The 60,084-nt window shown below is 38.8% G+C and overlaps 1 protein-coding gene and 1 pseudogene across 1 annotated transcript; both read right to left on the reverse strand.

Moving 5' to 3' along the window:
• Positions 1 to 30,103: 30,103 nt before the first annotated feature.
• On the reverse strand, positions 30,104 to 32,148 carry LOC146895959 (SH2B adapter protein 1 pseudogene; annotated as a pseudogene).
• Positions 32,149 to 34,645: 2,497 nt separating this feature from the next.
• On the reverse strand, positions 34,646 to 45,262 carry LOC146895960 (killer cell immunoglobulin-like receptor 3DL1). The gene is made up of 9 exons (XM_087896242.1): positions 45,204 to 45,262; positions 44,928 to 44,963; positions 41,786 to 42,067; positions 40,315 to 40,620; positions 38,126 to 38,419; positions 37,349 to 37,399; positions 35,671 to 35,769; positions 35,129 to 35,175; positions 34,646 to 35,027 (listed from the first exon to the last, which is right to left on the reverse strand). The coding sequence occupies exons 1-9, from the start codon at positions 45,235 to 45,237 to the stop codon at positions 34,884 to 34,886; spliced, it is 1,293 nt and encodes a 430-aa protein (XP_087752368.1). The 5' UTR covers positions 45,238 to 45,262; the 3' UTR covers positions 34,646 to 34,883.
• Between the last annotated feature and the right edge of the window lie 14,822 nt (positions 45,263 to 60,084).

Consider the following 60,084-nt stretch of genomic DNA (forward strand, 5'->3'; position numbering starts at 1 on the left):
GAGTTAAATTATTTTGAAGTTTTTATCTAACCTTGATCTTGGTTCAGTCTGAAAATCAGTTACATCAGATGCTCTACAAATTGTAGTAAATACTAGAGCCTTCTGACACAAAAGTGTTGTGTTTTGATTTTGTTCACATTTTTTTTTCATTTAGAATATCATCTGGATACAAATGTTCATAACTTGCACAGAGAAACCCAATTGCCTTCTCAATCATGATTTTCTGGGTTAATTCTCAGGCACTTCTAAATGTACTGTTACCTACCAGTAGAACATTCTTAACATCAAAATTAAAAATACACTGAATTTTAAAAATTCCAAATATTAATTTAAAAGCCCTCAGTAAACCTTTAAAAGTTAATACCCATTGGTAATTAAATGGTTGTCTTTTTTTTTTTTAAATTGTGCTTGCCTTTGGTCTGATAAATGATTAACCTCTGGCAATGGAGAAAATTAAAAGAGACCTGCTTGAGCCTATTTTCTATTAATGGAATTATTTTATTCATTATTCCAAATTTCTAATGCATCATTTTTAGTGGAATTTCAGCTTTACATCCGAAACTATTGCTATTTTTTTTTCCGGGACCATTCTGAACTGTAATGCATGCAGATACCTATGCTTAGATGCACTACAGACTTGTACAGTGCCTCTCCCTAACTACTCAGCTACAGAGCACAGCAGCAGGCAGGGCATGGGGCCCTGCTGACTCCAGGGAAATACCATTATTTCATACCTGGAACGTCAGTGTCTGTCTCTACTGTATGGCTTCTTCTGACTCCACCTTCTTTCTCCCAGGATTCAGTTTAGCTTTCCCCACCTAGCTCTGTTTTGCCTTGGTATAAGCTAAGGCAATTCCTGTATTCATTAATGAATAAAAGCAACACGTAGACAGAAGGATTTCCCACACCATCCCATGATACCACAACCAGGAACAGAGGTGGATAAAAGCCCAATAACTATTATGTATCAACAGAAAACATGACAGATACTTCCCTAGACCCTGAAATAATGCGTGTTGTAGCAAGTCTTTCTCTGTACAGCCAGCTTCAAAAAAAATTGCACAGAGACTTATTATTAATTATGAAAACTTTCCCTTAACTTAGTTTTGTCCCACTAGCACTTGCAACATAAATCAACTCATTTATTTTAACCTATGGTCAGTCATATAACTCATTATCTCCTGTCTTCATATTGTTCCAGATGCTTTCTCTGCATTTGTCTAGTGATTCTGCATTTTCTTCTTTCCCAAGTCTTCTCTGTTCCCAGAAGTCCCACTGAACTTCTTCATGCCTAGCTCTTGGCCACTCAGTTCTTTACTAAAGCAATAAAAATCACAGTAAGTCAATCTCATACAGTATAAAGGAATAATCTGTACTGAAATGTAGCTTCTCTCTAGACTCCATCTACTTTGAAGGAATATGTACATTGAGTTGAATTGCGATATAATTATGACTTTTTTGCAATTGACACTGTATTACATCAAAAAATATTCCAAATTTTACTGGGCTTAAATATGCTTACAGGATATTTCTTGGGGGGGGGTAAAACTCCAAAAGTTTAAACTAGCATGGATTATTAATCAATGCTGGACCAGTTTTCCCTTTTGCCTCTTGTTGTTTGTTTCTCTAACAACCCCAGTGTTTGTAGGTATACCCAATTCTACATAAAATTTTTAGGCCACACATGTTCCTTGAAAGCACCTCTGTGCTGAATTCTTAGAATTGAATTTAGGTTAAGGGGACCTCAAATAAAATTCCAACTTCAGGTTGCTCACAGCTTCTGTAGCATTAACTCTTGGTAGAATAGGTAGGAAAATCACAAGTTGGATGCCATTTAATAAGGCCATGTTTCAAACCAGCTGACAGGTAGATATCAAAAACGTTTCATCTCATATTCCCATATGAAATTGCTTTTTGTTTAATGTATTGTTCTTTTATATAATATACCCCACTCACACACTCCTCCCTTCACAACTTGCAGTCCACCCCAAGCCTCCTCTCTCTCCCGATACACTCCTCACTTGTTTCTCTTCAGAAAAGAGCAGTCCTACATGTGGAATAGTATCCTAGTTCCTCTTGTAGTCAACTTGAAACATGCTATAGTCATTTGGGAAGTGCGACTCTCAATTGAGAAGAAAGAAACCACCATATTAGCCTATGGTCAAGTCTGTGGAACATTCTTTTTTGATTAATGTTTGGTGTTAGAAGATCGAGGCCACTGTGATTGGAGCTACTCTGGAGCAGGCCTTCTTGAGTTACATAAGAAAAATGGTGTGACTGTCATAAAGAGCAATCCAGTATGTGGTGAACCTCCATGGCTTCTGCTTCTGTTTTTTCTTACAGGTTCCTGCCTTGACTTCCTTGAGTAGATTGTGTGCTCCAATATGTAAGGTATTTAAGCCAAAGAAATCCATATTCCAATCATCCTTTTGTCAAGGAGTTTTACCATAGAAATAGTAAACATATATTAGATTGATAATGTGTACATAGACTGTGTGACTCTTTCTGGGGATTGATGAACAGACTTTTATTGATCTCAGATAGGACATCAATGACAGATTCAATAAACGATTCACCTTGGTCCATTTACTCTACTGAGGAGGTTAGTACACTTACAGGATCATGGGTAAGGGGATCATTATGGAAATACAAGTGAAAAAGGTAACTACCACAAAAGTCTACCCTAACGTGGGTGACATGACTCATAAAAGCTCCATCCTTAGAGCTGCCTGTATAACATGGGTGAAATAACTCATGAATATTCCATCTCCAGAGTTGCTGCATAACTTGTAGGTAGGTTTTTCAACACTAGGCTGTCCTCAGCTATTATTACTTTTATAACAATAAGGAAGGTGCTTTTGAATCTGTGAGTCCTGTATGTTTCATGGCCTTTCTGAGACTTGTGAGGTTTTGTTTAGTTTCTGATTCTTTTTTTTACTTTTATAATTTTTTAAAAGTTTTATTGCTTTATAAATAATACCACTCTAAATTTCCACCTACTCCCCTCCTGCCATTTCCTTCCTGTTCCCTCACTCATCCTCTACCTTCCCCCTCCAGTTCTAAGAGAGGGCAGGGTACCCTGCCCTGTGGGAAGTCCAAGGCCTTCCCCACTCCATCCTGGCCTAGGAACATGTGCATTCCAAATAGACTAGGATCCCAAAAAGCCAGAACATGACATAGAAACAAATCCCAGTGTCATTATCATTGACTTCTCAGTCATCCCCCATTGTCAGCCACATTCAGAGGGTCCAGTTTGATCACATGCTCGTTCAGTCCCAGTCCAGCTGGCTTTGGTGAGCTCCCATTAGCTCAGGCACACTGTCTCAGTGGGTAGACCAACCCCTTGCGGTCCTGACTTCCTTGCTCATGTCCCTCCTTCTGCTCTTCAACTGAACCTTGGGAGTTCAGTTCAGTACTCTGATGTGGGTCTCTGTCTCTATCTCCATCCATCGTGGGATGAAGGTTCTATGGTGATATTCAAGATATTAATCAGTGTGGCTATGGGACAAGGCCAGTTCAGGCATCTTCTTCTCTACTGCCCAAGGACCTAGCTGGGGACATCCCTGTGGATACCTCAGAACCCCTCTAGAGCCAAGTCTCTTTTCAACCCTAAAGTGGCTCCCTTAATTAAGATATCTTCTTTCCGGCTCCCATATTCACTCTTCCTCCATCTCTACCATCTCACTCCTCCAAGCTCTCCTCAATCCTCCCCTTCTCCCTTCTCTCTCCCCCTCTCCAAGAGCATGGGAGGTATTTCCATTTTCTGGTATCCTCTCAATTTTTTTCTACAAAGACTTAAAGTTCTTGTCAAATAGGTCTTTCAGTTCCTTGGTTAGTGTTACTTTTAATGACTTCTATTTTCTTAGGGATTACAGTTTTTTTTTAAATTACTTATCTGGTTTTCATTTAACTTTTACATGTAGTACCTGTCATGAAAATTTTTCATTTCTTTTACATTTGCAAATTTTGTTTAATACTGGTTTTTGAACTATGACCTGATGATTCTCTGGATTTCCTCAGTGTTCATTGTTATATAAGTCCTACTTTTCATTTTTAATTTTATTAATTTGGATATTCTCTCTCTTCCTTTTAGTTAGCTTGGATAAGGGTTTCTTATCTTTTGGGTTTCTTTTTATTCTTTTTTGTTGATTTTACTGAATTAAACATTTTTCTCAGTTCCTTTGTTCCTTTGATTCTTTGTATTGTTTTCTTTGATTCTATTTTATTGGTTTCAGTACAGAGTTTGATTATTTCCTGTTGTCTATTCCTCCTGCATGTGCTTGATTCTTTTTATTATAGAGCTTTCAGGTGTGCTGTTAAGTCAGTAGTGTGAGAGCTTTCCAAATTCTTTATGGAGGCCCTTAGTACTATGAACCTTTTTCTTAGCATTGCTTTCATAGTGTACAATAATTTAGAGTAAGGTGTGCATTTATTTTCATTGAATTTTATGAATTTTTTAATTTCATTCTTTCTTTGACCCAGTTGTAGTACTTTTGAGAGTTTTAGAGGCAAATTGTGTCCATTGATATAAAGTGATATTAATGGCTAGTGATGGTTAATTCCTTAATTACTGTTATTTTTGATGTCAGTGTTGGTTCTCTCTCTCTCTCTCTCTCTCTCTCTCTCTCTCTCTCTCTCTCTTGTTTGTGTGTGTGTTTCCATTCTTTGGGTGTTGCTGGTGTGAGATGATCTCTTGCCTATGTTTTCATGCCTACAGTTAACTTCCTTGGGTTGGAGTTTTTGTTTAGTATTTCTTGTAGGTCTGAATTTGTGAATATCTATTGCTTAAATCTGATTTTGTTGTGAAATATCTTGTTTTCTCCATCTATAGCGATTGAAAGTCTTGCTAGGTATAAGAGTATGGGTTGGCATCCATGGTTCCTTAAGTGTCTGAATGATGTTTGTCCAGGTTCTTCTGTCTTTTTGATTCTTCATTGAGACGTCTAATGTAATTATGATAGATCTGCCTTTATGTGTTACTTTGATGTGGGAGTCCCCTTTGTGTGCTGACATTATTGTTAATGAATAAAGAAACTACCTTGACCTGTTGATAGGGCAGAATTGAGGTAGGCAGGGAAGATAGAACTGAATGCTGGGATAAAGGAGGGCAGAGCTGGAGAGACACCATGGAGCTGCCAGTGTCAGACATGGAGAATCTTTACCAGTAAGCCACTGCCATGTGGCGATACACAGATTGCTAGAAATGGGGTAAATTAAGATGTAAGAGTTAGCCAATAAGATGCTAAAACTAATGGGTCAAGCAGTGTTTTAATTAATATAGTTTCTGTGTTGTTATTTCTGGGATAAGCTAGCAGGACAGCCAGGAGCTGAGCCACAGAACAAACATGCCCTCCTCCTATATTACTTGGCCTATTTCCTTTCCAATTCTTAATATTCTTTCTTTATTCTATACGATTAACGTTTTGATTATTATGTGGCAATTGGATTTTTTGTCTACTTAATTTGGTTTAAGTTTCTTATACCTTTGTAGGCATGCCCTACTTTAGTTTGGGAAAGTTTTCTTCTATACTTTTCTGTGCCTTTGAGCTGTGTTTCTTCTCTTTCTTCTATTTCAATTCTTAGGTTTTGTTTTTCCATGGTGCTCAAGATTTTCTGGATATATTATGTTAGGAACACTCTTTGGATTTAACATTTTCTTTGACTGATGAATCTGTTTCCTCTATCTTATCTTCAATGTCTTTGACTCTTTCTTCCTTCTCTTGTAATCTGTTGATGATGCTTTTGCACCTGAAGTTTCTGTTTGCTTACCCAGATTTTCCATTTCCAGAATTCCCTCAGTTTGTGTTTTCTTTACTATTTCTATTTCAATTTTCTAGCCTTGAACCATTTCCTTGATCTGTTTTTTCCTTCACTTTTAAAAAGGGGTTTATTTATCCCTTCCATTTTTTTGTCCTTTTCACAATTTTTTAAAGAAAAATTTTTATTTCTCCTTAAAGCCTCTACAATTCTCATTAAGTTTTTTCAAAATTCATTTTCTTTGCCTCTGCTGAGTTGGAATGTTCACTCTTGCTGTTATAGGATCAGTGAGTTCTGCTGGTATCATAAATCAGTGGGTTCTGGTGGAACCATATTCCACTTTCTGTTGTTGAATTTATCCTTACACTAATGATTATACTTCCAGGTTGGGAATGATTAGAACATCTGGGTGTTGATTCTAGTGTTGTCTTTGTTGAATTGGTGCTTTTCTTTACATTCTATTTTCTTTATTGTCTTATGATCAGAGTGGACACATGTTCTTGTCACTGCCATGCCTTCAGGTCCAGTAAGGTGTCTCAGGTGAGGTTCATGGAGACTTGGGTACCTAGATCCAACATATTCTTCTATTTGTCTATCTGGTATGGACTGTATTTGTGCCTATAGAATCTGCTGGAGTTGTTTGTAAGGGATGATTTTAATTAGAATGATGAGGTTGGTGGGGTTTGATGTAAGAGTGGGTCTTGGAGAAACAGAATCCAGTGAGTGGTGGTCCAGCCTACAGGTAGTTCTCTTACCTACTGGCTGGTTATTGAGTACAGCAGCAGAGCATTGGATCTCCATTAGAGTTTGGGGCATGACTCAGTTGCCTTTCTAGTGCTGAGATGGGATGGGAAGGGGCATGGGATTGTCCTGGATCTTAGGGTCTGGAGTTTGGGGCAGTTCAACTGGGAGGCCAATCACTCTCCTGCTCTTCCAACTAGTGTGTAGTGTGTATGTCCATGGAGTCTGCTGGAGTTGGAGAGAAAGGGGGAGGATGAGGTGGAAGAGGTTATATGATGGGGTTGGTCTTGGGGAAACAGAATCTAGTTGGTGTTGGTTCAGGAAGACCTATGAAGTCCATGACAATTAATTCACAGTGATATTTTATTGAAGTGTCAGAACTATAAGAAACTATGGCTAGAGGTTTAGAGCTAAGGACTACAGATGAGACTAAAAATGCAGCATTTTCCTTTCTGTGTCTGTGTTGCCTCACTCAGCACAACATGTCCAAGTTGCATACATTTACTGGCAGATTTCATGGTTTCATTATTCTTTATGACTTACTAGCATGACACATTTTCATTATTCATTAACCAGATGAAGGGAATTGAGGTTGTTTCATTGTCACAGCAATTGTGACTAGAAAATCAGTGGTCTGACTGAGCAAGCATCCATGGCATAGGATATCAGTTTATTTAGATATATGCCAAGGGGGTAAAAATGATGCAAATAAAGCACTCCTCTACAAAAGTCTCAAACAAACAAAATTAAAATGAAAAGAATCTTTTAAAAATTACACGACCTAACAATGGAAAAGAGGAGAAAGCTGGTTCTACAGATTGCCTTCTGACCTACACTTGTGCCATGGCACACACACACCTACACACACACACACACACACACACACACACACACACACACCTGTAGAGACACTTACAGATCATTTCCATGCTAAATTTTAAAAAATGTACACATACAGACGCACACACAGACACACACACACACACAAATACACACTCACCCTTAATACATACAAAAATTTAAAACATGATTTTCTTCAGGTTCACCTTCTTATTTAGCTTCTTTAGGATCACGAGTTATAGTCTCAAAGACCTTTAATTATGGCTAGAATCCACTTTTGAGTAAGTACATACTTACTCATAAGTATGTACTTTTTGGGTCTGGGTTACCTCACTCAGTAAAGCGTTTTCTATTTCCATCCATTTGCATGCAAAATTCAAGATGTCATTGTTTTTTACCACTGAGTAAAACTCTAATGTGTATATGTTCCACAGCTTCTTTAGCCATTCTTCTATTGAGGGGCACCTAGGTTGTTTTCAGGTTCTGGCTATTACAAATAGTGCAACTATGAACATAGTTGAACAAATGCTTTTGTAGTGTGATAGGGCATCTGGAGATAGAGACAGAGACCCACATTGGAGTACTGGGCTGAGCCCCCAAGGTCTAAATGAGGAGCAGAAGGAGGGAGAACATGAAAAAGGAAGTCAGGACCGCAAGGGGTGCGTTCACCCACTGATACAAGGGATCTGATCTAATGAGAGCTCACCAAGGCCAGCTGGACTGGGACTGAACGAGCATGTGATCAAACTGGATTCTCTGAATGTGGCTGACATGGGGGCGGTCTGAGAAGCCATTGACAATGGCACTGGGTCTTGTTTCGTCTGCATGTACTGGCTTTTTGGGATCCTAGTCTGTTTGGATGTTCACCTACCTAGACCTGGAGGAGGGGGAGCAACTTGAACTTCCCACAGGGCAGGAAACCCTGAGTGTGCTTAGGACTGGAGTGTGAGGAGGAGAGTGAGTGGGGGGAATGGGAGGGTATTGGGAGGAGGGGAGGAAGTGGAAATTTTTATAAATAAATAAATAAGTAAAATTAAAAAAAAGATAAATAACTGTAAGTTTTTATATCAATTGTAACATGGATTATTACTGAACTCATCAGTTCTATGTCAGTTTTTATACATAACTTGAGTATATATATATATATACAATCATGTTGCTTATAAACATCATTTTTTAATAAATAACATTCATTCAAAAAAGTTTAAAACATGTACAAACTCAGAGAGATGCACACATACCACGTAAATGCAAAAATTTTTAAATTAAAATGATGTTTCAATATTGTATTTGATAAAAAGGAGAACCAAAGAGCTTTGCTCAAACATTATCTAATCTGATGGGAGAATAGAGAAACTCACTGAAAACACAGTGAAGAAGAATGACAGAGTTTAAAATAACACTATAATGTCAAATTTTAAATCTTAAATATTCAAGAAAGTGTGATGGAATATGGGGTTTAGTTGGGTGCATAGTGGATGGCATAAATATATAACGAGTTAGTGTAGGTGAATATTGTTAGAACGCATTTAAATTCTCAAAGGATCTGTAAAATAATAACAAAAGATATAACATAGCTAAAATGAGCATAATAACTTTGAGAAAAAACTATAGAACAATTTTGAGTCATGGAAAAAATGAAAATAACCAAATCCAAGAAATCAAAGCATAGAAAAGAAATTCAACTGAAATAATCTAGTTCTCAGAGCATAGTATTACCGTGAAAGAGCTTGGCATCAGAGTGACAAAAGCAAGTAACGCATAATTGACTTCCAATACAGCTATCGGCAGAACTCTGAGCAAAGACCTACAGTCCACCAGAGACCAGCATGATTCATTCTATGCCATGAATGGAAAAAAGCCAAACCTTGACTATAAATGTCAGCAACACTGTGCTTCAGAAATGAAATAAATAAAGATTTTCTCAGAAAACAGTAGTAGACAGAATTCGTCGCATTAAGCTCAGGAAATGCTGCGAAGTTCCTCAAGGTGAAAGACTGGCAATGATTCCATGAAAATATCTGGAAAAAAAGTTGCTCATTAAAAACAACCCAAAATAAGATACTACAATAGTTTGCTAGTGGTACACAAATTCTGTCTGTAGCATAGATATTTAATGATAAAAATAATAATCTCAATGATTAGTCAAGTGACACATATATGAAAAAATAATAAATTATAACATCAGAACTTCAAATACGTGTTGGTGATAGGGTGAAAGTGTAGCAAAAGAGAATTTTTTGTTTAAAAATAGTTTTTTCCACTGGGTGTTATAGCCCACACATTTAATAACAGCCGTCAGAAGGCTAGGCCAGGCACATCTCTGATTCAAGGCCAGCCTGTTTTATATATGAGTTCTAAGACAGAATTACATAGAGAAAATCTGCCTTTAAGATAACAAACAAAAGAAAAAATTGTTATCCAATCACAGTTAATGTCTGACAGAGTGAACGACAGTGTCTGGGACCGTCTGAGAGGTGACTGAGAAACAGGATTCCAGGGCCCTAACTTTGAAGTTCAGAACTCTCACCAACATTTTACTCACTGAAGCCACCAGAGACATACCACGAGGCCTACTCTCTTGGTAAAAGGAAGCCTGTCTTTTGGGATGAATAGTATCTCAAGGTTTTAGGAAGGTTTTATGGGTAGACTAACCCATTTATGCTGATGGCTTCTCAGCTTAGAAGAATCCTGGAAAGAAAAGCTCATGATGTATAGTAAACGATTTCCATTCAATAGCCTGGTGATCTGATCCCTTACCCCAACTTTCCTCTTGGGCCTCTGTGCATTAGAACTGGAGCCCCATTACTTAAGATGTTATCATGCACCAATATCCACCATGGAAGCCAGAAGCCAGGCTTTACCCTTTGAATAGATCCAGTCTCTCAAGGTGATATTTCCATTCTGTTATTCCACACTCTTCATTCCCAGCAGCACTCATCCATACACACAAGATTAAGGAGCACAGACAGCATGGTGCTTCTTCAGTTGACAAGAAGCAGAGGCAGAAGAAAATTTACAGGAAGTCATAAGAAGCTTGAAACCTCTATCTGACCACAGCATGCAAAGCTGACCAATAGAGCATATTTGTCCTCACCACAGTATTGATTGCTTTGATATGGAGTTTCTCTGTAGCCCTAGCTGTTCTGGAATGCACTTTGTAGACTATGCTGGTTTTGAATTCAATGATCCCCTGTGTCTCCCTCCCAATTGCTTGGCTTAAAAGTTTTTTTTTCCTATCAGACTTCAAATGTACTCTGCCCAATTACCATGGACTTGGTGGAAAACAGAGTCATAGAAATTGCTCAGACTTCAGTTTTTCAGCCATAGCATGTACCATGACTACAACTAGATTGAATCATGAACATAGCATCTTTCATTCCAAATAATCAAATTTGAATATTGAACTAAAAATTTTGATGACTTCTATTGGTTTTTAAATCTGAGTCTCAGTGCTTTCTCTTGTGTTCTGCGCAACATGTTCAATGACTGTATAACAGCAATCCCAACAATCCCAATGTGTCAATCAGAATAATTTTGCTTCTATTAATCTAGTGTCAGTTTATAATTATTTAATTTCTGATTGAATATACGAATATATATATATATTCAAATACTAAAATTCCATGACCTATTAAAATTGAAGAAACGCAGCAAGTGTATTTTAGAATCAATTGAAATTTTATACTAATTTTTGGGACCCTACTCCTCATACTGGATCACCTAGTCCAGCCTTAATACATGGGGAATTTCTTGGTCTTACTGCAATTTGATGTGACATGATTTATTGACACTCAATGGAGAATAGAACTTTCCTAAACAGAGCTGGAAGGGGTGTGGACTTGGAGGTAGGAAAAAAGGTGGATTGAGGAGTCACTAGGAGGGAAGGAAGGAAAAGATACTCAGCCAGGTTGTAAAATAAACAAATTTATTTAAAAATATTTTTATGAATTAGCATTCACATTATTTGAAGAATTCCATTTTAAATTATGTGTGAACATGTGCATGAGTGCTGGTGTCTTATAAGGCTAAGAGAGGTCACTGATAGGATGCCCTGGAACTGGAGTCACAGTTGTGAGTCTCCTTGTGTGGGCATTGGGAATTGAAGTTGGGTCCTCTGCAAGTGCAGAAGACATTCTTACCTTCTATGTGAGTAACCTCTCTCCATTCCTATAGGTATACCATTCTTTACAGCATACCATATATACACATATTTATATAATTTATATATAATGTATTGTGTTGTTTCACTTCTTTGTTGAATAGAAGATATAACAATATCTGAGAATGTTTAATATGTACAATTTGACAAGTTGTTTTTGCATTTTTTCAAACATTTTAGTTTATGAGGTTCATTCCTAACTCTTTAGCAGTAGTTTTTTTTTTCTTGTTTTTTTTTTAGCAGTTTATGTTATTAGGACATATTACATGGAGGACAATGAACCTTGATAAGAACCATCCATATTCTTATGATGTATTTCTAAAGGAGGCCAAGAAGCTGTAAGACACTGGGAGATATGGGAATATATCATTCCCCTTACCTCTCTCGACCGCTCAGATATAGATCTTTTGTTCTCCCTTAAATTCATATTTATCTTTAATTACCTTTATTTATCTACAGATTTATTCTATTTTTTTAAGTTTATTAAATTATGAAAGTTTTCATTTCCGTCCCTCCTCCCAACACCCCCCTCCTCCTCATCCCTAAGACCAGTCAGGGCTTCCAGCCCTGTGGGAAGTTCAAGTTCCTCCCCACTCCTTCCAGGTCCCTGAAGGTGAGTTTCTGAACAGACTGGATCCCAAAAATCCGGCATATGCAGAGGAAACAAGTCCCAGTGTCATTGTCAGTGGCTTTTCAGAAAGGCTCCGGACCAGCCACATTCAGAGATCCGGCCCCATTCAGAAAATCTGGTTGGATCACATACTCGTTCAGTCCCAGTCCAACTGGCCTTGGTGAACTCTCATTAGATCAGTCCCTTTGTATCAGTGGGTGATCGCACCCCTCGCGGTCCTGAGTTTTTTTCATGTTCTTCCTTTTTCTGCCCCTCATTTGGACCATGGGGGGCTCAGTCCGGTGCTCCAATGTGGGTCTCCATCTGTATCGCCATCTATCGTCAGATGAAGGATCTATGGTGATAAGCAAAATCTTCATCAGTATGGTTATAGGCCAAGGCCGGTTCAGGCACCTTCTCCTCTGTCTAGAGAACAGTCTGGGGATCTCTCCTTGGACCTGGGATCCCATTTATAATCAAGTCTCCTGTAAACCCTAAAATGACTCCCTTAGTTGAGATATATTCTTCCCTGATCTCATATCCGTCCTTCCTCCCTCCCCCCATCCCAGTCCACCTAGCTTTCCCCATTCCTCCCCTACTCCCTTTTCTCTAACCCTCTCCCCTTCCAACAACCCTCCCACCCCCCCATGCACCCGAGGTTACCTGGGACTCTTGTCTATTTCCAATCTCCAGGCAGATAGCTACATGATTTTCAACAGGTTCACCTTCTTATTTAGCTTCTCTAGGATCACGAATAATAGGCTCAAAGACCTTTAATTATGGTTAGAATCCACTTATGAGTGAATACATACCATATTCCTCTTTTTGGGTCTGGCTTACCTCACTCAGTAAGGCGTTTTCTATTTCCATCCATTTGCATGCAAAATTCAAGATGTCATTGTTTTTTACTGCTGAGTAAAACTCTAATGTGTATATGTTCCACACCTTTATTAACCATTCTTCTATTGAGGGGCACCTAGGTTGTTTCCAGGTTCTGGCTATTAGAAATAGTGCTGCTATGAACATAGTTGAACAAATGCTTTTGAAGTATGATAGGGCATCTCTTGGGTATATTCCCAAGAGTGGAATTGCTGGGTCCTGAGGGAGGTTGACTCCCAGTTTCCTGAAAAACGGCCACACTGATTTCCACAATGGCTGCACAAGTTTGCATTCCCACCAACAATGGATGAGTGTTCCCCTCATTCCACATCCTCTCCAGCATAGGCTATCATTGGTGTTATTGAGTTTGGCTATTCTGACAGGTGTAAGATGATATCTCAAAGTTGTTTTGATTTGCATTTCCCTGATCGCTAAGGAGGTTGAGCATGACCTTAAGTGCCTTTTGGCCATTCGAAGTTCATTGGTTGTGAATTCTCTGTTCAGTTCAGTACCCCATTTTTTAATTGGCTTAGTTAGCGTTTTAGTGTCTAGTTTCTTGAATTCTTTGTATATTTTGGAGATCAGACCTTTGTCTGATGAGGGATTTGTGAAGATCTTCTCCCAGTCGGAAGGTAGACTTTTGGTCTTACTAACAGTGTCCTTTGCTTTACAGAAGCTTCTCAGTTTCAGTAGGTCCCATTTATTCATTGCTTCTCTTATTGTCTGAGCTCCTGGGGTTCTGCTTAGGAACTGGTCTCCTGTGCCTATATCTTGTAGACTACTTCCCACTTTCTCTTCTATCAGGTTCAAAGTGGTCAGATTAATGTTGAGGTCTTTAATCCATTTGGACTTGAGTTTTGTGCATGGTGATAGATATGGATCTATTTTCATTTTTCTACAGGTTGACATCCAGTTATGCCAGCACCATTTGTTAAAGATGCTTTCCTTCTTCCATTGTATAACTTTAGCTCCCTTGTCGAAAATCAGGTGTTCATAAGTATGTGGATTAATACCGGGGTCTTCTATTCAATCCCATAGGTCGACTTCTCTGTTGTTATGCCAATATCAAGCTGTTTTCAGTACTGTAGCTCTGTAATAGAGTTTGAAGTCAGGGATGGTAATGCCTCCAGAAGTTCCTTTATTGTATAAGATTGTTTTGGCTATCATGGGTTTTTTGTTTTTCCATATAAACTTGATTATTGTTCTCTCAAGGTCTGTGAAGAAGTTTGATGGAATTTTGATGGGAATTGCGATGAATCTATAGATTGCTTTTGGTAGAATTGCCATTTTTACTATGTTGATTCTCCCAATCCAAGAACAGGGGAGATCTTTCCATTTTCTGGTATCCTCCTCAATTTCTTTCTTCAAAGACTTAAAGTTCTTGTCAATTAGGTCTTTCACTTCCTTGGTTAGAGTAACCCCAAGATATTTTATGCTATTTGTGGCTATCATGAAAGGTGATGTTTCTCTGATTTCCCTCTCTGATTCTTTATCCTTTGTGTGTAGGAGGGCATCCGATTTTTTGGAGTTGATCTTGTATCCTGCCACATTAATAAAGGTGTTTATCAGCTGTAGGAGTTCTTTGGTAGAGTTTTTGGGGTCGCTTATGTACACTATCATATCGTCTGCAAATAACGAAAGTTTAACTTCATCCTTTCCAATTCGAATCCCCTTGATCCCCTTATGTTGTCTTATTGCTATTGCTAGGACTTCAAGCACTATATTGAAGAGGTATGGAGAGAGTGGACAGCCTTGTCGTGTTCCTGATTTTAGTGGAATGGCTTTGAGTTTCTCTCCATTCAATTTGATGTTAGCTGTCGGCTTACTATATATTGCTTTTATTATATTTAGGTATGATCCTCGTATACCCAATCTCTCCAACACCTTTATCATAAAGGGGTGTTGAATTTTGTCAAATGCTTTTTCAGCATCCAATGAAATGATCATATGGTTTTTTTCTTTCAATTTATTTATATGATGGATTACATTGATAGATTTGCGTATGTTGAACCAGCCCTGCCTCTCTGGGATGAAGCCCACTTGATCATAATGGATAATTTTTCTAATGTATTCTTGGATTCGGTTTGCCAGTATTTTATTGAATATTTTGGCTTCGATGTTCATGAGTGAGATTGGTCTGTAATTCTCTTTCTTGGTTGTGTCTTTGTGTGGTTTTGGTATCAGGGTAACTGCAGCTTCATAAAAAGAGTTTTGCAATGATTCTTCTGTTTCTATATTGTGAAATACATTAAGGAGTATAGGTATTAGCTCTTCCTGGAACTTCTGGTAGAATTCTGCATTGAAACCATCTGGACCTGGGCTTTTTTTGGTGGGGAGGTTTTTGATAACAGCTTCTAATTCTTCGCGACTAACAGGTCTATTTAGATTGTTCACTTGCTCTTGATTTAACTTTGGTAAATGGTATTTATCTAAAAACCAATCCATTTCTTGTACATTTTCCAACTTTGTGGCATATAAACTCTCTTAGTAAGATCTAATGATTCTCTGAATTTCCACTGTGTCTGTTGTTATGTCCCCCTTTTCATTTCTGATCTTATTAATTTGAGTGTTCTCTGTCTGCCGTTTGATTAGTTTGGATAGGGGTTTGTCAATCTTTTTGATTTTCTCCAAGAACCAACTTTTTGTTTCGTTGATTTTTTGGATTGTTTTCTGTGTTTCTATTTTGTTGATTTCAGCCCTCAGTTTGATTATTTCCAATCTTCTACTCTTCCTGGGAGAGTCTGCTTCTTTTTACCAGAGCTTTTAGGTGTGCTGTTAAGTCTCCAATATATGCTTTCTCCGTTTTCTTTAATTGGGCACTTAGCGCTATGAACTTAGCTCTTAGAACTGCTTTCATTGTGTCCCAGGTCAGCCTGCTCTGCTGGCTCCACCCTGCTAGCGCCTCCGCCAGCCATCCCAGCTTCCATCCAGAGGGCCATCAGAGGGGTGAGTTTGCTTTGGGCCTGCGGCAGGGGCCCTGCGAAGAGGAGCTCGGTCTTTCCCCGACCCCATAGACTCCCAGGTCAGCCTGCTCTGCTGGCTCCACCCTGCTAGCGCCTCCGCCAGCCATCCCAGCTTCCATCCAGAGGGCCATCAGAGGGGTGAGTTTGCTTTGGGCCTGCGGCAGGGGCCCTGCGAAGAGGAGCTCGGTCTTTCCCCGACCCCATAGACTCCCAGGTCAGCCTGCTCTGCTGGCTCCACCCTGCTAGTGCCCCCGCCAGCCATCCCAGCCTCCAGCCAGTGGGCCATTGGAGGGGTGAGTTTGCTTCAGGCCAGCGGCAGGGGCCCAGCGAGGAGGAGCTCGGACTTTCCCCGACCCCATAGACTCCCAGGTCAACCTGCAGTGCTGGTTCCACCCTGCTAAACTCTCCCGCCTGCCATCCCAGCTTCCATCCATGTACAAATTTCTATATTTCTCCCCTCCCACTGGGGCCATAAAATTTCCCCAGCTCAGCTGCCTTGCACACTGGGCCTGCTCTGTAGGCACATCCTGGAAAGAGGGAGTGCCTGTGCTTCAATAGCCTGCCTGAGGAAAGGTAGGCATTCTATCAGTGAACTCCCTGCCCAACAAGGGAACCTGACCCACTACCAGAAGTTCCAATAGAGAGCATTTGAACGAAGAGATGGGCAGACGCCAAGGCAAGACCTCCTCCAACAATCTGAAAACAACATGAAAACACCAGATCCCAACGACCCTACAACAGAAGGATTTGAACACTCTAACCCAGATGAAGTGGAAAAAAGTGCCATTATGAAAGCAATAGAGTCCCTTAAACAGGATATGAATAACTCCCTTAAGGAACTGGTCGAGAAGTATAACAAAAAGTTTGAAGAAATGAGTATAGAAATGGATGAGAAATATAACAAAAAGTTTGAAGAAATAAGTAAATCCGTGAATGATACCCTGAGAAACCAAGAAAAAACAATCAAACAAGTAAAGGAAACAGTCCAAGAATTGAAAACTGAAATGGAGGCAATGAAGAAAACACAAAACGAGAACCGGCTGAATATGGAAAACCTAGGTAAACGAGCAGAGACTACAGAATCAAGCATAACCAATAAAATACAAGAGATAGAAGAACGAATCTCAGATTCTGAAGATACCATAGAGAAAATAAATGCTCTGGTCAAAGAAAACAGCAAATTCAACAAATTCTCTTCACAAAACATTCAGGAAATCTGGGACACAATAAAAAAACAAATCTAAGAATAATAGGGATTGAAGAAGGAGAAGAACTGCAGATCAAAGGCCCAGAAAATATATTTAACAAAATTATAGAAGAAAACTTTCCCAATCTAAAGAACGGTATTCCTATGAAGGTTCAAGAAGCATACAGAACACCGAATAGACTGGATCAAAAAAAAAAAACCGTCCCCTGCCATATAATAATCAAAACACAAAACATACAGATTAAAGAAGAATATTAAGAGCTGCAAAGGAAAAAGGTCAAGTGACTTATAAAGGTAAACCTATCAGGCTTACACCAGACTTCTCTATGGAAACCATGAAAGCCAGAAGATCCTGGATAGAGGTACTGCAGAAACTAAGAGAGCATGGATGCAAACCCAGACTACTTTACCCAGCCAAGCTATCGTTCACTATCAACGGAGAAAAGAAAATATTCCAGGATAAAAATAAATTTAAACAATTCGTAGCCACAAATCCATCCCTACAGAAAGTAATAGAAGGAAAATCACAACCCAAGGAATCCAACATTGCCATCACTGCCTACAATAACCCAGACATCTAGCGACCCTTCACAACCACAACTCAAAGAAGAGAAACACACAAACTCTACTACACACACCCACACAAATAATAAATGGAATCAACAACCACTGGTCATTAATATCACTTAATATTAATGGACTCAACTCACCTATAAAAAGGCACAGACTTAGAGACTGGATAAGAAAACAGGATCCAACATTTGCTGTTTACAAGAAACACACCTCAACCGCAGAGATAGACATCTACTCAGAGTAAAGGGTTGGGAAAAGGTTTTCCAAGCAAAGGGACCTAAGAAACAAGCTGGTGTGGCCATTCTAATATCTAACAAAATTGACTTCAAACTAAAATCAATCAGAAGAGATGGAGATGGACATTTCATACGCTTAACAGGAACAATTAATCAGGAGAAAGTCTCAATCCTGAATATCTACGCCCCTAATATAAAAGCACCCACTTATGTAAAAGAAAAACTTCTAGAACTCAAGGCAGTCATCAAACCACACACACTAATAGTAGGAGACTTCAACACACCTCTCTCACCAATGGACAGATCAATCAAACAGAAACTCAACAGAGAAATAAGAGAATTGCTAGAGGTAATGAATCAAATGGACTTAACAGATATCTATAGAACATCCTATCCTAAAGGAAAGAATATACCTTCTTCTCTGCAGCTCATGGAACCTTCTAGAAAACTGACCACATACTCGGTAACAAAGCAAACTTTCACAGATACAAAAAAATATTAGTAATCACCTGTGTCTTGTCGGATCACCACGGAATAAAATTAGAACTCAATAACAAGTTGAATTCCAGAAAGCCTACAAATGTGTGGAAGTTTAACAGTTAACTACTGAATCATCCTTGGGTCAAGGAAGAAATAAAGAAAGAAATTAAAGTCTTCCTTGAATTTAATGAAAATAAAGATACAGATATATTCTAAAATAAAAATATACAACCTGAAAAATCTGTATAATGTAATTTATATTTATATAATTTTAGTGATGACCACAGTCTTAAGGGATGTCATCTCAGCAATTTCATGTTCCTCTGATTCTTACAATTTCTTTCCCTTTCTTGCATCTTGTTCCCTGAGACTTAGGTGCAAGAATTGTGTTGAAGATGGATCAGCTGGGACTGAGCAACACACAGTCACCCATTCTTTGTATTCTTTTTATGTGTCAGTGCTTTATAATAAAGTTTGTCTGAGGCAAATAGAAGTTTTTTCTTTTTATGAATGGAAAGAGCTAGACTTATCCATATGTATAAGGATAAGTGTTTAGATATTTAGAAAGGAAATAGGAATTATACTTAATTAGTAAAGTGGCAGTTGTAGACTTTTCTAAGGTCAATCATCTCACTTGCCTGGACAGTTGATTAGATTTCCAGAACCAGGCAATACTTCCTTGAGTTTGAGCAGACCTTAAGTTCAATTAGACAGCTGTCATCTACTACCGATATATGTATGCTTCTCTGGAAACCTTGGGGTTATTGTGCCATGTCGGTCAGAAAAAGGACAAACAACGCCTCAAGCCTTCATCTTCAGAACAGGATAGCTGAGATGGGGGAAGGACAGAGATGAGAACAAGGAAAGAAATATTTTGATTTAGGGAGTCATTATGAGGCTAGCAAGAAACCTGGTACTAGAGTTATTCACAGGAATCTACAAGGATGACCCCAGCTAAGACCCTAAGCAATAGTGGAGAGGGTGCTCAATATGGTCTTGCTCTGTAGTCAGACTGATGACTATCTTAAATGTCACCATAGAAACTTCATTTAACAACTTATGGAGACAGGCACAGAGATGCACATTGGAGCACTGGCTGTGCTCCCGAAGTCCAGTTGAAGAGTGGAAAGAGTGAGAATATGTGTGAAGAGGTGGAGTATGCATTAAGTTAAACCAGTTATTTGCTGGTTCCTCTCACAACATTGTGCCACTGATTAATAGACAATCCTATAGTGCTCGGACTTCTAGTTATGTTGTTTGGGTTTTCTGAATGAATGTGTAGAGATATATTTCAGTTAGATTGGCATTCTTCAGATCTTTCAGAAACCTAGAGTATGGCATTTATTTTTCACGACATGAGACACATCTCTTCTTGTCAGCACCAATTACTTCAATAGGAAGATGGACATTGAAGATGCTCCTCGTGGAGTTTTTAGGCCTTTGGGCAAGAAACTGTTCTTACCTGTACTGCTTGATGAACTGGACATGCAGACCTCACAGAGAAGTGACTGCTGAACTTGTCTAAAGGTGAGACAAACATTCAGAGTTCCTGCTTCATGAAAGAGTCTGTCAGACATTCTCCTGGACACAGAAAAAAGTGGCTTACAACCTGCCAACATAGGCAGAATTGTCTTTGAAATTTCTTGCTTCATGGAAAAGTTTGCCGGATACAGTGGGCTGAAGATGGGTGCCTGCAACATTGCATGAGAACTTTGGGTGACTATCCAGGTGGCGAGATATCTCTGTCAGTTTGGGGGCTTTGGAGGTTACTTACAATGCACTTTCTGTTTGCCTGGGTTGTATCATTCTGGGTCTTTGATGGAGTTAAAGAATAGATAGCTATTTTTATAGTTCTTCTTAGGATAAAAGATAAAGTAGATATAAATATTGTGACTGTAATTATTGCCTGATACCTGCCTTGTTGTATGTGGTTTTACTGTGTTAGAGTTGAAACCTTCCCTTTTACTTAAACAGAGAAGGGGAAATGGCGTGGAAGCTCCTTCTGTATAAGTGTTTCTTTTATTGGTTAATGAATTTCTTTGGTTTGTGATAGGGCAGAGTAGAAATAGGCAGGAAAAACTAAACTGAACACTGGGAGAATGAAGGTGAAGTTGAGAGAAGACATGTAACCTTGCCAGAGACAGACACTGGATGGAACCTTGCCAGTAAGCCACAGCTAAGTGGCGATACACAGATTAATAGAAATGGGTTAAATTCAATATGTAAGAGCTAGCCAATAAGAAGCCAGAGCTATTAGGCCAAGCAGAAATTTAGTTAATACCATTTCTGTGTGCTAATTTTGGGAGTCTAGGTATCTGGTAATGAACAAACAGGCTCTTACAACATGCCACCATTGCCATACTATATCTTGTAGTTTCAACACCAAAGAAGATAAAAGATTTTGTTGCTGGGTTGTTGTTTATGTTTCTTTTTTGGTCGTATGCATAGTAACTTTCTGTATCAAATATGCTAGCACACAGAAATGAAGACTCTGTTGAGGCACCAGATCAACTCCTCTAAGTTTAATGAGTCATGTTATTTTTAGCACTATGGCTTTGCTGTCAGTGTGTGGAGAGGAAACTATGAGATTCATAATAGCCTGGATGGTGTGGGGATTCTCATGGGTCCCCTTTGATCTACACTTCCATGAGATGTAACCCATCCTAGGTACTGGAAACTTTCTTTGGAGACAAGATACATCCTGTTAGAACTCTGTTTCTTTCACTATTGATTGTTTTATTTAGATCACTATCATATATGTACATATTTTAGGAGGATAATACTGCAGTAGGTTTCTATACTAACACTCAGAGGCCCTTACTTTTAGATATCTCACCCCAGATTCCCTCCTTATTTCCCCTCCCCCCTCCTCTCTACTAGATCTTCCTGCTCTACCACCTCCCTCCATTTATCCATAACTGTCTGTCCTATCTCGCTTTCCCAACAAGTTGTGTCTGTAACACTAGTTTCTTAGTCTACACCTAACCTCTGGACCTATAGACTGGAGTTTGGTTAAAACTGACTTAACAGATAATGTCAACATATAAGCAAATACAAACCACATTGTCTTTCTGAGTCTGGGTTATTTCTCTAAGTTTGCTTGATCTCCAGTTCCATCTACTTACTTGCAAATTTTGTGATACTCCACTTTTTAAATCAAGTAATCCTTAATTTTTGTAAAAAAAAACCCATATTTTCTTTATCTAAACTTCTGTTGAGGAATATCTATGTTATTTCAAAATTTCAGCTACTACATATCAAGTCAGCATGTCTGTGATATCATGACACCTCCTTTGTACATATGCCCTATAGTAGTGATACAGCTGTATCTTGTAGTATAGTGATTCTCATCTTCCTGAGTAACTAACACACTAATTTCTATAGTGACTATACAAGTTTTCACTACCACTAGCAACAGATGAATATTTATTTTGATCACTTCTTTGGGAACATGAGTTGTCTCTTGGTTTATTGACCTTTACCAATATGATTTTCATATCCCTGTGGTCAAGCTATGGTGATAATTTCTTTAAGTGTTTTTCAGCTATTTGAGTTAACTATTTCATGAATTCTCTGTTTATATCTTCATACCATTTGAAAATAGGTTTATTTAATTTTTGTATGTAGTTTTTTATTCTTTATATATTTTTGGTATTAGTCATCCAGCAGATACGTTGTTAGTAAATATCCCTTTTCATTCTCTAAAGCTAACACCTTGTCTGAATGATGCTGTCCTTTTCCTTGGTGATGGTTATTAGTTTCATCAGATCATACTTATTAATTTTGTATTGATTTTATTGAGCTCTATATTTTTCTTTGCTCCCCTCCCTCCCACTTCCATCCTCTTCAGCCCTCTGCCATGGACCTAATGCTCCTAATTTACTCAGGAGACTTTGTCTTTTTCTACTTCCCATGTAGATTAGATCCATGAATGTCTCTCTGATGGTCCTAAATACTGTCTAGGTTCTCTGTGATTTGTAGGCTGGTTTTCTTTGCTTTATGTTTAAAAATCACTTATGAGTGAGTCCATATGATAATTGTCTTTCTGGGTCTGTGTTACCTCACTCAATGATATTTTCTAGCTCCATCCATTTGCCTGCAAATTTCAAGATGTCCTTACATTTTTTCTGCTGTGTAGTACTACATTGTGTAAATGTATCACATTTTCCTTATCCATTCTTCAGTCAAGGAGCATTTAGATTGTTTCCAGGTTATGGCCATGACACACAATGCTGCTATGGACCATAGTTGAGAACATGCCATTCTGGCATGATTGAGCATCTTTTGTATATATACCCAAAAGTGATATTACTGGGTCTTGAGGAAGGCTGTTCCCTAATTTTCTGAGAAATTTCCATACTGATATCCAAAGGGGTTGTAGCAGCTTGCACCCCCACCAGCAATGAAGGAGTGTTCCCTTTACCCCTCAACCTCTCCAGCTTAAGCTGTCATCAATGTTTTTGATCTTGACCATTCTTACAGATGTAAGATAGAATCTCGGAGTTTATCTGATGAGGAAGGGTTTTTAACATTTCTTTAACTGTCTTTCAGCCATATAAGATTCCTCTCTTGAAAGTTCTCTGCTTAGGTCTGCACTCCATGTTTAAAATTTATTTATTTACTAAAAATTTTCACCTCCTCTCGTCCTCCGATTTCCCTCCCACTCCCGCCCTTCACCCCCCCCCACCTCTCGAGTCCTAAGAGAAGTCAGGGTGCCCTGCCCTGTGGGAAGTCCGAGACCCTTCCCCTCCATCAAAGTCTAGGAAGGTGTGCATCCAAACAGACTAGGATCCCAAAAAGCCAGTACATGCAGTAGAATCAAAACCCAATGCCATTGTTCTTGATTTCTCAGTCAACCCTCATTGTCAGCCACATTCAGAGAGTCCAGTTGGATCACATGTTCATTCAGTCCCAGTTCAGCTGGTTTTGGTGAGCTCCCATTAGATAAGGCACACTGTCTCAGTGGGTGGATGCACACCTCGTGGTTTTGACTTTCTTGCTCATGTTCTCCTCCCTTCTGCTCCTCATTTGGACCTTGGAAGCTCAGTCCAGTGCTCCAATGTGGGTTTCTGTCTCTAACTCCATCCATTGCCAGATGAAGGTTCTATGGTGATATGCAAGATATTCATCAGTGTGGCTATAGGATAAGGCCAGTTCAGGCACCCTCTCCTCAGCTGCCCAAGGAACAAGCTGGAGACATCTCCTTGGATACCTGGGAACCCCTCTAGAGTCAAGTCTCTTGCCAACCTTAAAATGGCTCTCTTAATTAAGATATCTTCTACCCTGGTCCCATATCCATACTTCCCCCATCTCAATCATTCCATTCCCCCAAGCTCACCCTATCCTCCCCTTCTTTCTTTTCTCTCCCCATCTCTCCTTATCCCCATCATACCCTCAACCCCAAGCTCCAAATTTTTGCCTGGCAATCTTGTCTACTTCCAATATCCAGGAGGATGGCTATATGATTTTCTTTGGGTTCACCTTCTTATGTAACTTCTCTAGGATCACGAACTATAAGCTCAATGTTTATTTATGGCTAGAATCCACTTATCAGTGAGTACATACAATATTCATCTTTTTAAGTCTGGGTTACCTCACTCAGAATAGTGTTTTCTATTTCCATCCATTTGCATGCAAATTTCAAGAAGTCATTGTTTTTTACTGCTGAGTAGTACTCTAATGTGTATATATTCCACACTTTCTTTATCCATTCTTCCATTGAGGGGCATCTACGTTGTTTCCAGGTTCTGGCTATTACAAATAATGCTGCTATGAACATAGTTGAACAAATGTTTTGTAGTATTATAGGGCATCTCTTGGGTATATTCCAAAGAGTGTTATTGCTGAATCCTGGGTTAAGTTGATCCCGAATTTCCTGAGAAACTGCCACACTGATTTCCAAAGTGGTTGCACAAGTTTGCATTCCCATCAGCAATGGATGAGTGTTCCCCTTACTCCACATCCTCTCCAGCAAAGGCTATCATTGGTGTTTTTGATTTTAGCCATTCTGACAAGTGTAAGATAGATTCTCAAAGTTGTTTTTATTTGCATTTCCCTGATCGCTATGGAGGTTGTCTTTTGACCATTTGAACTTCTTCTGTTGAGAATTTTCTGCAGTTCAGTGCCCCATTTTTTAATTGGGTTAATTAGAATTTTAAAGTCTAGTTTCATGAGTTCTTTATATATTTTGGAGATCAGACCTTTGTCTGCTGTGGGGTTAGTGAAGATCTTCTCCCAATCAGTAGATTGTCTTTTTTGTCTTAATGACAGTGTCCATTGCTTTACAGAAGCTTCTCAGTTTCAGGAGGTCCCATTTATTCATTGTTGCTCTTATTGTCAGTGCTACAGGGGTTCCACCTAGGAAGTGGTCTCCTGTGCCCACCTTCTCTTCTATCAGGTTCAGTGTGTTCAGATTGATATTGAGGTCCTTAATCCATTTGGACTTGAGTTTTGTGCATGGTAATAGATATGGATCTATTTTCTTTCTTCTACAGGTTGACAGCCATTTATGCCAGCACCATATGTTGAAGAGGCTTTCTTTCTTCCATTGTATACTTTTAGCTCCTTTGGCGAAAATCAGGTATTCATAGGTTTGTGGGTTAATATCCGGGTCTTCTATTCAATATCATTTTTTGACTTCTCTGTTTTTATGCCAATACCAAGCTATTTTCATTACTGTAGCTCTGTAATAGAGTTTGAAGTCAGGGATGGCAATGCCTCCCGAAGTTCCTTTATTATATAAAATTGCTTTGGCTATCCTGGGGTTTTTGTTTTTCCACATAAAGTTGATTATTGTTCTTTCAATGTCTGTGAAGAATTTTGTTGGGATTTTAATGCAGATTGCGTTGAATTTATAGATTGCCTTCGGTAGAATTGCCATTTTTACTATGTTTATCCTACCCATCCAAGAGCATGGGAGATCCTTCCATTTTCTGGTGTCTTCTTCAATTTCTTTCTTCAATGCCTTAAAGTTCTTGTCAAATAGATCTTTCACTTCCTTGGTTAGAGTTACCCCAAGATACTTTATGCTATTTGTGGCTATCGTGAAAGGTGATGTTTCTCTGATTTCCCTCTCTGTGTCTTTGTTCTTTGTGTATAGGAAGGCAACTCATTTTTTGGAGTTGATCTTGTATCCTGCCACAGTACTAAAGGTGTTGATCGGCTGTAAGAGTTCTCTGGTAGAGTTTTTGGGGTTGCTTATGTTCACTATCATATCATCTGCAAGTAATGAAAGTTTGACTTCTTCCTTTCCAATTCAAAACCCCTTGATCCCCTTATGTTGTCTTATTGCTAATGCTAAAACTTCAAGAACTATGTTGAAGAGATATGGCGAGAGTGAACAGCCTTGTCTTGTTCCTGATTTTAGTGGAATGGCTTTGAGTTTCTCTCCATTTAATTTGATATTAACTGTTGGCTTGCTATATATTTCTCTTATTATATTTAGATATGATCCTTGTATCCCTAACCTCTCCAAAATCTTTATCATAAAGGGGTGTTGAATTTTGTCAAATGTTTTTTTCCACATCTAATGAAATGATCATATGTTTTTTTCTTTCAGTTTATTTATATGATGGATTACATTGTTAGATTTTCGTATGTTGGATCAGCCCTGCATCTCTGGGATGAAGCCTACTTGATCATAATGGATAATTTTTTTAATGTGTTCTTTGATTCTGTTTACCAGAATTTTATTGAGAGGTTTTACGTGGATGTTCATAAGTGAGATTGGTCTTTAATTCTCTTTCTTGGTTGGGTCTTTGTGTGGTTTTGGAATCAGGGTGACTATAGCTTCATAAAGAGTTTGGCAATGACTCTTCTGTTTCTATTATGTAAAACACATTAAGGAGTATAGGTATCAGCTCTTCTTGGAAGTTCTGGTAGAATTCTGCATTGAAATCATCTGGTCCTGGGCTTGTTTTGGTTGTGAGGATTTTTATGACAGCTTCTATTTCCTCCTGTCTTACAGATCTATTTAAATTGTTCACCTGGTCTTGATTTAATTTTGGTAAATGGTACTTATCTAAAAACAAGTCCATTTTTTTTTTTTTACATTTTCCAACTTTGTGGCATATAAGGTTTTGTAGTAAGACCTAATGATTCTCTGAATTTCCTCAGTGTCTGTTGTTATGTCCCCCTTTTCATTTCTGATCTTGTTAATTTGTATGTTCTCTCTCTGCCTTTTGATTAGTTTGGATATAGGTTTGTCAATCTTGTTGACTTTCTCAAAGAACTAACTCTCTGTTTCACTGATTCATTCCATTGTTTTCTGTGTTTCTATTTTGTTGATTTCAGCCCTCAGTTTGACTATTTCCAGTCTTCTACTCCTCCTGGGTGAGTCTGCTTCTATTTTTCTAGAGCTTTCAGCTATGCTGTTAATTCTCCAATGTGAGCTTTCTCTGTTTTTTCAATGTTGGCACTTAGAGCTTTGAACTTTCCTCTTAGCACTGCTTTCATAGTGTCCCATAGTTCTGGGTATGTTATGTCTTTATTTTCGTTGAATTCAAGGAAGACTTTAATTTCTTTCTTTATTTCTTCCTTGACCCAGGGGTGGTTCAGTAGTTGACAGTTCAGCTTCCATGAGTTTGTAGGCTTTCTGGGTTTAGAATTATTGTTAAATTCTAACTTTATTCTATGGTGATCTGACAAGACACAGGTGGTTACAATTTTTTTTTTGTATCTGTGGAAGTTTGCTTTGTTACCGAGTATGTGGTCAATTTTCGAGAAGGTTCCATGAGCTGCAGAGAAGAAGGTATATTCTTTCCAATGTGGGTGGAATGTTCCATAGATGTCTGTTAAGTCCATTTGATTCATTACCTTCATTAATTCTCTTAATTCTCTGTTAGGTTTCTGTCTGATTGACATGTCCATTGGTGAGAGAGGAGTGCTGAAGTCTCCTACTGTTAGTGTGTGTGATTTGATGTCTGCCTTGATTCTAGTAATGTTTCTTTTACATAACTGGGTGCTTTTATATTAGGAGCATAAATACTCAGAATTGAGACTTCATCCTGATGAACTGTTCCTGTTATGAGTATAAAGTGTTCATCTCCATCTCTTCTGCTTGATTTTAGTTTGAAGTCAATTTTGTTAGATATTAGAATGGCCACACCCGTTTGTTTCATAGGTCTGTTTGATTGAGGAACTTTTTTCCAACCCTTTACTCTGAGTAGATGTCTGTCTTTGTGGTTGTGGTGTTTTTCTTATAAACAGCAGAATGTTGGATCCTGTTTTCACATCCAGTCTCTTAGCCTGTGCCTTTTTATAGGTGAATTGAGTCCATTGATATTAAGTGATATTAATGACCAGTGGTTGTTGACTCTGGTTATTTTTTTCTGGTGTTAGAGATTTGGTGTTTCCCTTCTTTGAGTTGTGCTGGTGAAGGTTTGCTAGATATCTGAGTTATTGTGGGCATTGTTGGATTCCTTGGGTTGTGATTTTCCTTCTATTACTTTCTGTAAGGCTGGATTTGTGGCTATGTATTCTTTAAATTTGTTTTTATCCTGGAATATTTTGTTTTCTCCATTGATGGTTGTAACATGACGGGCTGGCTTGTTGGGGTTTCTGTCCCACCCAGTACCCCACAACCGGCAAGTCTCAAAGAAATCAATCACACAGAGATCTCTATAAGTTATAAAGCTGATTGGTCCAGTAGGTCAGGCTACTTATTAGCTCTTATAACTTATGTTACTCCATTATCCTTATCTATGTTAGCCACATGGCTTGGTACCTTTTTCAGTTGTCAGCTTACATGCGGCTGCTTCGGTGGTCTGCGCAGGAGTGGCAGAGGGAGCTTCCTGCTTTTCAAAATATTCCTGTTCTCATCACCCCGCCTCTACTTCCTGTCTGGTTGACCGACCTATACTTCCTGCCTGGCCAATCAGCGTTTTATTAAAATACATGATTGACAGAATACAGACAATTCTCCCACACCAGATGGTGAATGAAAGCTTGGCAGGGTATAGTAGTCTGGGCTTGCATCCATGGTCTCTTAGTTTCTGCAGCACATCTATCCAAGACCTTCTGGCTTTCATGGTTTCCATAGAGAAGTCAGGTGTAAGTCTGATAGGTTTATCTTTGTAAGTTACTTTTCCTTTTTTTCTTTGCAGCTCTTAATATTCTTTCTTTATTCTGTATGTTTTATGTTATGATTATTATATGGTGAGGGGATTTTTTTTTAATCCAGCCTATTTGGTGTTCTGTATGCTTCTTGAACCCACATAGGAATATCCTTCTTTAGGTTGGGAAATTTTCTTCTATAATTTTGTTGAATATATATTCTCGGCCTTTGAGCTGTAATTCTTTTCCTTCTTCTACCCCTATTATTATTAGATTTGGTCTTTTTACTGTGTCCCAGATATTCTGGATGTTTTGTGATGAGCATTTGTTGGATTTGCTGTTTTCTTTGATCAGTGCTTTTATTTTCTCTATTGTGTCTTCAGCATCTGAGATTCTTTCTTCTATCTCATGTAGTCTGTTGGTTATGCTTGTCTCTGTAGTCTCTGTTCATTTACCTAGATTTTCCATATCCAGCCTTCCCTTGGTTTGTGTTTTCTTCATTGCCTCCATTTCAGTTTTCAAGTCTTGAACTGTTTCCATTATCTGTTTGATTGGTTTTTCTTGGTTTCCTAGGGTATCTTTTATGGATTTATTCATTTTTTCAAACTTTTTGTTACTCTTCTCATCCATTTCTTTAAGGGAGTTTTCACCTCCTGTTTAAGGGACTCTATCACTTTCATAAAGTCTATTTTTTTTACTTCTTCTGGATTAGGATGTTCAAGTCTTCCTGATGTGTGTTCGTTGGGTTCTGGTGTTATCATGTTGTTTTTCAGATTGTTGGAGGAATTCTTACATTGGCGCCTGCCCATCTCTTCCTTCAAATGCTCTCAGATGGATCTTGTGATACTGTATCAAGGCCACTTGCTGGCCAGGAACCTCACAGACAAAAGGACTAGCTTGCTGCTTGCAGGCTTAGTGAAACAAAGGAACTCTTGCCTGGTTGCACTCACCACCCCGTCCCGGCCCCCAAACAAGTTGAGTTAGGGAGTCTTATGGCCCAGAAGAAGGGAAGGGGTGCCTGGGTGCAAGCTGGGATGGGATAGGAAGAGAGACAGTTTCTGAAGAAAGAAGCCCCTGCAGAATGCCCAGAACGTTGCGGGGGTTGAGGAATGTTTGTGCTCCCTTTCCGGGACTTCTGCCAGCTGGTCAGGAACACACTCCGAATATCCTCATTTCTAATAGGTGTGATGGCATTATAGGTGATGATGTTGAGGCCCTCCCAGGTTAGCTGTTTAGTAAAGATATACTTGGCAGGGCCAGATGGGATACACTTTTCACCAGCTTTGGCGAAATGGGTCCGAAATACAGGAAATTGTTCTGCAGTCTGCTGGACAAGATTGTAGAAATAGCCTACACTGTTCTGGGGCATACGAAGTTTGAGGGCCTTAATGGCTAGGTCAGAAACTTGTTGGAAATAGGCATGCAGGCCAATCATAAATTCTGAGACAGGTTTATTTATTATCTATGGTCAGTAAGCATGTCAAGGGTGACATTAAGTCCAAATAGCAAATATGTATGGGCTTGGGTCTCTGCTGCATCATCATAAGAAGAGCACCATTGGAGGAAAACTGAGGGGTCAAGGACTGCCTTCAGCATGGAATATCAGTTGAAATGGGTTTGAAGCTGCATGGCCCATTGTCTGACTACTTGCTCAAAATATTGAGAATCAGGGTAGCATTGCTCACCCTTGTACAACCCTGTGTGCCTCCCAGCCTGCTCACAGCCTTACTGCCACTGGGAGGACACATAGCTGACAAGAACAACATTGCACACAGTTGACAAGAACACTATCACTGTAGCCTCCAGACTCCACAGGAATGGGATGCACTCAGAAGTTCTCAAGCATATTGAAAACAGATCAGAACTGTGGCTGTTGGATCTAGCAGTGACTCTCCTCATTCAGTGACAAATGCAGGTGCTTGGCCTTGCCCTTCAAGTTGAAAGTGAGGACATATTCACCACATCTTGTTTCACTCTGATGTACCAGGAAGACACCATGTGAGCCATTGCTTCCTTCCATCACTAACTGGACCAAAGATATCCTAAGAGGGGCTGATTCTCCTCAGCACTCTCTTACTTCCCCTGGAACAGGAATGACCCTGTGGCTGCTTCTGGAGTATCCAAGGAAGAGTAAGGGTTGAGAGGGGATTAACTGTTCCCTTTGGGGGCCCCTCCTCAATGAGAATGTGAGGGGGCAATTAGGGAGGAAGTAGTAACTTGAATAAAAGTGGGAGGCAGAACTCGGGGAGAAGGACACTGAGAGCTGGTCAAAAAAAAAACTATAATTGCCCTGTGAAAGGCAGTTGTTACTATTGTTGGGTCCCAACAGGAGATCCTGGCTGGGCAGACTCTGAATAATTCAGAAAGGACAACTCCAGGTTGTCTGTGTTATCCTTTGTGAGGAAGGAGGTCCCAGAAGCCAGGGGCAGTGCCATGAGATGGGGACTGATAGCAGGGCAAGTTCCTGGGCTTAGGCACTCCTGGATGTCTGACACCCAGGTCTTCACATGAAGTGTATCAGTTGTTTCCAGAATGTACTCTAAATGGCCTTCTATCTTAACCACAAGCATGTTATATCTGTCAGGGATTTTTAGAAACCTGACAATTAGAATCAGTTACAGTAGAACTGGGAATGCTGAGTTGGGACTGGGATGCCTTGGGGGGTACAAAGAACTCCAAGCAACTTCGTCCTCCGTCCTCCTCTTTTTCCTTCACTTTGAAGTAGGAGGTGATATTTCTGCCACTGAGGCTATGCTTCTCCCCCTCAAGTCAGGCCAGCCACCCCTTCTTCATGACCTACTCCTACTTTGTAAGGGGCAACTTTTTCAGCCCCACAAAACTGAGTATCTCTTCTCTCTGTACCATTCCTGCTCCATCTTTCAAGGTTCCCTCTCCATGACTCAGTCTCAGACTCTCAAAGTGGTGAGTCCATCTTTCCTCAGGGGATGTGCCATCACTAGTCAATCCCCTACCAACTCTCCAGCACCACCAGAGGAGTTGGAGTTGCTGTTTCCACTTAGGACTGGAGGATCTGACGTGGTTTCCAGAGGCCAAGCTGGGGAGGAATTGTCAATGACTTTTCACCACTGCAGGGGACAAGCTGGGGAGGAATTGTCAATGGCTTTTCGCCACTGCAGGATGCCTCATACAGAATCTCTGACTGGGTGACCCACTAAACAAAGGGAAAAGCATTTCTTGAGCTTTAGCTTTGAGGATGTTGTAGATGAGGAAGAGATTGAGGAAGAAAGAGGGCCAGTTAGGTCCTCAGAAGATAGAGATGGGCCCAACACAGCCAGGGTCCCACCCACTCTGCAACTGTCAAGGGACAAATCATATGGTGGTGTAATCTCCACACTAGGACTCAGTGGGGTCAAGACAGGTGGGGAGAGCGAGCATGAGGCCTGGACCACCTCATCTTTGAAGTGCTGCTGTAATAGTTAAACAAAATGGCCAGAAAAGGCAGCTTCTGCTCCAGGCTCTGTATATTGTAGGTTAGAGACTAGGTAGAGGTGAAAATAGCCAATGAGATTCAGGGCAGTAGCCCTTGAATGGGACTCATAGAACTCTTGGCAACTTCAGGGAGATGGTGGTGGCAGCGTTGACAGAGAAGGGAATGCCCCATCCTCTCTGGAAGGGGCACTATTCATGATGGGCCTCAGGAGGAGACTATGAGGAGGAATAGCAAAAAAGAAAGTCATCAGAAGACAAAGGGTGAGCAGCAACAACAGCATCGTGGCTCCTAGGCTCAGTTCCAGGGTCAAGCTAGTAGAAGTAGCCACCCACTATTTGAGGAGAATGTTACAATTCCATAAGAAAAAAGGGATCTAACCACAGTCAAACAGTCAAAGCCTTCCTGTGAACTAAGAGACCAGACACAACCATTAAGGTCTTTAATAAGTGGTCAAGTAACCGGATTAGTTGAGAAGAGAAACTAGGTGAGGAAATCCAACGGTCTACACTCCAAAGAGCAGTTGGGACTCCCAGTAAAGCAAGAAAGCCTTCAGACAATTCCGAAGAGTGGCCCCCTGGCAAAAATTGCCAGTTGCTTTCAGGTTCTGAGGGAGTCAGCATCAGCACAAGGACAAGGACAGAAGGGAAAGTAGTGTTTGTAGAACGAGTGTGTTGTTTATTGTGAGGGACTTCTGTGCTTTGTTAGGCCATGACCCTATGCTCACACAGTATTTCCAGATGAAAAAGACCTGTCTTTTTTTGGTTCTACCTCCTGGCTGGTCAGCCCTTGCATGGAGGTACTAGGATGAACTAAATCACAATGGAGAGTTCCTAACCAGGAAGACAAATAGGAGAAAGAAAAGAAAACGCAGGGATAAGAAGAAAGCTCCAACTCCCCAAGGGCTTAGAAAACTAAAATAGGGATCAACTCACCAAAAACAGCTAAAGGGGGCAACCTCAGGATGCTGGCAGAGAGTTGGGATGGGGACAGCAGCCGGGGCAGCAAACAAGAAAAGAAAATGCCCAAAAGAGACCCAAAAAAAGCAAGCAATGGAAAAGGTCTATTCACACTGGGTGCCAGTTTGTAGTTGTTGCTGTTGCCTGTTGTGTGATCCCCATTTCCCCTGGTGCAGGGATGAGAAGATGTGGAGTCAAAGACATTGACTAGAAGAGATTCTAATACAGAATCTCTTTATTGTAAAAAGTTCGGGGTTTTTTTTTATTGGGTTAGGGAAATTAAGCTGCTGCAGGAACATTTTTAGTTGATCCTCTTGAAACTGGTGGTCACGGCTGGTGTGTTGTGATTGGCTAGGAGTGCACGTCATTAGTTAACATGCTTTTGCTATGCTGACAGGTTGTTTTGACCAATTTTGCTTATTCATTGTGAGTTTGCAGGCTCTTTTTTGTGCTTGCACTATTCCCCTGCCTCAAGACCCACTTCCAAAAACCCCAGTAGCACAGACATTGAGAGCAACAATTAATAAATGGGATCTCCTGAAACGGAGAAGTTTCTATAAGCAAAGGACACAGTCAATAAGACAAAATGGCAGACTACAGATTGGGAAAAGATCTTCACCAGACCCACATTGGACAGAGGACTAATCTCCAAAATATACAGAGAACTCAAGAAACTTGACATCAAAAGAAAAAAAATAAAAGAAAAAATAATACAATAAAAATGGGATATAGACTTAAACAGAGAACTCTCAACAGACAAATCTCAAATGACTGAAAGACACTTATATAAATGTTTAACATCCTTAGCCATCAGAGAAATGCAAATCAAAACAACTCAGTGATTCCTTCTTATACATGTCAGAATGGCCAAGATTAAAAACACGGATGACAGCTTATGCTGAAGAGGATATGGGCTAAGGGAAACGTTCTGCCATTGCTGATGGCAATGCAAATTGGTACAGCTGCTTGGAAATCAGTATGACAATTTCTCAGAATAGTAGGAAACAATCTACCTTAAGACCCAGCAGTACCACTGTTGAGTATATACCCAAAGGATGCTCAATCATATCACAAAGCTATGTTCATAGCAGCAATATTTTTAATAGCCAGAACCTAGAAATAACCTAGTTGCCTCTCAACTGAAGAATGTATGAAGAAAATATGGTATATCTACACAATAGAGTACTACACAGTGGGAAAAATAATGACATCTTGTAATTTGTAGATAAATGGGTATATCTAGAAAAAGCATATTGAGTGAGGTAACCCAGACCCAGAAAGACAAATATAATATGTACTTACTCATAAGTGGTTTCTAGACATAAAGGAAAGAAAAACCAACCTACAGTCCACAAGCTTAGACTACCTAGGCAACAAAGAGAACCCTAAGAGAGACATACATGGATCTACATAGGAAGAAGATAAATACAAGATGGCCTGATTAAATTGGCAGTGTGAGGGTTACTAGGAGAGGGTCGAAGGGAGACACAGGAAGAAAAGGGAGCAGAAAAAATGTACAGCTCAATAAAAACAATGAAAATTTGATTTAGAAATTTTCATGAGATCCAGTTTGTTGTACAACATTATTAAGCATTAGAAATATATACTAAAATGAGTGAGTTTCTTATTGATATAGAATTTTGAAGTACTCATCATTATTACATCTTCAAGTAGATCTAGAATTTACAGCTAGTCAGTGTAGAGTTCTGACAGAGTGAAATGAAACAGAGACTCATGGACAAAGTACTAAAGTTTGATTTATTTGGAGTGAGTAATGAGGGCCATAATATTTGTAAATAATGGAAAGCTACTTTCCAAACTATATTAGAATAGTGAAGGATGCTCCCAAAGTTAAGGACTTCTGTCTTCAGATTCCAGATGTTATTTCTTTGCATATAAAAGTCTGTAGTCTCCAGAGATTTCCTGAGACAGTTCTGTGAGAAATCATGGGGTGAAGAAGATCTTTCATCTCAGATTAACATTTTCTGACTTCCATGTACACACTGGGATCTGTGGAAAATTCTTTGGGAATCTTGGAAATGGAAGTGGTCAATTTTTGTTTGAAGATGTGATCCAAGTCTAAGTATGTCACTTCCTGCCCTTCTTGTCTTTCAGTGTCCTAGAAAGAAGTAAACTTAAAGTGATGTTGTATGCACATAATTTTCAGACAATGAAGAAATATTAAAACTCATGGAAGAGAACAGACTCAGGAGGACCCACCTGCCTGTTCAGTGTTGGTCTCACTTCAGATTCTTGGTCCACGGTGGCTGCGTTTTTAGGGGACAGATGTAATCAAACATACATAGTAAAGTTTTTCTGCAGTGTAATTTCAAATCAAAGTACTAGTGAGAGATATGGTAAAGCCTAAGGTTGTTCACCTGCCACAAATTGGAATCAAAACATCTGTACTCTATATTTGCAGTTCCATCCTACACATGCTGTACCCTAGTAATTTTTTCTTCAATATATTCTCTCACTTTCCCTTCCTTTCTCCATCTCTCCTTCTTTCTCTTCTTCTTTCTTATATCTTCTCCTAGATATTAGAGCATGTTTGAATATGAAAATGCAGAAATGCATGGAAAAATTAGTTATCTGAGAGTCAAGGGAAAGAGCAAGACTTTTTTTCCTGTTTAGAAAACCTGCCTTAATTTACTTGTATTGGCCCAAGTATCCTTTGTAAATGAAGAACATACCTTTATTTCTCTGGTCTTGCTTTCTCACTCTACACAGATGACATTCACTGGCTTGTTGCTGAGACTTACTCTTTTTAATGAAGTAGCAAGAATAAAGGAGGATGATGAGGAAGACAAAGATCATGGTTGCTGACAGCCCCATGAGCATATGCACGTTCCTGTGGTTATCTGGAGGAAAACATGAATCCAATAAGAGGTAAATCTTAAGATCACCATTTTGATAGATTTCATAGTATTTATTTGTTGACAGAAGTTTCTGTCCTGTCCTGTTCAGACCCAAAGAAACACACAAAAGTCTACATTAATTATAAACCAGTTGGCCTATTAGCTCAGGCTTCTTATTAATTAATTCTTACATCTTAAATTGTCCCATTATTCTTGTCTGTGTTAGCCACATGGCTTGGTACCTTCATCAGCGAGGCATTCTCATTTTGTTTCCTCTGTGTATGTTTGATGACTGCAGACTGACTCCTTCAGACTGACTCCCCACTGTTCCCAGAATTCTCCTGTTCTCATTGCCCCACCTCTACTTCCTGCTTGATTGCCCCACCTCTACTTCCTGCCTGACTACTGGTCAATCAGTGTTTTTATTAAAAATAGCACAAGTGACAGGATAAAAGATGGTTGTTCCACAGAATTTATTGATTGAAGGATAATTATTATGATATTTTAGGGCAAGAGTCTTGATAGAGAACTTACTAATAATATGCTTCTCAATGGAAATATTGTTAAACTGACTTTTAATGAGTTATCATTATAACCATATTTTAATGCATTTTTCAACTATCAGCAGTGGAGTCAAAATTTGTGATAGATGGTGATCAATAGTGATACCCACAACTGGGTAATGTTGCAGAGAATAAGAGATCATAGAATTGTTGGCCCTAAATGATATGTCTACATCTTATAACCTTCCCCAAATATTCAACATCATTGTGAAAGATATGGAAGAAGAGAATGCAAAAGAGGCTCTGTACGACTATAAGGAAACTGTCTTCTGTACACTGCAGGGCAGTTGAATATATGAACTTTCCAAGAGGTCATGGTAGCAAGCCCAAGAGTGGTGCAAGTTCATGCTAGATAAATTCCTAGCATGGAAAGGCAAGGACATGGTGTCCTACCCCTAGTCAAGGGGCTATAGGCAATTGATAATTGTTGGGAAGAGGAGTGTCAGTTTTAGGAGAGTTGTTGCTAGTAATATGACCATGCTCCTGCAGAAGTCTACACCTCCATGAACATATGCATTATACAAGTGGCAGAGAAATAAAGGACACCAGGTAGAGGTTCATATGTTTACTATCTTAATCTGAGATTGATAGTAGTGTTCATTTAATCTGTTTAGCAACTTCTACATCTACAACACTCTTGAAATAAACAACGAATTCTCTTAGGAGAAAAGTAAAGTCAAGTCTATTCCATCATAGGCAATATTTTTATAAAATCATCCTTTCTTCTCATTTTATTCCTCTCTTAGGCCTCATAACATTTTTTCCAGGAGGAACTGACATGGAATGAGCAGTTTGTCATTCCCTGAAAGGGAGTAAAAATCTGCTCTCCTTTTCACTTGCAGATTTCAGATACAGTTTTCACTATACTCCAAAATTTCTGATGTTTCAGAGTATGAGAATCACAGAGAGGAGATTATGATGTTAAGACTACTGAGCTGTGAGGGATCTGCGTCAAAACATGAACCCACGGTGTTTTGGTCCCTATGTTTCCACAATAGAGAAGAGGAAAAATTACTCACTAGTTTTGGAGTCTGGTTTGACACATGAAGTACAATTTCTTGATGAGCTTACTAGGGAAGGGGAGAGGAGAGAGAGAAAGTTCATCAAAGGCTTTGTGTCTTCCCTGTTTTGAAAGTCCTTTAAATTTGGATAGTAAGCAACACTCATTCCACCTCTTAGTGCTGAGTGTTTAGTGTTATATGATGCCATTAGGCGGTTTGCCTTGAAGTTCTGTTTTCATATTGTGATGAGTCAATGGGAATACCATGGAGGTATCTATGTGAGGCAGAGATCAGGACTGCTCCATCTGTGACCTACCCAAACTTATTGAAAGCTTATCCCTAATGATTCTGACCTGGCATCTTTCTAATTCTCCCTGGAGTCCTACACATTCCAGTGTGGTTGACCAATCAGGATAAGAATTGTTGGGGAAATGCCTTGTCTATTACTTTGTGATATGATATTCATTTTCAAAATGAATAAAAAAGTTTTAAATTACATATAATTGTATCTCTTACCCTAGCCCTGTCATCTCTCCAGTCCCACCCAGGTTGCCTTCCTTCAAGTTTTCCTACACACTTCCTTATCTTGATAGCCTCTTTTTTTGATTAATATTGTTAAGTGTGTATGTGTATATATATGTACAAACACACACACACACATATATACACACACAAAATATATATTATGTATATGTGTATTTACTGAGTCTCTCCATCATCAGTAGAATGGTTCTCAGAAATGGTTTTAGAGTTTCATTAGTCAAAAGACATGATGAATATGCAAGACTTTCTTACCTGTGACAGAAATGTACAGTGGGTCACTTGGAGATGACCATACATGGGAAGAGTTCCTGAAAAAGCCATAGCACCTATAGGTCCCAGACTGGATCATAGTAACAAGAAGGAAGTTGGCCTGGAATTTCCCATTGTGGTTTCGCTCTGCAGGCAGCCCATGTCCCTGAGGCACCCCTTCCCTGGACAGATGGAAGATGTCAAACTGATGGTCAGAGATGCAGGACAAGGTCATGTTCTCTCCTGACATCACCACAGGTCCCATCAGGGCTGACAGAGAAGGTTTCTTGTACAAACCTGGAAGAAAGAAGGCAGAGACAGTTAGAGGGGTAGTTCTTTACCAGTGATCAATCACTCAGAGTTCTGTCTCCCTGTTTCCATTTCTGTGATCACTCTCTCTCAGGCCCAACCTTCATGTCTTCTTTTTTCTACCTCCCTATTTCTTTCTATCTTTCTCTTTTCTTCTATATTATTTTACTGATTCTTTGACTTGACTTCAATCCTATAATCATACATTTGTCTCATGTCTCATGCTTTTATTTTTTGGAAATTTCTACCTCTATATGCATAGGTTCATACCATCTTTCTTTTGATATTTTTTTATAAACAGATATTTAAATTAAATAGCAATTGGCTTTATTATTGATCATATAAATATGTAATGTACTTCTATATTTGTTTTATTTTAAAAAATTAAATTAGAATATAATTACATTATTTCATGGCCTCTTTTCCTTTCAGTGTTGCTAGATATATTTATATATATAATCTTAATCACATTTATGCTATCATTCTCTCTTGTCCCCTAACTTCTACTGATTCCATTCCTTTGTTATTCTTTATACTTTCAGTTTTTACAAATATTCTGTTAAACAATGGGTTTAGTTAGAGGTTCTTGTTATTTTGTTTTTATTAGCATATAAATCAATGTACTTCATTAAGATATCCACATATAGTACATTTTTCATTTTCTTCGCAATTCCTTCCCTTATACCTTTGCTGGTTCTTTTCTGCATTTAGCCTTCCATGACATATGTATCCTTCCTCTTTACATATCCCTCTTTGTTAACCTCCTTCCCATTCTCATGGTTATTTCCCAATTTCATGACCTACAACTTCCTCATCCTTTGTATATTAAAAATGTAGAATCTGACCTCATTCTAAGTAATTTTTTCTTGTCTCCTTTTCATATCTTTGTTGATGGATCTCCTTTTCAAATGCAGGCTATTCTATTAATGTTTGTTTTCCTTGAACAGGGGCTATGATGATCTTCTCTCACTTAATACTCTTTGTGTGTATACTGGTCAAGTGTAATCTATTATTGGCCTCCCTATCTCTGCCTTAAGATATCCAATATTTGTCATTATTTCTCCATCTCTACTTTCAAATCTACCACTCAAGCTTAAGATTTTTACAGGTTTTCTCCTCCCACACATGCTATGCTTACATTTTCCCCAGCACTTTCTATCTTTGCATCTTTTTCTCAGTCTCCCTGTCTCACTTACTATTTGCTTATATTTCCATGTCTCTGCATTATTTGTTTCTGTGTATCCCAGGGGGAACTGTTAGAATTTTTTCACCCATCCTAAAATGTCTGAATAACTTTGGAACATAAACTGACAACAGTTTGAAAATGCAGAGAATAAACAGCAATTGGTGGTCTGCTCAATTACCCATGGTTATGCTATTTTTTGATAAATAGTCAAATACAGAAATTGAAGAATTGTCAAACTAGGTAAAATGTTATGTGTTCCATCTTTATCCAGACCTCATATTCATTAAAAAACCAGCCCCACTCAGCACATAAACTCATATCAGACAAATGACCTGTTTATATCTCTGACAGATGACTTGAAGAGGTGGAAAGCAAACAAAATGCTGAACTGTTGATGTCATTGAATATTAGTAGAAGGAAGTCATTGTCTCTGATTATATCAATTTCACTGAGTCACCCCTTTCTCTTTACCTCTAGTTATGACTCCATTGACCTTTCTGTATTTGTGCTTTATATTATAACTAGTGGTCTCTCTCATGTGTCAGGTTTCATTGTCTATGTCAATAATATATTTATCAAGCATGCCTTTCTCTAAGTTTCTCATCCTCATTTTCCCCACCACCTTCCAGGACTTCAAGTCTATAGAATAATAGTTCTGTATCACAGAGGAGATGAGGACCAGGTAACACCCTCTTACCTGTGATCTTTATGTCAACAGGGTCACTAGATTCAGACCACTCATATGGTGTTTCGTTGTAAGAACCATAGCATGTATACACACCAGCATTGTCAGGTGTCACAGGACCTACTGAGAAGTTGGCATGAGAACCCCCATGATGAGATTTTGCAGGAAGCTGGATAGAGCCATTGATTATTTGCTTCCTTTGTGAAGTCAAAATGAAAGTGTCAAACATAATCTCTGAATGACACTCTAGGGTCATTTTCTCTCCCAAATTTACCAAGGGAGTTGATAGGACCAATAGGAAAGGCTTCCTGTAGATTCCTGTAGAAATAGAGAGATTGTGAGTAAGAACCTGACCCCAATCTATATATCCCAGAAAATCTATGATTCTCTATCTTAACCTTCCTGTCAGTCTCCTAGGGTCCTTGTCTGTGTTTATGTCAACTTTGTACACAAACATTCCATCTTTCTCTGATCATTTCTGACTTCTGTAACTCTGAAAGCAGTTCAATATTTTCTCACTGGCTTGTTGGAAGAAAGTGTCTGCTTAACCAGTCTATTCTAGCCACTATTGCCCTTTTCTAAGTTCAGAAAAGGCAGAAAACATGGCAAGCTTTAGGCCGGGTTCTCATCCCTTTAATGGTGTTTTTGAATGACTATAATCATTGGCAAGGTAAGATAATTAGTAGTGAAGGTAGGTATTAGGAAATCTCTTCTGGCCTTTTCTATGATTCAAAATTCTGTAAGGCTATTCAAATATAACATCATAAGTATTATTTCCTACAATAAATGAATTATTACTGTCCTGACTTAGTGACCTCTACACTTCCCTGCCCAGTTCTTAAATTGGCCTTGACATTGACTCCTCTCTTAGTTTCCAACTGCTATCATAACAATCCATCACAAATGTGATTCTCAAAAAAATACAAGTGTTGTAAAGATCAGAACTCTGAAACAAGCCCAAATAGCATAAATAAGTGATCTTCGGGGATCTGTTACTGCTGAAATCACCAGGTAAGTATTCATTACTTTTTGCCTTCCAGTTTCTAGAGGCCTCATGCTTCTCTTGGCACTTGGACCCTTCCTCCACTGTAAGAGTTAGTATTAGGATGTCTCCCTCATAATATTTAGTTCTGATCATAACAGTAATTTTTCTCATTTAGTTTTATGGTCCCTTGTGTTTCTATAGAGCCCAGATAATTCAGGATATTCTCCTATTCTGATGCCAAACTATTAATACCTGAATTCCATCTTCAAGCCCGAATTATCCCTGACTTAACACTCCTTAACACTGCCTTAACATTCATGAAGTCTTAGGGAGAAGAAAATATATGTCCTTGTGTTTATGTTTTACTCATCAAGGTATCCAACTGCCTGTGTTGAATATTACTTTGTGATGCTGAGACTCTGCCTAAAATTAGTGCTGAAGATTCTATCGGGTGGAGATTTGAGGGAATGAAATGACAATCCAAATATGATCTCTGACCTGAAATTATGATTTCCAGAGGGTCACTGTGTGATGAGAGTTCAACAGGACATTGAAAATTACAATTATAGCATCTGTAGGTTCCTGCATATGCTCTTGTCACTGGACCCAGGAGAAGGCTTTTTTGCAACATTCTCTCATGGACCTGAGGGATAGGTTCTCCATGTTCTTTGTACAGCCTGAATGTGTTATACTTATTAGAGTCACAACGAAATTCCACATGCTGTCCATTAGGAACTACAGGGCTTGGCCAGGCAGACAGTGAAGGTTTGTCATGACTTCCTGCAGGAAGATGCACAGAGTAAAAAAAATTTAATGATCCCCCTTCATTCCTGACATCTGAGTCTCCAATTTTCACTTCTTCAGGGTCCTTTGTCCAACATGTTTCTCTGAATTGCAACATCCCTGTTTCAGAGTTAAAAGCTGAAATACTCAGGGGACTCATGAGGTGAACAAATATCATAAGTACTGGAAAGTTGAAACTTGCAAAGTTCAAAAGTGAACCTTTCTATTTCTACAGAAACAGTAAGCTACTGGTCCTGCTGAATTCTAAGAGGTGGTATCTAAACCTCTTAAATAATATATGCCTGCAAGGAATGCAGGGAGCTCCAGGGTTTTTGTTTTAAAGATAATCACCCATATTGAGATGTGCTTTCAATAATGCTTTTGAGTCCTCCCCTACTTTTGCAAATAAGTTCTCAATCATACTGTTATTAGTAATATCAGTAAACTCACAAATTCATCTATTTGAACCTTTTTGCATCATTGTTTGTTCTGTCCTGTGTTGCCTTTATTTGGTAAACAGATTTTTCTGTGTTATATATTACCAAGGGAAGTCATAAACACAGTAGTGTCATTTTCATGTAATGGGTGTCCCCTAACTACCATATACATAATGTATATCATCCTATGTAAGATATATTAACTGAAAATTCTTAATAAGTATTAAATAATGAAGTAAATGTGGTCATAAAAATATAATCTAAAAAGAAACTATATCAGTTGAAAGATTAATCTGTGAGAAGACAGATGGAAACTGTGGACACTAAGGAAGCAAAAAAGACATGCTCTTGATTCAATTTCACTGTCTCTAGAAATCTAACAATACTCAGATTAAAATTGAATTATAAGGATCCCAGACCTCAGGAATGAGGGTGAGTCGGCCCATGGACCTAAGAAATAAAGAAAATCTACAACAGAATAGGAGGAATGAGTCCTTCTAACTACACTGTCCCTTATGTACTGTTGTACAAACATTCATTTACAGAGGTCATACTGGCTCATTTTCTACACTAAGAGGATAGGGATAGGGTAGAGGCAGACATATAGTTTCCACACCATTTCAAGGCTTCTTGTATATGAAACTTCAAGAGTATAGCCTTCTTTGACACTTGGGTCACTTAATGATAAAAAAGGATTTCAACTTATGATTGTCAGCTCATGAATCTTGGTTGTCTGTATTTAATGATGGAAGTTCACGAGAAAAGAAACAAATAATAAAACACTTCAGTGAAGAGTATATATAGACTCCAGCCAGTATAGATATCTTGCAACACTCCTCAGCAGAGGTGATCATGGATGCCAATGAGAGGTGCCCTAATTGTGAAGTATGACCAAGAAGCCAAAGTAGCAAGAGCATCTGATCTTGAAACAATGAAGTCAGCTAGTTAAACAAGCAAAATTGACATCAAGTCATCCTGTTCAGGATTACAACCAGTTTTCCCAACTTCATTCTGAAGTTAGACTAAATAGTAAAAAAAAAAGTTTATAGACTGTTTCAATAGTATACTTGGTACAACAAGAGAATGAGTGAGGCTAGATCAGGCATTATATAGTCTTATGGGTAAATAAAGAACTTGAATGAAAAAGCAATGAAGAATGACAAGATTTTTTGGTACCATTCAATACCAAATTATCAGTCATAAAAATTCAAGAAAGGATAAAGTATTATAGAGGCTTCCTTGTGTGTATAGGGGAGGAGATAGAACTAGGATGAGTTTAGACAGGGGGATAAATGTAATTAAAACACATTGCATAAAATTCTAAAAGAATCATTAACATATTAACAAAAAGAAATAACAGAACTAATTATAAAACAGAAAACAACATAGAGAAGCAATAATAGCATACTGTTGAAAAGGAGTAAAATGAACATAATCAGGTTCAAGAATGTCCAACCACACAAAAAATTGAATTGAAATAATCAGAATCACAGAACAGAATTTTATCATAAGAGATCCTGATATCAGAATGAAAAAAGAAGTAAAAACCAAATGAAGGACTTCTAAAACAGTTACTGTCAAACTTCAGAGCAAATAAATACAGGACCTAAGAAACAAGGATGATGCATTCAATGAGGTGAGTGGAAAAAACCCTGCCTATAAATATCAACAACACTGACATTCAGAAATAAAGATAATGAATTTCTCAGAAAAATTGTAGCAGAGTTCAATCACCATAAGCACAGGAAATACTGTGAAGTTACTCAAGCAGAAAGAAAAGGCTGCCAATGAGTTACATGGAAACATCTTCATGTAGAGAATGTAGAGTAGCTCACTAATAGCAAAATAAGAGGTAGTAATACTGTGCTGGTGATATACAAATTCTATTATTGGTATATATGCTTGAAGACAAAAACAATAACTTCAATGGTTTGTCAAGTGACAAACATACATAGAAAGTCATAAATTACAGCATCAAAATCTCAAAATATGTGGAGGTGGTTAGGTTAGAGTGTTGCAGAATAGATATTAAAACAATTGATTAATCTCCAGGTTTTTTGAATCATACGTTTAATCATAGTACTTGGGTATCAGAGACAGGCCAATATCTGAATTCATGGTCAGTCTGGTCTACAAAGTGAGTTCTAAGATAGAGCTACACAGAGAAATCCTGTCTTGAAAAGATGAAAAAATGTTTATCTGACAAAGTTGATGCCTTGCTCATCCAGGGTCAGTGTCTGGAACAATCTCAGACACATCTGAGAGACTGGATTCCTGAGTCATAACTTCACAGTTCAGAAGCTTCACCAAGGAGTCATTCACAGAAGCCACAAGACAGCAAACTGTAATTCTATCTCCTGTTATAATAAAACCTATTTATTGGGATGGGTAGTAACTCAAGATTTTAACGATGGACTCACCTACTTGTGCCCACATTCTCAGGACTAGGAAGGAGCCTGAAAATAAAAAAAAAAAACTCATGATGGATGATCTATCTCCTTTCAACAGCCTAGCCATCTGACCTCCCCATCCCTGTTGGGCCTCCACACATTAGAACTAGAGACCGCTTTGTTAAGATAAACTCATTAACCAATATCCATCATGGAAGCCAGTGTTTCTGCTGTGGTCAGTTCCAGTCTCCTAGGCTAATATTTCCACCCTGGTATCCCACCCCATTTATTCCCAGCAGGACTCACCAATACACACAATGTTTTTGAGCACAGAGAGCATGGTGCTTCTTTAGGTCACAAGAGGCAGAGCCGGAATAAAACATACAGGATGTCATGAGAGTCTTGAAGTATCTTTCTAACCACAGCACGGAAAAGCTGACCAACAGAGCACATCCGCTTTCACCCCATGTTTATGAATTTTTTCCAGACATGTTTTCTCTGTAGCCTTGGCTTGTTGGGAATGCACTTTGTAGAGCAAACTGATTTTCAATTCAAAGATCTACCTGAGAGTACCCCACAAGTGCTTGGATTAAAGGGATGGTCTCCATAGGAGGGTTCACAAATACTCCCCATTTTACCATAGTCTCAAAGGAACACAGCTTTTCGGAAATTGTTTAGTTATAAGTTGTTCAGCCACAGAATCTTCCATGATTACAACTGAATTGCATCCTGTACCCAACACCTTTTCATTCAAATAGTCAATTATTTGATTATTGTACTATATGTTTGAAAGTTGTTACTTTTTAAATATGAGATGCAATGCCTCCTTGTTGTTCTGTGCAAAATTTCCAGTGAATATTAGTAATGTTATAACAGCAATCCGAACGTGTCTATCAAAATGATGATGCTGGTAATAATCCCATATTGGATTATAATTATTCAATATTTTACTTGACTAATTGTCTAGTTTATAGAATAATAAAATTCCACTTCTATTTAAAAATCAAAGAAATAAAGAAGTATATTTTTGCTTTAAATGAAACTTCTTTTAAGATGTAGCATTAATATTTTTTAAAAATTTATTTTAAATTATATGTAAGTATGTGCATGTGAGGGCTGGTGACTTGTTAGGCCAGAAAGGGGAACTGATAGGATACCTTGGAGCTAGATTCAAAGACAATTCTGAGCCTTCTAGTGTAGGTATTGGGAACTGAAGTTGGGTCCTCTGCAAGTTCAGAACACACTCTTCACCTCTGAACAATCTTTCCAGCCCTACACCCTTATAATTATTTACCCCAAGTCACAAATATATATTTATTGTGTTGTACTGTTTCACTTTATTGTTGAATGGTTGACATAGAAGTTTCTGAAAATGCTTAATATGTTCAATTTGACAAGTTGTTTTGCCTTTTTTCTGATATTTTTATTTTGTTTTTTTTTTTTAGTAAATTTTATTAAATTATAAAAGTTTCCATTTCCACCCCCCCTCCCAACACCCTCCCACTCCCCCTACTCCCCCTCCTCCTCCCTCTTCGTCCCCCAGGGCAGTCAGGGTTTCCTGCCCTGTGAGAAGTTCCAGTTCCTTCCCCCTCCCTCCAGGTCCAGGAAGGTGAGTGTCCAAACAGACTGGATCCCTAAAATCCATTATATGTAGAGGAAACAGGTCCCAGTGTCATAGTCAATGGCTTTTCAGAGAGACTTCGGGTCAGCCACAGTCAGAGAATCCGGCCAAATTCGGAGAGTCTGGTTAGATCACGTCCTCTTTCAGTCCCAGTCCAACTGGCCTTGGTAAACTCTCATCAGATCCGTTCCCTTGTATCAGTGGGTGATAGCATCCCTCGCAGTACTGATTTCGTTTTTCATGTTCTTCCTCCTTCTGCTCCTCATTTGGACCTCGGGGGGCTCAGTCCCGTGCTGCAATGTGGGTCTCCGACTGTATCGCCGTCCTTCGTCAGATGCAGGATCTATGGTGATAAGCAAAATATACATCAGTATGGACATGGGCCACGGCCGATTCAGGCACCCACTACTCTGTCCAGAGAGCAATCTGGGGGATCTCTCCTTGGACCTGGGATCCCATATATAATCAAGTCTCCTGTAAACCCTAAAATGGGTCCCTTAGTTGAAATATAATCTTCCCTGATCCCTTGTTCATCCTTCCTCCCTCCCCCCCCATCCCAGGCCACCAAGCTTTCCCCTTTCTTCCCCTACTCCCTTCTCTCTAACCTTCTCCCCTTCCATCGACCCTCCCTCCCCCCCATGCACCCGAGGTTACCTGGGACTCTTGTCTATTTCCTACCTCCTGGTGGATAGCTAAATAATCTTCATCAGGTTCATCTTCTTATTTAGCTTCTCTAGGATCACGAATAATAGGCTCAAAGACCTTTAATTATGGTTAGAATCCACTTATGAGTGAATACATACCGTGTTCCTCTTTTTGGGTCTGGCTTACCTCACTCAGTAAAGCGTTTTCTATTTCCATCCATTTGCATGCAAAATTCAAGATGTCATTGTTTTTTACCGCTGAGTAAAACTCTAATGTGTATATGTTCCACACCTTTTTTAACCATTCTTCTATTGAGGGGCACCTAGGCTGTTTCCAGGTTCTGGCTATTACAAATAGTGCTGCTATGAACATAGTAGAACAAATGCTTTTGTAGTATGATCGGGAATCTTTAGGGTATATTCCCAAGAGTGGAATTGCTGGGTCCTGAGGGAGGTTGACTTCCAGTTTCCTGAGAAACCGCCACACTGATTTCCACAGTGGCTGCTCGAGTTTGCATTCCCACCAACAATGGATGAGTGTTCCCCTCACCCCACATCCTCTACAGCATAGGATATCATTGGTGTTTTTGACTTTAGCTATTCTGACAGGTGTAAGATGGTATCTCAAAGTGGTTTTGATTTGCATTTCCCTGATCGCTAAGGAGGTTGAGCATGACCTTAAGTGTCTTCTGGCCATTCGAAGTTCATCTGTTGTGAATTCTCTGTTAAGTTCAGTACCCCATTTTTTAATTGGGTTAATTAGAGTTTTAGTGCCTAGTTTCTTGAGTTCTTTGTATATTTTGGAGATCAGACCTTTGTCTGATGAGGGGTTGGTGAAGATCTTCTCCCAGTCAGAAGGCAGCCTTTTTGTCCTACTGACAGTGTCCTTTGCTTTACAGAAGCTTCCCAGTTTCAGTAGATCCCATTTATTCATTGTTTCTCTTATTGTCTGTGCTGCTGCGGTCCTGCTTAGGAAGAGGCCTCCTGTGCCTAAATCTTGTAGACTACCTCCCACTTTCTCTTCTATCAGGTTCAAAGTGGACGGATTAATGTTGATGTCTTTAATCCATTTGGACTTGATTTTTGTGCATGGTGATAGATATGGATCTACTTTCATTTTTTTACAGGTTGACATCCAGTTATGCCAGCACCATTAGTTAAAGATGCTTTCCTTCTTCCATTGTATACCTTTAGCTCCCTTGTCGAAAATTAGGTGTTCATAAGTTTGTGGGTTAATATCTGGGTCTTCTATTCGATTCCATAGGTCGACTTCTCTGTTCTTATGCCAATACCAAGCTGTTTTCAATACTGTAGCTCTATAATAGAGTTTGAAGTCAGGGATGGTAATGCCTCCAGAAGTTCTTTTATTATATAAGATTGTTTTGGCTATCCTGGGTTTTTTGTTTTGCCATATAAACTTGATTATTGTTCTCTCAAGGTCTGTGAAGAAGTTTGATGGGATTTTGATGGGGATTGCATTGAATCTATAGATTGCTTTTGGTAGAATTGCCATTTTTACTATGTTGATTCTCCCAATCCAAGAGCAGTGGAGGTCTTTCCATTTTCTGGTATCCTCCTCAATTTCTTTCTTCAAAGACTTAAAGTTTTTGTCAAATAGGTCTTTCACTTCCTTGGTTAGAGTAACCCCAAGATATTTTATGCTATTTGTGGCTATCATGAAAGGTGATGCTTCTCTGATTTCCCTCTCTGCTTCTTTATCCTTTGTGTATAGGAGGGCCACTGATTTTTTGGAATTGATCTTGTATCCTGCCACGTTACTAAAGGTGTTTATCAGCTGTAGGAGTTCTTTGGTAGAGTTTTTGGGGTCACTTATGTAAACTATCATATCGTCAGCAAATAACGAAAGTTTAACTTCATCCTTTCCAATTCGAATCCCCTTGATCTCCTTATGTTGTCTTATTGCTATTGCTAGAACTTCAAGCACTATATTGAAGAGGTATGGAGAGAGTGGACAGCCTTGTCGCGTTCCTGATTTTAGTGGAAAGGCTTTGAGTTTCTCTCCATTCAGTTTGATGTTAGCTGTCGGCTTGCTGTATATTGCTTTTATTATATTTAGGTATGATCCTTGTATCCCCAGTCTCTCCAACACCTTTATCATAAATGGGTGTTGAATTTTGTCAAATGCTTTTTCAGCATCTAGTGAGATGATCATATGGTTTTTTTCTTTCAGTTTATTTATATGATGGATTACATTGATAGATTTGCGTATGATGAACCAGCCCTGCATCTCTGGAATGAAGCCGACTTGATCATAATGGATAATTTTTCTAATGTGCTCTTGGATTCGGTTTGCCAGTATTTTATTGAGAATTTTCGCGTCGATGTTCATGAGTGAGATTGGCCTGTAATTCTCTTTCTTGGTTGTGTCTTTGTGTGGTTTTGGTATTAGGGTAACTGTAGCTTCATAAAAGGAGTTAGGCAATGACTCTTCTGTTTCTATATTGTGGAATACGTTAAGGAGTATAGGTATTAGCTCTTCCTGGAAGTTCTGGTAAAATTCTGCATTGAAACCATCTGGTCCTGGGCTTTTTTTGGTAGGGAGATTTTTGATAACAGCTTCTAATTCTTCGCGACTAACAGGTCTATTTAGATTGTTCACCTGTTCTTGGTTCAACTTTGGTATATGGTACTTATCTAAAAAAATGTCCATTTCTTTTACATTTTCCAACTTTGTGGCATATAAACTTTCATAGTAAGATCTAATGATTCTCTGAATTTCCTCTGTGTCTGTGGTTATGTCCCCCTTTTCATTTCTGATCTTATTAATTTGCATGTTCTCTCTCTGCCGTTTGATTAACTTGGCTAGGGGTTTGTCAATCTTGTTGATTTTCTCCAAGAACCAGCTTTTTGATTCATTGATTCTTTGGATTGTTTTCTCTGTTTCTATTTTGTTGATTTCAGCCCTCAGTTTGATTATTTCCAGTCTTCTAGACCTCCTGGGTGAATCAGCTTCTTTTTTTTCTAGATCTTTCAATTGTGCTGTTAATTCTCCAATGTGTGCTTTCTCCGCTTTCTTTAATTTGGCACTTAGTGCTATGAACTTTCCTCTTAGCACTGCTTTCATAGTGTCCCATAGGTTTGAGTATGTTGTGTCTTTGTTTTCATTAAATTCAAGGAAGAGTTTAATTTCTTTCTTTATTTCTTCCTTGACCCAGGGGTGATTTAGTAGTTGACTGTTCAGTTTCCATGAGTTTGTTGGCTTCCTGGGGGTAGCATTGTTGTTGAATTCTAATTTTAGTCCATGGTGATCTGACAAGACACAGGTAGTTACTAATATTTTTTTGTATCTGTGGAAGTTTACTTTGTTACCGAGTATGTGGTCAATTTTCGAGAAGGTTCCATGAGCTGCAGAGAAAAAGGTATATTCTTTCCTATTTGGGTGGAGTGTTCTATAGATGTCTGTTAAGTCCATTTGATTCAATACCTCCAATAGGTCTCTCAATTCTCTGTTTGGTTTCTGTCTGATTGACCTGTCCATTTGTGAGAGAGGAGTGTTGAAGTCTCCTACTATTAGTGTGTGTGGTTTGATGACCGCCTTGAGTTCTAGAAGAGTTTCTTTTACATATGTGGGTGCCTTTATATTAGGAGCATAGATATTCAGGATTGAGACTTCCTCCTGATGAATTGTTCCAGTTATGAGTATGAAATGTCCATCTCCATTTCTTCTGATTGATTTTAGTTTGAAGTCGATTTTGTTAGATATTAGAATGGCCACGCCCGCTTGTTTCTTAGGTCCATTTGCTTGGAAAACCTTTTCCCAACCCTTTACTCTGAGTAGGTGTCTGTCTTTGTGGTTGAGGTGTGTTTCTTGTAAACAGCAGAATGTTGGATCCTGTTTTCGTATCCAATCTCTAAGTCTGTGCCTCTTTATAGGTGAATTGAGTCCATTGATATTAAGTGATATTAATGACCAGTGGTTGTTGACTCCGGTCATTTTTTTTTTTGTTAGGTAGTAGAGTATATGTGTTTTTCTTCTTTAATTTGTGCTTGTGAATGGTCGCTAGATGTTCGAGTTATTGTAGGCCGTGTTGGGAATGTTGGATTCCTTCGGTAGTGATTTTCCTTCTAATATTCTCTGTAAGGCTGGATTAGTAGCTACGTATTGTTTAAATTTGTTTTTATCCTGGAATATTTTGTTTTCTCCGTTGATAGTGAACAGTAGCTTGGCAGGGTATAGTAGTCTGGGTTTGCATCCATGGTCTCTTAGTTTCTGCAGTACCTCTATCCAGGATCTTCTGGCTTTCATGGTTTCCATAGAGAAATCCGGTGTAAGCCTGATTGGTGTACCTTTATAAGTTACTTGACCTTTTTCCTTTGCAGCTCTTAAAATTTTTTCTTTAATATTTATGTTTTGTGTTTTGATTATTATATGACGCGGGGATGTTTTTTTTCTGATCCAATCTATTCGGTGTTCTGTATGCTTCTTGAACCTTCATAGGAATATCGTTCTTTAGGTTGGGAAAGTTTTCTTCTATAATTTTGTTGAATATATTTTCTGGGCCTTTGATCTGCAGTTCTTCTCCTTCTTCAATCCCTATTATTCTTAGATTTGGTTTTTTTATTGTGTCCCAGATTTCCTGAATGTTTTGTGAAGAGAATTTGTTGGATTTGCCGTTTTCTCTGACCAGAGCATTTATTTTCTCTATGGTATCTTCAGAATCTGAGATTCGTTCTTCTATCTCTTGTATTCTATTGGTTATGCTTGATTCTGTAGTCTCCGCTCGTTTACCTAGGTTTTCCATATCCAGCCGGTTCTCGTTTTGTGTTTTCTTCATTGCCTCCATTTCAGTTTTCAATTCTTGCACTGTTTCCTTTACTTGTTTGATTGTTTTTTCTTGGTTTCTCAGGGTATCACTCACGGATTTACTTATTTCTTCAAACTTTTTGTTATATTTCTCATCCATTTCTATACTCATTTCTTCAAACTTTTTGTTATACTTCTCGACCAGTTCCTTAAGGGAGTTATTCATATCCTGTTTAAGGGACTCTATTGCTTTCATAATGGCACTTTTTTCCACTTCATCTGGGTTAGAGTGTTCAAATCCTTCTGTTGTAGGGTCGTTGGGATCTGATATTTTCATGTTGTTTTTCAGATTGTTGGAGGAGGTCTTGCCTTGGCGTCTGCCCATCTCTTCGTTCAAATGCTCTCTATTGGAGCTTCTGGTATCGGGTCAGGTTCCCTTGTTGGGCAGGGAGTTCACTGATAGAATGCCTACCTTTCCCCAGGCAGGGTATTGAAGCACAGGCACTCCCTCTTTCCGGGATGCCCCTACAGAGCAGGCCCAGTGTGCAAGGCAGCTGAACTGGGGAAATTTTATGGCCTCAGTGGGAGGGGAGAAATATAGAAATTTGTACCTGGATGGAAGCTGGGATGGCAGGCGGGAGAGCCTAGCAGTGTGGACACAGCACTGCAGGCTGACCTGGGAGTCTATGGGGTCGGGGAAAGTCCTAGCTCCTCCTCGCTGGGCCCCTGCCGCGGGCCCGAATCAACTCACCACTCCGAAGGCCCACTGGATGGAAGCTGGGATGGCTGGCGGGAAGCTAGCAGGGTGGAGCAGGTAGAGCAGGCTGACCTGGGGGTCTATGGGGTTGGGGAAAGTCCTAGCTCCCCCTCGCCGGGCCCCTGCCGTGGCCCGAATCAACTCACCACTCGGAAGGCCCTCTGGATGGAAGCTGGGATGGCTGGCAGGAAGCTAGCAGGGTGGAGCCAGCAGGGCAGGCTGACCTGGGAGTCTATGGGGTCGGGGAAAGCCCTAGCTCCCCCTCGCCGGGGCCCCTGCCGTGGCCCGAATCAACTCACCACTCGGGAAGGCCCTCTGGATGGAAGCTGGGATGGCTGGCAGGAAGCTAGCAGGGTGGAGCCAGCAGGGCAGGCTGACCTGGGTGTCTATGGGGTCGGGGAAAGTCCTAGCTCCCCCTCGCCGGGGCCCCTGCCGTGGCCCGAATCAACTCACCACTCGGAAGGCCCTCTGGATGGAAGCTGGGATGGCTGGCGGGAAGCTAGCAGGGTGGAGCCAGCAGGGCAGGCTGACCTGGGAGTCTATGGGGTCGGGGAAAGTCCTAGCTCCCCGATATTTTTATTTTGTAAGAATCACTCCTGAATCAATAGCATTTGTTCTTTATTTCTGTAAGACAGTAAATAAATGACAATGAACTTTAATAATAAGCTTAAATATTCTTTATGGGGTATTTCTAGAACAGTCTGTCAGAGGACAACAAGCTGTAAGACATGACAAAGAAGTAGATTACAGTATGTATTTAGAGTATATTATCGGTTATATTTCAACACAATCACCTGCTATCTGTATTTTTGTTGCTTTCTATTTTCTTATGGTTTTTGTCTGAGGCTATAAGACATTTGATGAGCTATAAGAACTATATTTATCTGCTAGTACAAGGATAAATATTTAGATTACAATTTATGAATTATGCTTATTTAACAAATTGTTGTATATTTCTTCAAGATTAAAATGACACTAGTTCTGTATAGTTGGTTGGTTTTCCAGAACATGACAATTTTTCCTCGTATTTGTGGAGACCTTAAGTCCAATTAGACAGCTATTTCTACCAATAAAGTGTATGTTGCCCTATTAGACCCTTCTGGTTGTTGTGTCATGCTGTCACGAAGACACCAAACATGGCTTTAACCCTTCACTCTCAGAAATGCTGAAGCATCATCAATAGCTTCCTAGTAATGCTTCCTGAAGGTTAATGGTCCAATACATCGACATGACTAGCTTTAAAAGTAATTACCTGTGTATTGGAACGATGTCTCCGTGATTAAAAGACCTGCCATGTAAGTCAGGTAAAATGAGATCTATCCCAGTAGACAACTTACAGGTGTAGAAGCAGTCCTGAGTCCATATAATGATCCAAGAACTCCACATGTGTTGTAGAAAGCATGCCACCTTTATTCAACCCCTACTTTGATTACCCCAATCAGTAATAAATAATAAATAAATAAATAAATAAATAAATGATAATACTCTAATAACTCTATTGTTGCTTCAAGATATCAAGGGAAGTTGAATGAATATCCTTGTGACAATATTTGAATTTTTAGTTTTCTTTTTCTTTTTACTGAAAATAATTTTTTCTCATACAATATATCTTCATTATGGCGTTCCTTTACTCTGCTCCTCCAAGTTCTTCCATACCTCCCTCTCACATGGATTCACTCCCTTTTTGTACCTTCTTAGCTAATAAACAGGCTGCTAAGTGATAATGATAAAATATGACAAAATAATACAAAGTAAGAGAAAAAGCTAGCGTATCAGATTTGGACAAGACAAAGAAACAGGAGGAAAACCGCCTAAGAGTAGGCACAAGAATCAGAGACCCACTCATTTGGAAACTCAGGAATCCCACTGAAAATCCTAATTTGGAATACATACCATACATGCAGAGGAAACTTTCAGGCCACGTGCAGGTTTCTCTCCAGTCTCTGAGTACATATGAGATTTGATCATGTGGAATAAGAGCAGTGGTTCTCCACCTGTGGGTCAGAATCCTTTGTGACCAAATGAACTTTTCACTTGTGTTACATATCAGATATCCAGAATATCATATATTTAAATTACAATTCATGGCCTTGCTATTACTTTGTGAAGAGCAACCTTGGTCTTGGTAACATCTATGGTTTATAGATTCCCAGAGGACCCCATTTGGTCAACATCTAAATTAGATGTAACCCATTACAAGTGGAACTTTCTTTTGATAGCAAGAGTTATTCTGTTAGAACTCTATCTTCTCCATTTTTAGACAATTTCATGTATATTGCTTCCATTTATGTAAGTATTTTAGTTTTACTACCCCTCAAATGGCCCTCAATTTTAGCTTTCTTTCCCCAGGTCCATCCCTTATTCTACAGCCCATCTCTGTTTCACTTGATAGCACTATTATAGACCCCCATTTAGCCATAAACATATAGTCTATCTTTCTTTACCAACAAGATGTGTCGGTACCCCTAGTCACTTAGACTATAATTATCATCTGAATCCATGGATTTTATTTTGGTTATCTCTGACTTAACAGTCAATATCAACACATAAGCAAATATATACCATATTTTCTTTCTGTATCTGGGTTATTTCACTCACAATGAGTATTTTCTAGTTTCATTCAATTGCTTGTGAATTCTATGACACACCCTATTTTTACTGACTAAATAATAGTTCATTGTGTAAATGTATCATATTTTCATTAACAGTTATTCTCTTGAGGAGCATCTATGTTGTTTTGTAATAAAAACTATGATGAATAAAGCTGAAAAGAACACATCTGAGCCAGGATCTTTTTGGTAGGATGAAATGACCTTGAGGATGTACCTAAGGTTAATATAACTGTATCTTGATGTATATTGATTCACATTTTCAAGAAGAACTAACACTCTGATTTCTGTGGGGGTTATACAGGTTTGCACTGCTACTGGCAACAAATGAGTGTTTTCATGGATTTATTTCTTCACCAGCATGAGCTTATACTTGTATTCTTGATCTTAGCCGTTTTGACAGTTGTAAGATGGAATCTTGAAGTAATTTTAATTTGGACAGTTCTTTAAGTGATTTTTCAACTCTTTGAGATATCTCTTTTTGAAAATTCTCTATTTCTATCTGTGCCTCATTCCAAAATAGAGTTCTTTTGATACCATGTTTTTGGGGTTCTTTATATATTTTGGTTATTAGTCCTCTATTGGTTGTGGAGTTTGTAAATGTCATTTTCCTTTTTCTAGGATACTGCCTTGTCTGAATGATGGCATCCTTTTTCTTACTGAAGGTTCTCAGTCTCATTGTTTCCTGCTTATTAATTGATGTTCTTAGGGCATATATTATTGGTGTTCTAATCATAAAGTTATTTCCTATACCAGTGTCTGAATATACTCCCCAGTTCCTCCTCTGTCTGGTTCAGTGTATCCGTTCTTATAATGAGGTCTTTGACACATTTGGAGTTGAGTTTTGTGCAAGGTCCTAAGAATGAATCTATTTGCATTCTTCTATATTCAGTCATCTTGTTTGAAAAGAACCACTTGCTGAAGATGCTGTGATTTTCCAAGTGTGTGTTCCTTGATCTTGAGCAAAAATCAAATGTACACAGTTGCCTGGACTTATCTATGGATCTTCAAATTGATTCCATCAATAAACAGAACATGTTTGTCTTTGTACCAGTAACACTCTGTGCTTGTTACTATAGCTCTGTAGTGCAACTTGATAGTAGACATATTTAGACCTCCAGCAGTTCTTCATTGTTAAGCATTGTTTTAGCTATTCTGTTATTGTGTGTAGGTGTATATGTGTATGTGTGTTCACATTTGAAGCTGAAAATTATCCTCTTAAAATCTGTGTAACTGTATTAGAATTTTGTTGGGGGTTGCATCGAGTCTATAGATTACTCAGTTGGCAGAATGTCCATTTTCCTATATTTATCCTATTGATCCTCAATCGTGAGAGTACTCTCCATCTTTTTATATTTCTTGAATTTCTTTCTTTAATGACTTGATGGTTTTTGTCACACAAAACAGTAAATTGTTTCATTAGAGATACTAAATGATAACTTAACTTATTTGTGTCTATTGTAAAAGATGTTTCCTTCATTTAATTCTCAGTTTGTTTGTCATTTGTATATAACAAGGACACTGACTTTTGTGTTTTTTTATCCATTTACTTTGTTGACAGTGTTTATTAGTGGTAGAAGCTTCCTTGTGGATTTTTCACATCACTTATATATACTATCACATAATCTGCTAATACAGATGCTTGAACATCATCCTTTTCAGTTTGTATCTCCTTACTCTCCTCAACTGTCTTATTACGTTAGGTAAGACTTTAAGCACTATATTAGACAGATATAAAGAGAGTAGACAAGTTTGTGCTTTCTCTGATTTTACTGGAATTGCTTTGCATTTTTCTGCATTAGGGTTGATGCTGACTATGTATTTCCTATAAATTGACTTCATTATGTTAAGTTACGACCCTTGTATCCATGACACTTTTAGAAAAAGTTAGCAGAGTCTTGAGAATCCCTGTTAATTTTTCAAGCTGTCAGTCTCGAGAAGCCAACAGTCACCATGAATCCCAGACATTTATATAATAGAGGCAACCAAGCCCAAAACCTTGAAACTGAGTTACTGCTACCTCTGCATAATGCTAAAGATATTAGACTGTCATTGACTGTCCTAAATTCAACTAGTTTTTCTGTAAAGCATAGGTCTAGTTTTTGTGGGGGCCCTGTCGTCCTTGGTAGCCCACTTACATGTTTGTAATCTCTGAGAAAAGGATGTTGGTATCCTGTGTGGCTGTTATTCAGATATAGTTTCAGTTAGCTTCATGTACACATGATTTCACATCTGATATTTGTTGCAGAGTAGATTGACCAACAGGATATGTGAGGTTTGAGTTCCTGGCCAGGTATTTCTGTATTTGTTACTTCAAAACAGAAGAAATACTTTCTTTGTGAAATACTTAGTTCTCAATTACTCTTGAGTAGTCTCTTATAAAAGAGTAGAATTCTTCTCTTTATATTTCTGACTTTTAGGAATGGCTTCCTCAAGGAATTTATAGTAATGATCAAATTCTTGTATCTCTTTTCACTTTTAATTTCTTTTTATTTTTTTTTCTTGCAGGGTTGAACATGCAGCCCAGTGTATATCAGAATTCACTCCTGAAGAACAAACTGGCCTCAAATATGAGTTCATTCTTCTCCATCTTTCCCAACCCTGGGTTCACATGTGTGCATCATACCACTTCTGTTTAACCATTTTTCTTTATATTTTTAAGCCATAAAAGGTTCATTTCAATTAAGTTCCATCATTGTGGGTAAGTATCAGAGACAGTCGCCCAAGGGAGATAACTGGTCACATTTTATCCATAGTTAATAAACAGAACTCAAAGAACACATATACTTATTCTTTGCCTGTTTATTTTTTCACTTTATTTGTTGAATTTTTCTGATTAGGAAATGGTGTCACTCCCTAAATAGTGACCAAGTCTTCTCACAACTTCTAAACAAAACAGGAAAATATTGTCCAGACATGTTCATAGGCCTCTGTGATTTAGAGAAACTCTCAAACTTTGTCTTGCAGTGAGTATGGATTGTGACAAGTAGATGTTTTAATTAAAAACCCCACTGGTAGAAATAGCAAGATAACACTGCCATTTCCTATTGCCTAAATTTTTTAGAAACAGGTCTCATCACTTCATCTTGCTGTACTAACTACTATTGAGAATATACCTGAGGGACTTTTAGCCGTCAGCACATTATGGATACAGTTGCATATTCATGGTTTTTGATCCACTAGGTAATCACAGGTGCTGTTTGTTAATTTTTGTAATAGTCTTGTCATCAGAGACCAACCTTGCACAGTATTTCTTCCCATCCTTTAACTCTTTTGTTATTTCCACTGGCCACCATTTTTGATGTCCCCTCATCCTTGAAAGGGCTGATATAGATGTTCCACAGTTGGTGTTTGTTTTATATTGTTTTAGATGACTTGAGCTGAAGGGTTTGTTCACATAAAACTTTAGATCACAGCCTCCCCTCACTCTGTTGGTTTCCATTCTTCTCCTAGTTGATTCTCCCTTCTGATTTACCACTACATGGATTCTGTTATCCACCGTTCTTTATTCTCCACTTCACCTATGCTCCCTTCCTCTCTATACCACACCCATCTGGAAGTTTCAGAGATCACCACAAAAAGTGAGGCTTTAATTTTCTCTCTCTCTCTCCTTCTTTCTCTCTCCTTCTCTCTCTTTCTTTCTCTCTCTCTCTTTCTCTCTCTCTCTCTCTCTCTCTCACACACACACACACACAGAATGACACATATGTATGAATATGCTCTAAAGACTCTATACTTTGTTAAGTAACCTAAAATATTAATGAACTTTAAGCTAATACAGGTAGCCTACTTTCTCAAAAGAAATGACATGTACTTTGCACTGAGTTTTGATGTCATTATACTTCCTTTTTCTCTAGAGCATGTATTACACCAGGAAACTTGTTTCCCTCAAAGCATACTATTTTTCATTGTGCATAAAATAAACTGCTTGGGATCAGAGTCAAGAAGTCTGTAACAGCAGGCTAAGTCATGATGAACTGTGTTTCCTCATCGCCTCTCGAGGTTGATTTCTCTGCTACCCGTAGTATTTGCAGGAATTTGCACAGCTGACAACAAGTCTAAAGGTCCAAGACCTCAGAAGAGGGCAGAAAGTTTTTTTTAAATAGAAATCAAGGGTTCGTGGAACTCCTCCCAAGGTTCATGACCAAAAGTGAGCATGGAATTAACACAGATTTTAATCTGTATTATAGACTAAATCATTGCACAATTATCAGATGTTTACTAAGATTCAAAGTAAGAGGAACAAAATACTCAGAACAACATCTCTGTCACTTTATTCACATAGAAACCAGTGTATGGAGAGCTTAAAAAGGGAGACAAAATGCCTGTCAATTGTTCTCCAAGCCAGAACAGTAAGATTTTGCTTGCAACCTCTCAGGTAAAAAAAATGCAAAAGGTAAAGGAGAGAGAGAGAGAGACAAGAGACAGAGAGACAGAGAGAGACAGAGAGACAGAGAGACAGAGAGACAGAGAGTAAATGTTCTGCTAGACGCCTCAGGCAGGTGGTCCAAATGGACTTTACATTTGCTCAGATTCCAGGACGGTCACACCCATTCAGAAGTCACCTTCCAAACCAATCTGAGTGGAACCATTTTATCCAGATGCACCACTCTTGATTATGTGCATGAAGGGATTGTAAGTCAACACACCCTGGATACAGTTGCGCATTTATTTATAGATCCATCAGGTAATCACAGTTCCTGTGAGTTCAAGTGTGCAACAGACATGTAATGAACAGTGGTCAGCCTCTCACAACACACCTCCCCATTCTCTGGCTCTTTCATTCTTTTC

This window comes from Myodes glareolus, chromosome 1 (genome assembly GCF_982192425.1).
Source record: "Myodes glareolus chromosome 1, mMyoGla1.1, whole genome shotgun sequence".
Lineage (NCBI taxonomy): Eukaryota > Metazoa > Chordata > Mammalia > Rodentia > Cricetidae > Myodes > Myodes glareolus.

Excerpts from the sequence above, each read along its gene's own strand:
- LOC146895960 (XM_087896242.1), bottom strand. The coding sequence starts at position 45,237 with ATGCTCTCTGTGCTCAAAAACATTGTGTGTATTG. Across the intron at positions 35,770-37,348 it reads CAAACCAGACTCCAAAACTA|ATAACCACAGGAACGTGCAT; the intron begins GTGAGTAATTTT and ends GTTTTCCTCCAG. Across the intron at positions 35,028-35,128 it reads GACCAACACTGAACAGGCAG|GACACTGAAAGACAAGAAGG; the intron begins GTGGGTCCTCCT and ends ACTTCTTTCTAG.